The sequence below is a fragment of the Podarcis gaigeae genome (assembly GCF_964106915.1).
Source record: "Podarcis gaigeae genome assembly, chromosome: 6".
In the NCBI taxonomy this organism is placed as follows: domain Eukaryota; kingdom Metazoa; phylum Chordata; class Lepidosauria; order Squamata; family Lacertidae; genus Podarcis; species Podarcis gaigeae.
Window position 1 is genome coordinate 80,807,848 of NC_139682.1, and position 65,537 is coordinate 80,873,384.

Below are 65,537 nucleotides of genomic sequence, written 5' to 3' on the forward strand. Positions count from 1 at the left end.
GTGATGGGTTTGACGGGGAGGGATGTGTGTCCTGCAGACAGTTCCAAGGGCCATATAGACAGCTCTGGGGACAGTGGCAGACACTGAGCTCTCAAATTTCAGCGGCGCCTTGTGAGACATTAAAATATGGTGCCCACACCTCTCACAGCATTGTTCTATAGCGTTGTTATGGTGGCCCCTGCAGCGCGGCCAAACCAATTGTGCTACCATAAAACCGCCTCTGCTGTAGGGTTTCCTCTCCCTGTTTTAGACCAATGAACTGTCCAACAACAAAATAATTGCATGTTTGCTTGTTACCGAGACAATGGGAAAACACCTTTTCCAGTCCATCACCAGCTCTAATGCTAATGCTGACCTTACAAGCATCCCCCTTCACGTCGACCTATGGCCCTGTCCACAGTTAATCCTTCCAAACTGGAGCATAATTCCTTTTGTGGCATTAGAAATAAAGTCATCCCAGAAGGCAACATACAATTTTGCTTATCCTTTGACCACATGGATCTCATAGGTAAGCTTCTATAGCTACTGCTGCCTTCCAAACCTTTTTTGGACCAACAGCCTATGGGCAGCTCAACAGCACTTTCCCAGTGTCACGTGTGAGAACAAGCCTATCTGCATTCAAGGGAAAGCATACAAACAGAATTACCAAACTTGTCTTTTGTTTACAATTGTCTTTCTTGCTCCTGGGACCAAGGCATGAGAAGAGGGCCTGCATCTCTTGCCGGTGTGTTTTCTGGTTTTCTTTAAAGAGCCACGAGGTACTGATATTGATACTTCCGTTACAGCTTTTGGCTGAGGCAAATGAAACCTGACTTGTGTGATGGTAGCTCAGACCAGGAAAGTCAGTGCCTCTTTGATAACTGGAAGTTCAGCATTATTATAGTCTGTGGAAACTGGGTTCAATCACAAACAAGCCGTTAAACAGTGGCTTGAACAAATATATGAATAAACAACTGTTGGCAGAGCCTTACCAGTGCCTGAGACCAGAGCTGCATCTTAACTGATTTACGATAAAATCAGGTCTGTGAATTACCCATTCTTAAATTGTTTCTCTCCCGCTCTGTTGGGAAAACAAAAGATACATTGAAGGGCTCCTTGCTACCAACACCTTCGTTTAAAATTGTCAGACATCATGGAGCCAAATTTGCACTTTTGTTAAAGAAACACCCTTCCTGTCAGAGCAACTGCCCTGTGGCTCCTCAAGGTGTGACAAGGAGAATTGTCCTCCTGTATATTGTTTTAAAGAAGAATAAGTTATTGATGGTGCTGTATGTAAGTCTGGCTCCAAAACTCATAAACACCTCATGAGAATCTTGAGAATCCTGCCAGGTGCTGAAACAGTTCCTTATTTATTATTATATTTGTTAACCACCCTATAACATGGTTTTGGGGGCACTGTTCAATAAAATTTTAAAGCGAATTTTAAAAAGGCAAGAATACAACTAAATACCACAATAAACAGCACAGTGTGGCAGTGTTGTTGTTGTTGTTTAAAAAAAATCCTAATAATAATGGCTCTCAGATTCACTTAGTTGTAGGGAAAGCTGAAATAAACTCGTAAGAACTAAAAATCTAAGAGCAGCACAGCCATGAAAAAAGCCAAGTCAAAATATCAATATCAGTCTTACACAGTGCTAATTAAGAGTGAGAGGATGTTAAAAGAAGCCAAATATGCCCAGAGGAGCAGGAAACTATTTGCCTGTTAATAAGCATGGGTTCTATCCAACTCAATTCTACTCAGAGTTTCATGGGTTTCCCCTGAGCATGACTAATGCTGGATGCAACCCCAAGATCACAATCCAAACTAACCATACCCACTCAGAAGTAAGTCCCACTGAATACACGAGAGCATATTCCCAGGTAAATAGGGTTAGGATTACACCCTAAGAGATATAACCAAGTGAGTTCTAGTCAGAGTAGGCCCACTGAAATGAATGGACCTAAGATAGTTTTATGTCCATTAATATCAACAGGTCTACTATGACCGACTGGATACAATTTAACTTAGAAGCAGCAGTTATATAGCATATGTCAGTCTTTCAAAGTGCGTCACATATGAAGTATTACAGCTGCGTGTCATCTCCATCTTGAAGTCCCCTCACTCTGTATCCATGGATGACATCCCCCAACACCTTCAAATACATCAGGGATGGGGTACTTCAGGTCCAGGGGCCAACTAAGAATCTCCAGGCCTCTCTTGGAACTTCTCTGGGCCACACAACCTCACCAGCCCTGCTTTGCTCCCTCCTTGAGCATTGTGATAGGAATTTTGAGGTCTTAGATATATGGAAATGTTCATAGGTGTACCAGCCAAGCATGTACATAGATCAGCACAGGAAGACCAACCTGGAACCATTTTGATTCCTAAACTGAGCAAATGTTTTCTCCGCAAGGTCAAAGTGGGAAACCTCCCCATTGTCTCTTTCCTCACAAATCCTGTCTTAAGGGCACATTTAAGATATGAATAGGGTGTGAGCCTGTGACCTGGCCCAGGAACTAAGTATTTATCATTACAAAAGACTGGCCAGGCTTCCCAGGCAATCCGATCAAGTAACCTACCAGACAGGAGATAAACAATGACAGGAGAAAAACAACATTCAAATTTCTGTTGTAGACCACCTTTTCTGTGATGTAGGTGTGATGTAGGGGTGGTGGTCCTGGATTACACCCCTTCTGTGATGCATGTATGATGTATGGAGGGGTGGTCTTGAGCTCCAGGGCAGGGAATTTAAAATGTCTATATAGGGGCAGGGACACTTTGGCTCTGGGTTCTTCCTCCTTTCCTGCGGGTAAGGGGAGCACCCTGTTGCAACAGATCAATAAAGATAAAGCTTACTAGCTGCTTTGCTTCTCAATATTCTCTGGTTGGCCTCTGTTATTTTCTCCTACCAATAGGGAACCTATGTAAGGACTCTATATGGACGCTTGATAACCCATAAGGGAAAAGGGCAATTTTTGTTTACAACAGTGTTTTTGCTTCGACTGGCTGGATGAAGAAGAGTGGTGGGAACTTGCCTCCCAAGGAGGGCTCAGAAGATGACGTCTGGAGCCTGGTGGTGGAACACTAAAGAGCAGTCAGCAGAAAGGATGAGATGGGAGTGGATAGAAGCAGGAGACTTCAGCAATGAAGGAGGGCCTTCTGGGACTGGATTAGAAGCTGAGAGTTGCAGTGTGTGTGCAAACAAGCCAAAGAATGGCCTACAGGTCCATGATGCAGTTCCACTGCTGAAACTAAGCAGGTTGAGTCCTGTAATTTCTCTGAAAGGGATTGAACCTGAGATACATATATAAGGCACCCTGAACTCTGACTTTCCCCAACCTGTTGCCTTCCAGGTGTTGTTGAACTATGACTCCCATCATGTCTTGCACTGGCTGGCTGGAACTGATGGAAGTTGGAATCCAAAACATCTAGGTTGAAGAAGCCTGGTGGAATCGAATCAGTGACAGACCAGCCACTCTCATATCTGCGTCAGAGACAAAGGAGCATGAATGATGTGCACCTCTGCTGATTCAAGCAGCCATGAGTAGCCATAAATTTATTTTTCCCCGATTATAAAAGAAAGGAGAGGAAAGAGAAGGGGGACATTTCAAGCATGCTGATTCAAACAAATAACAAAGATTAGCTCTTTTGATTTCAATCATAGTAGTGACACACTATCTTTTGGCACAATCACGAGGCGTTAGCTCTTTGTGGCTTCTGCCCACGGTGTGTTTTGTTATCTGCTTTTTGAGCACATTTAAAATAGTAACTCCAGGAGGAGTGGGGTGGTGGTGGGGAAGAGATAAAAGAAGCGGATGAACAGGTAGCTCCGTTTAAGCAGTTCACAAAGATGATCGCTGCACAGACAAAATTCTGTTCCTGTTGAAATCAATGGGAGCTTGGCTCCCGACTTCAAAAGATGCACAATTTTGCTCGGATTCTTTTTTGTGTGTGCGTGCTTTTTTTGTTTTGTTTTAAAGCAACCAAATCTTTATTTATCCCACAATACATGTGAACGACGACGCTGTTCACTATTTTATGTTTCTCATTTTATGCGGGAACGGCCTGAGGATGTTTCAGAAAGAGAACAGGGGAGAGGTGGAAGAGAGGCTTTGAAGTCATTGTTCCAGGACTCAGCAGGGAGCTCAGAATACTATCAGCAACCCCAACCGCCAGCAACACGCGCTCACAAACTGACTATAACGGACAAATCTGGGGTCTCTTCCCTGATGTGAAACTGCCTCTAAGGAGTGAATAAAGAACATTTCACTGGGGCGGAGGGACAAGTCAGAAAAAATGCATCCAAAGTTTTATATTAAAGCCACAGCTTTAAATTTTGTTTGGTGGTGATGAGGGATGTCTTCCAGTGAACGGTTTGCAGTGTCGTGCATACAATCAGGTCTATACTCAACTTGAAATAATTTAACAAGAATTTTAGACGGGGGGGGGGGCAAAATGCCACGTCTTTTGAGGGACAGGTGAAGGGCAGGGCCGCCCTGGATGGAAAGAAAGGGGGAGCAGAGCACAGCACAAGGAGTCTTGATTAAAAATAAAAATGCTTTGTGCACCCATGTCTAATCTTGCCCCTTTCTAAAATTTATTTATTAGGGTGTTTTTATTTTTGTAAATCTACCAATGATTAAATTAAAATCAGGATTAAGGGGTTTTCTGAACAAGAAGAAGAGGAGGAGGAGGAGGAGTTTGGATTTGATATAACGCTTTATCACTCCCCTTCAGGAGTCTCAAAGTGGCTAACATTCTCCTTTCCTTTCCTCCCCCACAACAAACGCTCTGTGAGGTGAGTGAGGCTGAGAGACTTCAGAGAAGTGTGACTAGTCCAAGGTCACCCAGCAGCTGCATGTGGAGGAGCGGAGACGCGAACCCGGTTCACCAGATTACAAGTCTACCGCTCTTAACCACCACACCACACGGTGGAGGGCATGTGTGCTGTGTCCCATTGGTTGTGGTGCCACTCACCTTTCTTCTGCTCTTTGGTGGGGATGACAAAAATGGAAGGGTCAGGGAGGGTGAGTTGGGGGGGTGAGAAATGTCCCTATTTTCATTTGAAGAATGTTGGAGGGGATGCTGGCTCTATGGCACATTCTCACACTTTTGTCCAAAAGGTTTGGCCAGCTCTGCCATACAGCAATTCTATAATGCAGTCAATGTTATCCCTCAAATTACAGCTGAGTGTCAAGGACTGAGAGTGAAAGTTGCTTGCCTAAGGCCCCCTTGTGTGTCCACAATGGAGGTGAAATCTGAACCTGTGTCTTCCCAATTCATTATTCAGCGGACCGCACAATACCATTTCCCTTTAATGCACTGGACCCTGTTTTTTTAGAAGTGGCACCTACAAATTGATTCACAGATGCTTTTAACTTCACTTGGTTACCACATTGCTTGAGTGCTTAACAGCACTTGACTGCTCACGGTTGAATATGTGTGGGATTACTCCATTGAAAAGCATTGTGACAGGGAGGATGTGAAGCGTCAGACCCTTCTCATGGTGCTTGACCTGCAACAGCTTGTTTACATGTGCAAAGTTGCCATTGGAACCTGCAGTCAAGTGGTGAACCAAATGCTTGAAGCAGGGTTTTGAGCTCTAAGGCCAACTCTAAGGCAAGTTTCTGCTCTATAACCAACCCTTAGAATTTGTTTTTATCCTCTCTCCCAATTTATTTCTTAACTTCTTTTAGTGCTTCACTTTGTTGTTTTAATTTATTGTTTTATCTCATTGTTTTGTTGTTCTAACTCCCCTAAACTGTGAGGCTGTATGAAGCTGGGCTGGGCTGAACACTTTGCTAGGCAGTGCCAAATGCAAGGTCGAGCCAAAGTTTACAAGATACTATTTATAAATTTCAAGGGACGCGGGTGGTGCTGTGGGTTAAACTACAGAGCCTAGGGCTTGCCGATCAGAAGGTCGGCGGTTCGAGTCCCCGCAACGGGGTGAGCTCCCGTTGTTCAGTCCCTGCTCCTGCCAACCTAGCAGTTCGAAAGCACGTCAAAGTGCAAGTAGATAAATAGGTACAGCTCCGGTGGGAAGGTAAACGGCGTTTCTGTGCGCTGCTCTGGTTCGCTAGAAGTGGCTTAGTCATGCTGGCCACATGGCCCAGAAGCTGTACGCCGGCTCCCTTGGCCAATAAAGCAAGACTGGACCTAATGGTCAGGGGTCCCTTCACCTTTAGTTATAAATTTAGACATATGCTGTCCTTCAGTCCTTCTATGACTATGTACAGCCCTGTCCCTGTCATTAGGTAGAATTGGGCACCCATTTCAAGCAGCAAATGTTGGGGAATATTGGGAAGCAATCGTAGACATTCCTCTTCAAGTCCAGAGGCATTTCCCAAGTTGGAGAACAGCTGTATATGCCACATGGCAGGCCCTACTCTCACTAAGGTAGTCTTCGCTATCACATATGGTGGAGGATGCTGTCCCTTCGGCAGTGCTGAAGTCAGATTCAATAGCTGCTCCAGTTGACAGCTATTGCAGATATCCGTACCAGGGTTGGCTCAAGACATTTTGCTGCCTGAGGCAAAGGGCGAGATGGTACCCTCCCCCAAGGCACACACAGAAGCCAAGTGGATTGCCAGTTGAATCTTACTCTGATAACGGTGAAAGGAAAATCTCTTCCACTGCACTTGAGGGCAGCCAACTAGCATAGGGGGTACAAGGCAGGCCATGTGGCACTCACAGCTCTGTCCTCTCTCTGTCCCTCAGCACCTGCCACCTGAGGCAGCTGCCTTACTCTGCCTCATTGTAGGGCCGGCCCTGTTCTGTACATTGAATCCTGTCATTTACCTCGGAAACAAAATGTCTTGGGCTGGTCCTGAAAGAAAATGATTCTAGGCTGCAGGATTCTCCAGGTTAATTCCCAGAGCTGGAGTCTGTAGCTTCAAGCAATTGTTAAACGGAGTTTAGCATTACATTTGTAAAAGAGAGTCTTTCTTGAATAGGAAAAACATAGGGAACACAAGCAAAAATTACACTTCTGAAAATCGGGACTGTTTGGCAGATGCATCGCTTCTTGGGATATAATAGGGCACCATTTTCTTCCACACCCTGTGATAATCCCAATCAGCGTTGTTTCCGTTCTGCTGCAGTTTGCCTTCTACCAAACACTATGCTATTCGTCTTGCTGTTGACTTTGGCAGCACTACAGAGTTTACATAACTACATTGTCACTGTGTTATTCCACGCCATTTATTTCAATGCAAGGGAGATGCAGTGCAAACAGGGGGAGAATTTAATCAAGGAAGGGTCATTTGCAGACTGAAAGCAACAACAACAGTGAATACCACTTATATTTGCTGGATTGATTTCTTTTCTGGACGTGGGATGAATAGGCTAACATTGGCAGTTTCTGCTTCCATTTCTGTTTTTATTGGAATTCTCCAACAACCCTAATTACTTCAGAAAACCTGAGATTGGCGAGTTAACCTGTTAGCTCATTCTAAAATATTATTTAAGGCAGGTTTACAACCACCTGCATTAGGAGCCGAGACTTGGAAGAGGGAAGAATATCATCATCAAAGTTAAAGAGTAAGGTTCCCTTCAGGGCAAATGCATGTAATTGAAAGATCTTCCATTTGAAGACTTGCCATGGAGAAGAGTCAATGGGGTTTCGTTTAATTTTGCAGAAATTTCAAGTGTTACCATTGTGCAGCCTTTTTTTATGAGGAATTACTTTGTCATAAGCACAAAGCTTCCTTTAAATATAGATGTAATCTTTTGAGCTTTTCAAAGCAACCCATTTCCCTTTGTGAGACTTCCATTATCACCTGTCATGCCCTGTATGAGAAAAGATTTAATATCCATGATTGCTGCTACCTTTGACTGCTAAGGCAGAGCAATGCAAATACTAATGATGTTCCAAAATGGTTATGCAGCACAGACAAAAGATTCATGGGTGACACATAGGTGGATAGTGTCATTAAGCCAGTTAGTCACTAGGTGGCACTGGACTTAGAGGAGTGGGTGGACTCTGGGTAGAATCAGGATGTTCCTGCTACAGTTCTCTTCTTGTCAGATTTTCCTATCAGTTTGCAGCATTATTTTCATTATTATTATTTTGAAAGGATGTACAAAAGGGTCATCTACACAGTTCTCCTAAGATATGAGTACCAGCTGCAGTTTCTGAACCATCTTCAAAGCCAGTCCCATATATGATGCATTGCAGTAATTACTGAACACCATGAAACGGACACCCCCCCCTTTCACCTTTTGGGTGCAACTGCAGATCCAGTTTTAATATTCCTTAAAATTATTTTAATAAGAAAGCAATGCAATTGATCGTTACTCCTTCCAGTTCTCCTTTTCTGAGCCCAACGTTTCCTTCATCCGCTAATAAGAACTGAAAAATAGTTTCATCCAGTATGCAAGCAAGCAAAAATAGTTCCCTAAACAATGTTGAAAAATTCTCTTTTCCGAGCTCCTCCCGAACTGTTAGAAAATGTCAATCCTCTCCCTGGAGAATATTTGGCAAATTTCATCACCCACAAATAATGCATTCTGAGAAACAATTTTAATTAGCCCTACATTTTAGTGGGGCTAAAGTGGAGGCCGAGCAATCCATTATTTTTTTTAAAAAATGATATTTATTAGAATTTTCAATAGAGGCTGAGCAATCCAAACTCCCTTTGTGCCAGGCTGGGTGGGTGTCTGTCTGCCCAGCCCCGCCAGGCTCCCACTGGCTTCTGCCCACAGAGTGATGCCAGCGTTACTCTGCTGGTGAGGAGGTTCCCCTTCTGCCCACTGAACATACAGGTAAGCAGAAGTGTTGCCCAAATGATTCTCCAGAGTGAGCCTCCACCTATTCATCACTTTAGCGCTGTGGGTTAAACCACAGAGCCTCTTGGGCTTGCAATCAGAAGGTTGGCGGTTCAAATCCCTGTGACGGGGTGAGCTCCTGTTGCTCTGTCCCAGCTCCTGCCAACCTAGCAGTTCAAAAGCATGCCAGGGCAAGTAGATGAATGAGGCATTTTTGTTGGGGATTGTAGGGAAAGACCTGCCAAAAAGGTTGAAAAACATCTTCATGTATGCGACAACGGCCGCGAGAGTTCTGGTAGCACAAGGATGGAAGACTGAAGAAACCCCAGCTAAAGAATCATGGCAAGAAAAATTGATGGACTATGCAGAACTGGCAAAACTGACATATAAGCTACAGGACAAGGATAACTGTGACTTTAAGGATGAATGGGAACCCTTTACAAAGTATCTGAAGATGCAACAAAGCGAACTGGACTCCTTGGCAGGTTTTGAATAAAGATTCACAAACTTTTTATTGATAATAATCAGCTAAATAGTCTGAGGATCTATACAACTTTGTAACATGCAGAAAACAGCATTCTAAGAGAAACCAAAGACTGGAACTGAGGGAAGTCGGGGTGGGGTGAGGGTGGGTGGGTTTTGTGTGGGAGGGGGGAGGGAGGGAAAATGGGGGGGAAAACAAGGATGATATGTTTTTGGATAATATGTCTTGTTATAATTTTGAATTTAAAAAAAATTAAAAAGAAAAAAATGGTGTTTCTGTGTGCGGCTCTGGTTTGCCAGAAGTGGCTTAGTCATGCTGGCCACATGACCCGGAAGCTGTACGCCGGCTCCCTCGGCCAGTAAAGTGAGATGGGCGCTGCAACCCCAGAGTCATCTACGACTGGAGCTAAAGGTCAGGGGTCCCTTTACCCTTACCCCTGCCCACAGGGAAATGATATTTATTTCCCTTTCCTCCTCCTGTGCTGTTTCCCCCCCTTGACCTATCCTTCCTCACCACTTCAGTAGCTTCAACCTCCCATCCCCACTCCCCAAGCTTATGATGTTCTGGAGTCTGCCCTCAATGTTCAGCTGTTTGTTTGGTTTGTCTTTTTGCAATACTTATTACAGGTCATTTTGCAATAACATCTACACACAGAGAGACAAACAAACACACACACACACTTTCTTGGAAACTCTGCAGTTTTTGCCAAGCACAGCCTTTCTATCTATTGAAACTTTTTTTATTATTATACTGTAACTATCAACTTTTATATTAAATGGCAGTAAGGTCCCACAAGGCCAATGATATGCTGGTTGTTTGTTAAAGTCACCATCTGGTAGGGGAACCCTGCTGCAAGTGAATTTCATTTAGTAAGGATAAAAAGGCAGCGCTGAAATTTCAATTTCGTTGCACAAACTGCTGTTCTTCCTATGCTGGGAGCTGCAAAATCAGATCCAGCCTTATCGTGTCTCTCACATTTGGGATACTGTCAATCCCACCTCAACAATCTTACAACTATTGTATGCCCCTCACAGATCTAGAGTCTACCCAAAAGAGCAGAGCAATTTTAACCCCTGATTTCAGCATATCAAGCTATGGAAGTACCTTAACTAGGCTGATATCACTGCAACACAGAAACAGAGAGAGAGAGATGTAATTATATCTGCTTTGTGTGTACATAAAGCACTGTAAGGCAGAGACACAAACGCCAAAGTCAGCCAATCCAGTGCCCTTCAGATATTGTTAGACTCCACCTCCTATCAGCTTGCATGGCCTACGACCAAGGATGCGGGGCGCTGTAGTCCCACAAAATCTGGAGGGCATCATGTCTCTTAGCTCTGCACTGAACTGTTATTGTGCTTGTGTGGAAGAAGAGGAGGAGGATTTGGACTTGATATCCCGCCTTTCACTCCCCTGAAGGAGTCTCAAAGCGGCTCACATTCTCCTTTCCCTTCCTCCCCCACAACAAACACTCTGTGAGGTGAGTGGGGCTGAGAGACTTCAGAGAAGTGTGACTAGCCCAGGGTCACCCAGCAGCTGCATGTGGAGGAGCAGGGAAGCAAACCCGGTTCACTAGATTACAAGACTACCGCTCTTAACCACACCACCACACTGGCTCTCATAAGAGGGTGAAGAATGATAGGTTTCCTTATACTGGTTTTGTCTAGGAAAGCACGACAGTGTAAAATATACCCGTATCTCTGCTACCAGCTAGGGAGAACTGTCCGTGCTTGTAGATTTAGGATGGTAATAGGGGAAGCACTTGTGGTCTAATTAGGTTAGATATGGCCCTTCTGCAAATGACCCCAGAAATCCTCAAAGGTATCATACTCAAATGAAAATTCAAAATGAAAGCAATTAGCAAAGTCTGTTTCTGGCAATATTTGGGATTTACAGGTCCCTCGTAAGGCAGAAGCATCTATTCCCCCCTTTCAATGCCCACACACCCTGCCCACACACCTGAGGAAGAGATTATTGTAGCTTGAAAGATACCGACCACATTGTGAACAGTTTAGGGTCCTCTTATTTTGGGGCGGGGGCGGGGGGATTTTGTTCTCTAAAGCTGTCTGGGTCTGCACTTCTCCTTTCAGCACCAGATTAATATCCTGGTATCAGTCTCACCAGCAAACTCTCCTCAGGGCCATGCCATATCTTTTTATGGTGCTGGTCAGTGTTGGTGCTGACCTTTAAAGCCCTCAGCCCAGTATACCTGAAGGAACGTCTCCACCCCCATTGCTTAGCCTAGACACTGAGGTCCAGCTCTGAGGGCCTTCTGGTGGCTCCCTCGCTACGAGAAGTGAGGTTACAGGGAACCAGACAGTGGGCCTTCTTGGTAGTGGTGCCTACCCTGTGGACCGCCTTCCCATCAGATGTCAAGGAAATAAACAACTATCTGACTTTTAGAAGACACCTGAAGGCAGCCCTGTTTAGGGAAGTTTTTAATGTTTGATGTTTTATCGTGTTTTTAATATTCTGTTGGCAGCTGCCCAGAGTGGTTGGGGAAACCCAGCCAGATGGGCAGGTATAAATATTATATTATCATGACTATTATTATTATTATTATTACTACTACTACTACTACTACTACAGTGGTACCTCGGGTTAAGTACTTAATTCGTTTTGGAAGTCTGTTCTTAACCTGAAACTGTTCTTAACCTGAAGCACCACTTTAGCTAATGGGGCCTCCCGCTGCCGCTGCCCCGCCAGAGCACAATTTCTGTTCTCATCCTGAAGCAAAGTTCTTAACCCAAAGAACTATTTCTGGATTAGCAGAGTCTGTAACCTGAAGCGTATGTAACCCGAGGTACCACTGTACTACTATTATGGGTACTGACGCTGGACCTGCTAAGCATACAGTATAATCCATGCCCATTAGCATCCTTGTTGCTATATTTTGAACCAATTAAAGCTTTCAGACAATCTTCAGATGAAGCTTCACATACAGCACCTTGAGTTTGGAAATCACCTTTACATGAATAATTCCACGGAGCTCAGGGTGGCATAGAGTCACAACAACCCTGTATAGCTCATGTAAAAGAGGGAAATAGGGAGACTTCCTACAGTGACAAAGCTAACACTTCATCTCCAGCTCTGATCGAATCCAGAGCTAGAGGCAAATGCAAGGCTTTCTAAGGGTCCCGTTTCCTAGGAGGTGGGCTTTCATCCACTGACATTCTTTGCCAAGCATCCAAGAAAGCGATCTCATCGCACCACTGTAAGGGTAAGGATGATAAGGAAATGTCTTGCACATTCTAGAGAAGGAAGTCTGGAAACCTGAAACCCTGTTTTGCAACAACAAACAAACAAACAAACAAACAGGGTTCAGATCTGCAAGTGCATTCATATTTGAAACACACAGGGACTGGGGCATTTTTCAAGGCATGCTATCAAATCCCAAGCCTGGCAACGTCCTTATGATAGCCTATCCTGCTCTTCAGTTTATTGCCGTAAATCTTCCAGGCCTCTTGCTGTGGTGGTGGCATTCACAGCTCACAAGGACTCCAAAGTCAAGTTCTTATCAACAGTGATGTTCCCACTGCTGTGGGAATGGCAAGGAATGCAGGCCTCCCCTCTGCAACCTTGGCGGCATTGTAGGACACTGTTATACTGCCAGGCTTCCTTAGATCTGACCTGAAGGGGAGAGGGTGGAGTAGTGTGTTGCTCCCTTGTGGTCGCCGCAATCTACGGTCTCTATGTTTCCCTTCCACCACCCAGATGCTGTGAGAGAACAGACTATAAAGGCCTCAGTGGCGCTCAGCCCCATGCTAAGAAACACAAAAGAATTTTTGTTCCAAGAATCAAACAGGATGTGGTTAGAAGTTAAAGTGAGAAAAAGCCTCTGCGAATAGGAGGAGAAACAGGACGCAGTAGGAGTCCGGTGTTGCAGAAAAGCAGCCTTAGTCGATGTGAAACTTCGAGACTTTTGCATTTCTGAGGTTCATACCTTTATCTGTTTGAAGAAGTTCTCTTGGTTAAAACAATAGCGATGGTTGGCCTCGTTTTGATAGCATTAAACACACACACACACACATGCAGGTGTTTGCACAACCTTTTTCTTTGGGCTTTGATAACTTGCACTCAAAACAAAAAGAAAGCACATACAAACAGCTAGGCTCTTTGGCATCCTGCTGTTTTGACCCTTTCAACGTTGTATGAAGTCTGAAGCGTTGCATCTGTATTTGGAACAAAGGCTGCCTCTACTAACGACTGCCAATTTATGAACTTGCTAATGCAGCACACCTGCAAATTACTTAAGACCCAATAAGGCTGTGGTGGTTTCAGAGTGGAAGGCTCACTTCCATTTTTGCCTGCCTGTTTCTGGACGTGACACCTGAGGTGCATAATCCCTGGTAAAGTATCTGCCACTTTTCAGACATGCCGGATGGGAATTAGTTAAAGAGCTCTTGGTGCTTCACTTGTGTGTGGTCAGGAAATGGCTGTGGTGCATAATAGGAGGAACCTGCCCTTGTGATCTGGAGTTCTGGTTACATGGGAATTCCTTGAGGGGGTCAGGCCAAACCCCTGGGCAGTACTGGTCAGCAATTGACTGGGAAAATATGCAAAGTGGTTATTCTCCTGTTTTAGGCTTTCATTTTCTTTTTTACATTTTTATCCCCAAGGGAGGTAACTGGGAGGGCCGCATTCTGCTGTATAAACCATTTTCTCCAGCTGGCCTGCACTTCCCCTTTTTGTATCATAAAATGCAGTCATATATTTTTTATTTCTTAAAAAAGAAATGTGACAGTAACTCCTCCAAAAATAGAGGCTGCTGGGTGCTCTCTCGCGTCTGTGAGAGTCACAGGATCCAGACCACTGAGGGAGGCTCCGGCCTTGCTTGACAGCTTTGCAGTGGTGTTCTTGGTCTCTTGGCAAAAGGTCTCGCTGCTGAGGAGCATGTGTTGACCTAGAGGCATCACATGCAGGGCTCACCCATGAGGTGATGTTAAGTGTCCGACTTGTCCTTCTTCTCTTACAGAGTTTTATAATTGTATACAGTGGTACCTCGGGTTAAGTACTTAATTTGTTCCGGAGGTCCGTACTTAACCTGAAACTGTTCTTAACCTGAAGCACCACTTTAGCTAATGGGGCCTCCTGCTGCTGCTGCTGCACCGCCGGAGCACGATTTCTGGTCTCATCCTGAAGCAAAGTTCTTAACCTGAAGCACTATTTCTGGGTTAGCGGAGTCTGTAACCTGAAGTGTATGTAACCCAAGGTACCACTGTACTTCACAGGTAAGGGACGTGGGTGGCGCTGTGGGTTAAACCACAGAGCCTAGGACTTGCCAATCAGAAGGTCGGCGGTTCAAATCCCCGTGATGGGGTGAGCTCCCGTTGCTCGGTCCCAGCTCCTGCCAACCTAGCAGTTCGAAAGCACCTCAAAGTGCAAGTAGATAAATAGGTACCGCTCCGGCGGGAAGGTAAACGACGTTTCTGTGCTCTGCTCTGATTCGCCAGAAGCGGCTTAGTCATGCTGGCCACATGACCCGGAAGCTATACGCTGGCTCCCTCGGCCAATAAAGCAAGATGAGCGCCACAACCCCAGAGTCAGCCACAAATGGACCTAATGGTCAGGGGTCCCTTTATCTTTACCTAATTCACAGGTGAAGAACCTCAGGTATTGAGTCCAGGCCTTGCTCTTTGCCCCCCCCCCCCGGCTCCCCAAGCCATGCTCCCGCCTCAGCCACAATGCTCTTTCACAGACCATGTTTCACACCCTTTTTCTGTGGTTTGGCCTGGCAGGAGAGGGTCAATTCACACCCCCTTGTTCCAAGTATGTATGTATGTATGTGTGTAATAAATAATTTTTATTAACCAACCAATCACATCAAATCAAACCAAATTACATAAATTCCAAATTACACAGCCGAATTTTAACTTTTTTGGTGGGGGTACCCATATTTCAAGTTTCAAAGGGGATCCAATCAACTTCTTGCTTCTTGCTGCTGTTTTAATGTCCACAAATCTGACCATATGATGTTCACAGTACTATCCAGTCCTCTCTTATTGTTTTTCCACATCTCTTGTTGTTATTTTCATATATTTTTCCTTTCTCTTTGTGACCTCTGATAGTCTCCACAAGCTGGTTAAAACAGTTTGTAGTCCTGCGTGGATATATTTTTTTTATCCAGTAGCCCTATCCAGACGTTTTCCATATAACATCACTTCCATAAATCAAAACAGGCTTAGCATCATTAATCTTCACAAATCTGCCTCCTTTCTCAAACTTCTGAGGAGATTCACCAGGAATGCAGTCTGAAAACACATCCGTTCCTCCTCCCGGCTATAAATCCTTTGGCAAGATGGCGACTCTGAATTAATTGCTGCACCATTCCAAACGCTCTTATTGCTTCTCGATCTCTATAAAGCATACTTTTGGTTAAAGTTTATTTCCACACAGACCTTGACCATCCTGCTTGGGTCAGTTAAAGCAACGGTTCTAATGAGGGGTTCTTGGTTAATCACATAGAAGAAAAGTAAAAAAGGTCCCCCCCCCATTCAGTCTCGTTGCCGACATACCCAGCCTTTGAAGTATCTTCATCGTAAAATATTCCTGTTGCTCCAACTTGTCGTCTTCTTTCACAGAGGTCCCTTCAATTAGCAGTCTTAACTCCCCTTCTTCACTTGAAATATGTGCATTTGCTTCTTTTGTAATTAATTATTCCAAATTGCTGCAGCTAGTACACTATCAGAGACAGTGTCCAGGAGAGCCGAAGTCCACACCGGGGCATTCTGCCTAGGGCCCTCACCCCCTTCTTTCGAATTTGGGGGTGATTTATGGGCACAGCAGGCTAGGGCAGTGTTCCCCATTCCCTTGGGGCAACAAGGGAGGCTGCCTACTCCCATAACAGCCTCTTAATTACCCCGTGTGGTCCGGAGAGATGGTATTGTCGGCCATCTTCCAATGCGCCCCTAGTGGCCCCCCTATATATTTTTATTTATTTGTTGTCTCTGAACCTCGGGGGGGGGGGGATGTGACTGTGGGGATAGCCTGAAATATGTGACGGGCAATTATGCCACCACAGGGCACAATTTGTAACCCCCACATCCCAGGAATCACTTTGTAGGTGTTGGCATTTCACATCCTTCACATAAATTCTACTTTAGGCAGGGTTTCGGTCAGCCTTCCTCAGTGTGGTGCTCTTCAGATATTTTGCGCTACAAGTCCCATCATCTGCCCCTGCCAGCACAACATCTGGATGGCACGAAGTCTAGATAGTAGCAGTGCTTGGCATGTTGCCACTGGTTCTGGCACAGAAAGGTAGATTCAAGACATGCGGCAAATATAGGATAACGCTGATGGGGGTTGAATTTGTTTAAAATCTAAGGGTGCTTCTAGACAATCAGTTTTTCCTGAGCATTTATCCTGATACACTTGTGCAGAGCTTATGTGATATTGTGTCATGTTAATGTCATCCTGTACTTTCCAGTGGTTTCACCTTATTGCAAAAAAAAAAGAGTCTGATCTCTTGGGGAAGCGGGTTCATTGCACAATCAAGGAACCGGATATACTTGTATTACCAGAATTTGCTGGTGTGTTAATTTCCCACTCGAAAATAGCAATGGTCTGAAAGTGTCCTGGGATCTGCTGGTACTCTAATTACTTTTGCTCTTAAAAAAAAAAGGTCCACAAATATTATGGACAAACACAGGCATCAGATTTTCAAAACATTTCAGTGATCCTGTATAAACCAGAGGAAAAGAGAACTGGTCTGTGCGCCTCCCTTACAGCCACCTCCCAGAGCATGAATCTCGCTTCAGCAGGTTTGGGCAGGGCAAAGTGAATCCTCTTAATGTTGACACAACAAGATACAGCATAAAGTCCCCTTCCTCTTTCCCAGTCACCACACAGCACCTCTGAAATCAAGGAGCCAGAATGACGAGCCAGTCTCAGGGAATCCAACAGCTTTTGCAGGCTGAAAAACGTGCCAAGGACAAGCTTGAGGAAGCCAAAAAAAGTAAGTTGTGTAGCCCCTGGGCTGACTGCATTTCTTTGATCAATGTCAATGGAAAAAGCACAGGAATTTTTATTTAATGTCTATCTGTTTAACATAAATTATACCGAGTGAGTAACTAAATTTGTAGTATTGTTATAAGTGAAGTTATCTCCTCGCCATATTATTCCTGCAGATTACTTCCAACATGTATTTTATATCATTCTGGTCATTTGTTTTCTCATTCCAGTAGCAAATAAACTCATACCAACAATCCACAGATTTTTATTTTTGCCCACTTATTCTTCCTGTCATTTCTTATAATAGTTTGTCGTATGTATATTAGTCCTATATATATATATATATATGCGCGCACACACGCACACGCACACACACACACATAAAAATATATTTTAGGCCTCAAATGATGAGTTATTTTTGTTCCAACTAATGGCCACTAATATTTCCACTGTAACTAACATATTTCCCATGTTTATTTTTATATTGGATCAATATTAACCGAAAATTAACCCATATTGTGTTTTAATTTGTTGGAAGCCGCCTAGAATGACTGCGGTAACCCAGTCACATGGGTGGCATATAAATGTTGTTGTTGTTGTTATTCCAATCCACCCAAGAACAAAACTGTGGGCTTTTCCAATTGCCCTCAGTTGCATTGATCACATTAATACAGAGTTGCTTTGCTACTTTACATTCCCACCCAAATGTGGTTAAAATCTTGACATCTTGCTTCTTTCTCCAGACTAGCTATTACAGTGGCTAGTACATTTTCCTTCACTTATGAGGAGTATGAAGTCATAAATACAAAATCCTATGCCTTTTTGTTTTGCAGCAACATCTGTAGAATAAGCATAGGAATTCTGGCGCTAGTTCATCTTTACTCAACATTTTAAATTCTGCTTCCATTTCTCTCTTAAACTCTTTCTCCTTACTATCTTGGGATGTATCTGAAGCTGGGCTTTCAACCAATGAAATTGGCTTCAGGTCCATGAAATGAGAGTTTTGTTTGCAGTGTTTTTTATGTGTGGTGTGGGTTTTTTAACCCATTCAGAGCTATGCTCCTGCTCCCTTCATTCACTTCCATTAAGTACTACTGTAGTTGACTGTAACCCACCTGCGGCCTTGGTTGGATTCCCAAGTCCCATCTTCCTCAACCAGCATGGTCAGCGATGATGGGAGCTGTAGTCCAACAACACAGGGCTGGGTGTCTGCATTGATTTCAAGGCAAACTCTTCTGGAAGCACTGCGGACGCCATCTTGGTAGTCAAGAAAACCCCACAATTAATTGATAGCTGTTATAGCAACGAGCTCGTGTATATTTATATTCACTTGCTTTGATAATTGGCTGTCTTTGATACCATCCTTATATGGGAGCTTGGGGTGCTGAGCTCTGAGTCCATAAAGGGGAACTATCTGTAAGATTTGGGTATTTGCCACCTATGCCCTCACCTGGTCAGGCGGAGAGATGGGAAATCCAGACCAAAGTGGCGTATGCTGCTTTGTGTATACCGAATGCATGAATGTTTGCTTGGGTGCAGATAAGCCATCTTCTTCTGCTGCATCCATCCTACGTCAGTAAATCCTGATAGACCTGGCAGGCTGATTTGCTGTAAGTCTACACCTTTCCTTCATAAGGCACTAGAACTGATCACTCTGGTGTTTTGACCTCCTCCTTTGGTATCTCTGCACCCAGCCACTCCCACAAGACCTCCTTTGGACCTGCAGTTCAGAACAGTGTCACACAGGTTGGCCATCTCCACTGCAGTTGGTACAGTTGACTCAGTTGGATTAACCAGATTAGCTGCAGACCACTCACCCGAACGGGCGAGATGGTTTGCGAACTGCTTATACAGCCCCAGAGGTTTTATGTTGCATTGTGGCCTGCGGAGGGTGTGCAATCCAGAATTGCTTCCTCTTTGTGTACTGGGCTTTTAATTAGTAACCTGCAGACCGGTGGCACCCACCTCCATTAGCCCTTCCTTCAGAAAGCACCAGTTCCGAGGCAATCTGTTCCAGCCAGTTGCAGTCCGCCCTTGTCGGTGCTGGATTCAGTTGTCAAGCAAAACATTGAGCTTGCCCTTTCTGAACAGAGAAGGGCCTGACATGTTAAACTGGAAAACATGACCTTCGTTTTCTTGCAAAGAGATTGTTGTGTGTTGAGTTTTTACATGCTTCACCGATTGCTGCTTTTCTCTTTCTGGGGAAGGAGGCAAGAAAAGGTATTTCTGAAGCCTCTTTTAAAGGCTTATGATCTTGCTGTTCAGCTAAGCGCTAGAAGATTGGAGGAAAGTTGGGATATGAACACCATGCTAAACATGTAATACTAACAGGCCAGGGTGGCCAAGTCATAGTAAGAATAACAACTTATTATTCGTACCCTACCCATTGGGTTTCTACCCTGACACTAGGGGATGCGGGTGGCGCTGTGGGTTAAACCACAGAGCCTAGGCCCTGCTGATCAGAAGGTCGGTGGTTCAAATCCCCACAATGGGGTGAGGTCCCGTTGCTCAGTCCCTGCTCCTGCCAACCTAGCATTTCAAAAGCATACCAGTGCAAGTAGATAAATAGGTACCACTGCGGCGGGAAGGTAAACAGCATTTCCGTGTGCTGCTCTGGTTCGCCAGAAGCGGCTTAGTCATGCTGGCCACATGACCTGGAAAAATGCTCTGCGGACAAATGTCAGCTCCCTCAGCCACAGTAAAGCAAGATGAGCGCCGCAATGCCAGATTCGTCCGTGACTGGACCTAACAGTCAGGGGTCCCTTTACCTTTACCTTTTACCCTGACACTAGTAATGGGAGTACGCGTGTGAACTTATTCCTGTGGGGCAAAATATTCTACCCTCTGTGTGCACCTAGATAAGGAAAAGGGGGAGGAACCCTGGAAGAAAACTATTCTGTTGTTAGAAATGTATTGATTACATGATTATTATTTTTTGCATGATTGTAATATATAGAGCAATCATCATCTGGCATTCAGCCTACTCACTTTCACCTATTGCCATATTAAAGCTCAGAAGGCACTGAACCTAAATTCATATCTCTGCCACCACCTCTTGTGTGATGAGATGTACACATCTGGTATGAATCAAACGTCTGCTGTATCCCGACCCTTGATGTCAGCTGTGTCCTTGAGTGACCAAACAACAGGCCCTTGTTTGTGCCGCTTAGTGCGTAAAAGAAAAGGTTAATGTGATCCAAACCTTTCATTAATTTTCGCTTTGCCTTGTGTAAAACAGCAGGTTTAGATCTAGGTCCTGTCATGAGACTCAATCAGGTGTAACACAGCCCAAGCAAGAGAGAGACAGTGGTTGAATCCATCCACAACGCTGCAGTGCCGCTGCCAATTTACTCACAGTGTCCAAATTCAGTAAAATAAGAAACAGCAGGTCGCTGGTGTGACTGGACCAATGGCCGTGTGAGAAAACTTAGAGGCTGCCGTGCTAGCATGACATCCAGAACTTCGTAATATACACACCGTGCATCAAGCACACCTTTTTTGATTTTGCAGGGTTAAAAACGGAAGCAATGTCATGAGACTACAGCTGAGAGTGCCCAGCGCTGCTTCAGTAGTTTATTAGACAATGTCGAAATGACTTATTTCTCTTAATATTTTTGAGGTGTTTTACGAGGTCACATTTCGAGGCCCCATCAAAATGGTCAAAGACTTAAGGCCTAGATTAGATGTGATGTTATAGCACATAAAGCACTTGTCTCTTTCGGCAAACCATGAATCTTTGCATTCCCCATAATCAGTGGTGTAGCGTGGGGGAAGGGGTGCCGTGGCCCCGTGGCAGAATGCTGAGGGGGCGCAACCCAGTGCCCCCATGATGGATTCCCTCACTGAGGCCACGTGACGGCAACCTTCCAAAGATGTGAGTTGCTCCTGGGCCAGGCCTTTGGGGCTGTGGCAGTGCCTTCTTCTCCTCACAGAGAAAGGATGCCCATCAAGCAAAGCCAGGACTCATCCTAGGCCTGCTGTGGCTCCGGCACTGCTGGGATGCCACCAGGCCAACTAAGGAGTGCCAGCTGCTGCTCTCACTGGGAGCTCACCAAGCTGAGTGGGCAAATGCGGCAACCAGCAGGTGACCTCCGTGAGGAGCAACCACCACAGGGGCACAACGAATGCCCCCAAGGAGGTTAGGGGATGCAATTCTTGCCTTGCCCCGGGTGCTGCCAACGTATGCTATGCCACTGCCCATAATGGTGCCTCTTCTATTGAACTGCACTCTGAAAATTTGTCTCCTATATTAAGTCTGAGGCGTGTTTCCACTGATTGTATGAATGATGAACAGCTTTATGTCGTGATAATGTTCACATCCACCACCTTCTGTTCCCATTCCTTGGTGTGACTCTGGTTATCTTACTTCCTTCTCTGAAACCATAAGCTTTTACATCTCAAGGGAAAGGATAGCATATTCTCTCTGATTCTACAGCTTGCCATGGCTCCACAGCAGCCAGCTTGTGTTATGGCGCATTACCACGTAGCAAAACGTCTATGTCCAATAGGAACACACCGCCCTCATATTGATAGCATGAGCCTGAATCAAAATATTTGATTTCAGGCATCATGAAGCATTTGCAGTGAGTCAGCCCAACTTCCAGGCCAGCGGCTGCTGGAGGCTTCGGCACAGTTGCTGAGCACATAGAAGCTCGGTCATATTCAATGAATGTTAACCCTGGGAAAACATGCACTTCAGGCTCTTTGCAGAAGGGGGGAGGGCAGAATAACTCTTTAAAATAGTTTGTGCCCATCTGTACATAATCCGAGAGATCACCCTAACATATAGAGTCTGGCAACTGCAATTAAATAACATGGGGTAGGCAGAAGTATGCGCATCCCAGAAGTTGAAGCGATATTCAATAAATCCATGTGGTTCCTCGCCAGATTGTTTCTGCACTGGCGAGGCTGTGTATAATCACACTTGATCTCTCTTTGAATCCTGCAATAAGCAGAGTCAGCAAGACAAATGCCCATAAATCGACTCAAGGCCTCCAAAGCTTTTCCTTTCGTTTGGTGTTCCCCGCAGCTTAAGTCTACTCACGGAGAGGCAGGTACTGACATGGGACTGCACTGCCCACCGAGCGGATAATTTACCGCTGGATCAGTCAGTTCCATCCAGAGTCGTCTCAAGTCGCAGAACCACGGACAAGACTAGTTTTTCCAAGCGTCATCTTCATCGCTGTGCCATGCCCAGAGGACTTACATTGCTACGTGTCACTTCCGATACAGCATCACATGTGCGCTGCAACCTCATGCAATCCAACGTGGCGTGGCAAGCCAGGGAAAAACAGGGTGGGGTGAGCAATTGCCTCGAGTCTAACAACTAAGCATTCATCAAATGTGGCTTTGTTAGGGTCTGAGTCGGATCCTTCTTACAGTGCTTCCACCCTCCTGATATTCGCCCAGAAACCCCCAGAGTTACACCAGTGGAACAGATACAGAAATGAAAGGCCGCCATTTCTCGTAAGATGCTTGTAGACAGGAAACAGCATTGTGTGTGAGGTGATTTCAGTGAGCTGGGCTCGGTTAACAGGATGGCTTTCCTCTGCATACAGGGGAGAATTCCAATATCAGAGGCAGGATGATTGAGTGCGGCTGGAAGGAGGAGAAGCTGTGCTCCAGCTCTTACATATTTCAGACCCTCCAAGTGTCCCTGTTTTGCAGGAACAGTCCTGGATTTACAGAAGCCATCTTGGTTTCTGGTTTGATCCCAGAATGCCCCGCTTTTCCTTAGGATGTCCCTGTTTTCATTGGAGTAATGTTGGAGGGTATGGAGATATGCGACTGCCGAGCCAAGGAGGTAAGTAACTAACTATACAACCTTTAGAAGACATCTGAAGGCAACCCTGTATAGGGAAGTTTTATAATGTTTAATGTTTGAGGATTATTTTTATTTTGGAAGCTGCCTAGAGTGGCTGGGGCAATCCAGTCAGATGGGCGGGGTATAAATAGTATCATAATGTAATGTAATGTAATGTAATGTAATGTAATGTAATGTAATGTAATGTAATGTAATGTAATAAATATAATATAATATAATATAATATAATATAATATAATAGTATAGTATAGTATAGTATAGTATAGTATAGTATAGTATAGTAATAATAATAATAATAATAATAATAATAATAAATTAAATAGAATAGGATGTCACTATTTTCATCAGCTAAATGTTAAAGGGTATGCATATTTTCATCTTTGGAAAGCTAAGAGCATGGGTAGGCAAACTGAGGCCCAGGGGCCGGATCCGGCCCAATAGCCTTCTAAATCCGGCCCACGGACAGTCATTATCAGGATTATCAGTATGTTTTTACATGAGTAGAATGTGTCCTTTTATTTAAAATGCATCTCTGGATTATTTGTGGGGCATAGGAATTCGTTCATTCCCCCCCCCCAAAAAAAAATATAGTCCGGGCCCCCACAAGGTCTGAGGGACAGTGGCCCCCTGCTGAAAAAGTTTGCTTACCCCTGGCTAAGTGGATGAAGTCTTTAAAATAGATTTAAAAATTGGGCTTTGGGAGTCAAACCTCCCAATAAGAAATAAACCTGCTAGAAGGCAATGTTAATGTGTTGTCGAAAATATATATAAGATGCTATAAGAAAGGGAAACAAAAAATGAACAAGTGAAATCTTCAATGATACATTGGGCAACAAGTACTGGTAATAATATTGAGATAGGTGCATAGGAGCAATTGTGGAATAATGATACAAAATAACTTTTTAATGCACATATATCCACATGCATACATGCACACATAAAAAGGAAGGTGATCTGTTTTGGCAGATGGGGCAGTATCCTGCTAACTTCAGTCTCAACTCAGCCAGCACCACCTGCCTCTCTTTTTATTTACATCTGGTCCAGAGAAATTGGCCTGGCTGTCAGCTCCCTCCTCCTTAGTGTCTGTGTTGCCTTAGTAGAACTCAACCGAAAGTACCATATTTTTTGCTCTATAAGACTCACTTTTTCCCTGCTAAAAAGTAAGGGGAAATGTGTGTGCGTCTTATGGAGTGAATGCAGGCTGCGCAGCTATCCCAGAAGCCAGAACAGCAAGAGGGATTGCTGCTTTCACTGCACAGCGATCCCTCTTGCTGTTCTGGATTCTGAGATTCAGAATATTTTTTTTCTTGTTTTTCTCCTCCAAAAACTAAGTGCGTCTTGTGGTCTGGTATAGAGCGAAAAATACGGTAATATGGGGACAAAACCAGAATTAGCTGGCTCTGCCTACTGCTGGGCTGAAAACACATTTACAGTGGTACCTCGGGTTAAGTACTTAATTCGTTCCGGAGGTCTGTTCTTAACCTGAAGCACCACTTTAGCTAGTGGGGCCTCCTGCTGCTGCTGCGCCGCCAAAACACGATTTATGTTCTCATCCTGAAGCAAAGTTCTTAACTTGAAGCACTATTTCTGGGTTAGCGGAGTGTGTAACCTGAAGCGTATGTAACCTGAGCTACCACTGTACAGCATATTTAAAGCACATTCCTTCCTTCCAAAAATTCTGGGCACCGTGAAGATTCCTTTGTCAACCCCCAGACTCTGGTCACGTATTACCTTGAAACTGCAGCGGCAACAGTTTCACCCCCAGTAATCTGGTAGCAATCCTGTGGCAATATTTATGTTCTGTTTCATCAATTGCAGGACTATTCTACTAGCAGGATTCACTTTGTACCCTCTAAGTATTTGAAGCAGCCAAGAAGGCTGCCGAGAATCAAAGGCTGTCTTGTAATCAATATATGCTGCCGAGAGATTGTGCTTTCCCATTTACAAGTTCACCAAGATCACAGCATCCACAGCGAGCTGATCGGCGAACCAAAACGCATAAGAGTGTGCTCTCATTAGGGGATTTGGGTCTGTGCTGCTCTTCTTGCACCTCCTTTGCGTTCCCATGTCATATTAGATGGTTTTTAAACATCAGTTGTACATAGAGTTGACATGGGCGGGAGGCAATTGTGCCAGCCTCCTAGCATTGATCCTAAATCTGCTGTTTATATAAACCGTGTGCGCGTATACATTCTCCATTTGATCAGGAACTGATCTCTGCCAAAAAAAGCTTGGGAACGGGATATCTTAAGGAGCACCTGAGCCAAGTCCAGATTATCAATGGTGCACCTGGAGCAGTTACACCAGGGCCCTGCCTCCAAAGGGGACAAGACTCTGAGCTTTCCTTTTAAAAAAGCAGCTGTAAGTTAAGGAGCCTCCTATTAAGAAAGTTAGGGACCCGGGTGGTGCTGTGGGTTAAACCACAGAGCCTAGGACTTGCCGATCAGAAGTTTGAATCCCTGCGACGGGGTGAGCTCCCGTTGCTCGGTCCCTGCTCTTGCCAACCTAGCAGTTCGAAAGCATGTCAAAGTGCAAGTAGATAAATAGGTACCACTCCGGCGGGAAGGTAAACAGCGTTTCTGTGCGCTGCTCTGGTTCGCCAGAAGTGGCTTAGTCATGCTGTCCACATAACCCGGAAGCTGTACGCCGGCTCCCTCGGCCAATAAAGCGAGATGAGCACCGCAACCCCAGAGTTGGTCACAACTGGACCTAATGGTCAGGGGTCCCTTTACCTTTACTATCATAGAATTGTAGAGTTGGAAGGGTCCCTGAGGGTCATGTAATCCAACCCCCTACAATGCAGGAATCCTGCCCACAACTGTCCCTGGCTGGGTTCGAATAATAATTTAATAATAACAATTTATTATTTATACCCCACCCATCTGGCTGGGCTTCCCCGGCCACTCTGGGCGGCTTCCTAAAAAATATTAAAATACAGTACAGTCATACCTCGGGTTGAATGTACCTCAGGTTGAGTGCTTTCGGGTTGCACTCCCCTGCAACCCGGAAGTAACGGAGCACGTTACTTCCAGGTTTCGCTCCTCCCACATGCGCAGACTCTCAAAATGATATCACGCACATGCGCAGAAGCAGCAAAATGCAACCCGCGCATGCACAGATGCGCCATCGCGTCGTACGTTCCATTCAGGATGCGAACGGGGCTCCAGAACGGATCCCATTTGCATCCCAAGGTACCACTGTAATGCATCAAACATTAAAAGCTTCCCTAAACAGGGCTGCCTTCAGATGTCTTCTAAAAGTCTGGTAGTTGTTGTTCTCTTTGACATCTGGTGGGAGGGCATTCCACAGGGTGGGTGCCACCACCGAGAAGACGCTCTGCCTGGTTCCCTGTAACTTGGCTTCTCACAGTGAGGGAACAGCCAGAAGGCCCTCGGTGCTGGACCTCAGTGTCTGGGTAGAACGATGGGGGTGGAGACATTCCTTCAGATATACTGGACCGAGGCCGCTTAGGGCTTTAAATTTCAGCACCCACACTTTGAATTGTGCTCGGAAACATACTCGAACCACCAACCTTCTGGTTAACAAAGTCAGAGCTATGCTTGAAGAGTGAATTGTATCAGCACATGGAGATAGGAACCCCTTCATCCCAACGAGCAGTTCTTTTCTCCCTTCCCTTTAATGCAATTTCTTATTTCCTAGTCCATGGAATCTCTGCAGTTTGCCCAGGCCCAGTGACAGTGGTCAGTCAGGCCAGAGGAAACAATGTTCATTTGTAATTAGTATAGTATAACCTTGTTTATTTGAGGTATCTCTCCCCACATTCTACCCCGCCCCACAAACAAAGTAATTAATACAGGGGGAGAGAGTTTGGAGGTTTGGGAGCAGGAAGTGATTTGTAGTGTTCTGTGTGAACGAAGTACAGTGGTACCTCGGGTTACATACGCTTCAGGTTACATATGCTTCAGGTTACAGACCCTGCTAACCCAGAAATATTACCTTGGGTTAAGAACTTTGCTTCAGGATGAGTACAGAAATCGAGCGGCGGCAGCAGAAGGCCCCATTAGCTAAAGTGGTGCTTCAGGTTAAGAACTGTTTCAGGTTAAGAACAGACCTCCAAAACAAATTCTTAACCCAAGGTACCACTGTAGAGTCTTTGATGAAGTATAATGTGAACAGGCGTTGCATGTTAAGGTTTGTGCTGGACTTCTGTGCAAAGCGATGATGGTGACAAGGATGAGGAAAATAGTTGGGTGATTTTAAAGCTCTGAGGTTTTATTATTGGTTACTGATCTTTGTAAACCACTTGTGTTTTGCTGAGAGCTCTGAAACACCAGAGGCCCATAGTATTCCTTGTAGTCTGCAAAGTACCATTATTATTATTTAGTCTTTACGATACCACAAGACTTAATCTGGCCTTGCCCAAGCAAGCAAGCCTTTTCATCCAAGCCTGATCACTGATATTGTCCGGAGCAGTGCAGACAGTTGACCCCTGTAATAAAAGCCTCAATCACTTTCAGGCATTTCTTGATGACATTTTTATGCCCACAGGTCTATGTCACTGTTTAAAATCTTCATGAATAGCCAGTCATTTTGATAGTTATTTTGTTCTATTTTTTAATGGTTTGCTTTTCATATTTTATTGTTGTATGCTGCCCTGGTATTTTATGAGACGGTGGAATAGGAATTTATTTATAATTAGCTGTTTGCAGTGTTCCCAAGAGCATATATAGAGCTCATAGGCAGCACAAGGGGAGACAGGAAGCAAGGTCCACATGGCTGCCTCCGCTGTGAGAGACCAGCTCCATTGGTCTTTCCATCCAAGCTTGAACTTAAAGGAGCTTTGTGATTTTAAGAATAGGTGCCTTGAGTTTGATTCTTTCCCTCATGCTCTCCTCATCCTCCTTTTGTGTGAGAGAGACTTTTTGATAGCTGTACCGACTTCTGTTATCTTTTCGGTTTCCATAACATGGAAAATTTTAGTTCTAGTGAGATGATAAAAAGTCACAAAGCACTTTCAGGGTGAGTCATTACTGTAGACCCGATCTCCCCCACCACCACCCCAGTAAGTTTTGCTTTCTATTTCTTCTTTTTGCTCTTTCTGTGGCGCTATTTTTGTTTCTTCCTTTGCATTTGACGGGCATTTTGTTGTTGTTGCAGTTCTGCATGTGTACATATGCAATGTACATGTGAACATGTGTACATTGACTGCACAACTGCAAAAACAACAAAATGCCCATCAAATGCAAAGGAAGAAACAAAAATAGTCCCAAGAAAATGAAGACCCTCCTTCCCCCTGACAGGATGGCCACGTCTCCTACTTTCCAGAGGAATGAAATGCAATAGGCAAGTCATAGGAGCCAACTCCTAGGAGCCAAGGTGCCTTTGCCCACCCATCCTCTAAAATATTTGAGGGGACCATCCCCTCTAAGTTTATGGGCACTGCCATTCAAATGGTGTATGTGCATCACATCATGTGATCATTAGGGATGGGGCTTGCCTGCCTCCCCCCCCCCATATTTTATTTAAGTTGGCATCCCTGTTGCAAGTGATATGCAACTGGCCACCCTAAACCCTAAGGAGCTTACAGCCTAAATTCTGACAGCAGGAGGCAAATAAAAGTTGTAAGAAACAAGGGATGAATGTGAGTGGGGGCACATGGGCCTCATTTTAATTATACACTACTTAATTCATGTTGTCAGTTTGCATTTCTTAGTGCAGAAAGTATTGATCTGATGTGTAGAGATCTTTCCTGTTCTAATTGATTGAAGAGAGTTCTGGAAGCTTCTAGAAGCTTCTCTGTGTGAAGGAAACAAGCAGAAGGTTTGTGATGTTTGGGTTATTCCTTCAGAGAAGCTGAGTACAGCTGGTTTAAACTGGTTCTGTTATCTCTTTCTGTCAAGATCATGCTTACTATAAAAGTAAGGCCAGAAGGAGCCTGGATTTCACTTTCTCTTCCTATCTCTTTTCCTTCTGGTGTGGCGTTCTGTATATAGTGTTAAGTTTCATTTCATTTTTTATTTGTATGCCACCTTTCCACAGTTAAAAACAATGCTCAAGGCGGCTTACAACATGACAAGATTTACATGTTGCAAGTCTAAAATAAGTTTTAGACTTATTATAAGTTATTGTAAGTTTAAGTCAAGTCAGCTTGAAACTGGATTTCTTGTGGACAGTGCCAATCCTGAATGTATTGGATTTGTGACCATTATGCGCATTTGCCTTCAGCAGCAGTAAAGCTCTGCTGGAAGAAATATTAATTGCCTCTGGTCTATTTTGGGGGGAATCCAGCAACATGTTTAAGTTTTTATTCTGCTAACTATACATTTGAAGTCTACTCTGGATCAATATTGAGTAGACTTTCAATGACACATGTCACATTTTCAAAGAAAAGATACACTATCTGAGCAATCCTTAGAGTAGCCCTGTGAGCTGTGACTGAGAAAATAGTGGCTTTCTTTACATCCTTTGGGCTGAGGTGAGATTCAAACTGGTGACTTCATAGCTCACAGTCTTCAAGCCACAACAACAGCTCTCAACATCCACCTGCGACTTGCTCCTCTAAGCTGATATGTGTGCAGCACTGCACCTTAACATCACATCCTGTGTGAAGCGAGCTGTGCGGTTTGAACTTGCTTGCTTGCCTCTCCACGCAAGTGGGAACCACCTTGCTACAGCTCTTAGCTGCTGTCGTGTTGCACCCCTTTTATGAACTGCAGGACTGTACCATGAGTGGACTGGCTTATGGGATCAACTTTGTGTTTTTGCTTAAACTCCAAGATCCACCAACGAGATACAAAATGGTGGCTGTGAGGGTGGAACCAATCATCTACTGCATCCTATAAGCCAGGAATAGCCAATGTGGTGCCTTCTAGTTGTTGTTGTTGTTGTTGGACTACAGTTATCGTCACTGACTATTGGCTGTGTTGGCTGGGGCTGATGGGAGTTGGAGTCCAACAACCCTGAAAGATCGGCCCATTGGCTATTTGTGTCATAAGCCAAACACTGGAATAGCCTGCATGCATGTGTACAATTCTGCAAGGGTTTTGAACACAGAATTCTAAAAACTGAAGGGGAAAAACCAATCCACAAAAACCAAACAATTTTACTTCATATTACTAAATTATTGGGAGTCATAAACTCAGCAAGTCGCCGAAAGGCTGATTTGTAGAACATGTTTTGTCTCTTGCCAATCCCAATCTATGCTACTCTTAATGTTAAGAGGAATGCAAGAGGCTGCCATGAATTGTCAATCACTTTTAGCCCACAGAAGCAAACTTCATATTAGTAAACAATCCAGTTTCCCCTCCTGGCTATTATGTCATGTCCTGGGCATGTCTCTGCCTTTCGCAAATGGATGGGTTCTCCCCTCCCTGCTTTCAGTATAGTTTTTATTAAAGGGATCTTACCCACTGAGATGAAGCACCCAACTCTCCACTAGGGATGTGGGAAGAAATTCGATTCAGTCCTCATTCGAAGGTGAACTTACCAGATTGGCAATATCAGAAATAATATGCAAACCGAAACACAGCTATCCTTTGAAATTCACACTGCTCTGAAGTTTGCCGTGCAGGTCTCCAGTCAAGTACTGTGTACAAAATTGCATATACTGGGGTAAAGTGTGCGTATAATTGTGTGTATTAGCAAAGAGTAGCATATATCAACACATTATACTGGTGAAAATTGCTTTACACAAAAATAAATAAATCATGGAGACTTTTTTAAATAAACAAAAAATTGCAACTAGTGTAGAAATGTGGAGAACTGAATTTCAGACTGAAAAAATGAGAAACTGAAATGGACATATTTTTCCATAACACAGACTTCCCTCCTTTGCTGAAGAGGCCATGAGAAAGGTTAACTCTCAGCAGGGAGCCAGAGGTCCATTCACTACATGATAGATAGATGATGATAGATAGATGATAGAGATAGATAGATAGATAGATAGATAGATAGATAGATAGATAGATGATAGATAGATAGATAGATGATAGATAGATTAGATAGATAGATAGATAGATAGATAGATAGATAGATAGATAGATAGATAGATAGATGATATATAGATAGATAGATGATAGATAGATAGATAGATAGATAGATAGATAGATAGATAGATAGATGATAGATAGATAGATATAGCCGTGCATCTGACTGGGTTGGCCCAGCTATTCTGGGTGGCTTCCAACAAATTATAAAACCGCAGGAAAATATGAAAGGAATCCCTGAACGCTATGCTTTCAGGTTCCAAAAAAGTCATAGGATTTATTTTTAAGATTTCAACCTACAGATCCAAGTAAACAAATGCAATTCACTCAGAAATGTGGGCACTTACCTGAGGCTGACCCATGATAGTTTGCTGCCTCAGATGAAGGACACGATGGTCTCCCCCACCCCAATTTGGCACACAGAAGCAGTTGAACCTTACATCGACAACAGGGGAGGAATAGCATCTTCCACTACACCTGAGGCATCAAACCAGATTAGGGGGCTCAGGACAGGCCATGTGGCAGCAAAGTGAAATGTCTGGCGAGGCCAGGAGGAATGGTGGCCTGGGAATGCTGCTACTGCATCACCAGCATCTGCTGCCTGAAGCAGCTGCCTCGTTTTGCCTAACGGTAGGGCCGGTCCTGTAGTAACCCGGGTCTTTGCAAAATTTACAGTGCAATTCTTTTTAGAAGTAAGTCCTACTGAGTTCAATGGAATTTGTTCCCAGGTAAGTGGGCATGAGATGGCGGCCTTGTTTTTAGTGTTCCCTAAAGATTACCTCTAAGATCGTCACTTTCCCCTCCTTCATTTCGTGATTTGTTCCGCCCATTCTCGACTTTACCTTCGCTTTCATGTCGGCGGCATATTTGTGCTAGAAACCTCCTTTGATGTCCCCACCCACCTTTGCATTTAGCAAGTGTTGAGGAAAGGGAGGGGGGAACCCCATAAAATGTAAATGTTGCAACTCAGCGAGTGGCTGAACTGTATCTTTGTAGTGCCTTGGAAATCTGCCAGCATTAAATAGAATCCAGTTGGTGTTGACTGAAAGGCTCCTGGCTGCAAATCAATATGGCAAATCTTGCAGAATAATGTCTTTTCTCATCAGCGACAACTAAAATCTGTTCTCTGGCTGTGGCTGTTGGAAATTGTGCGGGGGGGGGGGGGAGAGAGAAGAAATGTTTGATTTGAGGCTGAAAGCATAATAGGAAGTCATCAATGGTTGCACCAAGGAACGCATTGTGACAGTGCCCAGTGCCTTTTCGGTTAGGGAGCCTGGGAACATTTGAGTTGCTGATGTGAGATTGTAAATAAAATGGTCGTGATCATGGAGTCAGCACATCATCAAAATGCCCAGTAAACTCCATTTTCCTTCCTGTAGGCAGCAGGTGGGGAACAGAGGAAGAAGACAGGCTCAGTGACAATGGAGGCAAATGTGCTTCCTCTCAGAAGTTTATGTACATTGTTAAAAAGGCAGACTCAATAATAATAATAATTAATAATAATATCCTCCCTTTAAATAAATAAAAGAACTAAGATACTATGCGCTGCCTCAATAGCTGATCTCAAGATGAAAAATTCACACAGTTCAACAAATTCAAACAGGGCTGAGAAGCAGTGCTCCTCCAGACATTATTGGACTACAAATCCCATCATCCCTGGAGTCACAGGATCAGGTGTAATACAATCTGGAGACGCATTAAATTAATTGACGAGAAGCCATTTTGGACTTTTTGAGTGACAAAAGAGGAAGGTTGGGCCTGGAAGGGAAACATGAAGGAAAAAAAATACCACTTAGCAGAATAGCACAGAAACTGTCATTTTATCACAGCCAGAAATTTCCTCAGAGTGTTTATATTAAATCATATAAAGAATGGTAGTACTAACAATGGACAGAAAGTGTTGTAGAAGTACCTTTCTTTTATCGCTATTTCACCCAGCCTTATTGGAACTCTTATTATTTACATAAACTAGAGATTATATCCACAGGCAAACGCCAGTTAAGGGATTGGTGCCACTGGACAGAATCACTATGTGATCTGCAAGCGATCAAATTCTCTAAATGCTCTCCTTGGTTCCCCCTTCTAAAAATGGTCCATTTTAGAGCCAGTTACCTGTCAAATCTCCAGCCAGCTTCACTTAAGATTCGCTTTTACGGAGCTGTGTTTTGAAGCTTTTACTAGCTGTGTGCAGCCTGTTTTTGTGCCTTCTGTTTCATGCTTTGCCTGGTTTTGGGAGTCAGGGGGAGGGGAGCCTGCCATAGCAGGAGGGAGGACACACCCATGACTGTTGACCAGCCCAACTCATCTCTACCTCTTGGCCTCCTTCCTCTCACTCACCAGCTTCTGCCTCCGATTCTTGACTTCTATCTGCCACAGACTCTCCCCGCTCACTAAGCCAAGTTACCCCATCAGCATCTGTAATGGTTCTAGGGGTTGCTCGTGCGTAAATCGGCGCCACACCTGGCTGGGTTACCTGGGTGGACTCTTTCTGTCCGGGCAGCCACTCACCTGTGGCTGTCTCAATCGCTGGCAGAATCCGTCAGTGGGCGTTTCTTGAACTTCTTCCAGCAAAGAAGCTCTTTGACGCCTAGTCTCCGCCTACTCTCCCTGCGCGGAAGCCTTCTGCGCAGGGAGGGTGTGGGCAGCGGAGGGTGTGGGCAGTCATGGAGCCACCTCGCCGATTCCCCCATCTGCCCCCCTTCTCCACTGGTGCTACGCTGATGGGCTGCTTCTCTCCCTCCCGGGACGCTCTCCGGAACCCCTCTGGAGCCCTCCCTCTCCCTCTGGCTCCGATGGCAGTTCCCTGACAGCAACCAATACCTCTCTTCCCAGTCTTCTCCCTGCAACCGCTCGCCATTGCCCTACCACTGCTCCCTGGGTTCTGAGCCTTCTTCCCTTCCTGGTTCCCTGGCTGGTTCCTCCCACCACTCCTTTGTTGTCCAGCCAGTCCATGACACCTTGCCTAATCTGCCAGAGATTCTACTGCAGCTCAGACTCCTCTCCTGTCCTATATCCATCCCAGTTTCACCAAGGGGAACAGTGTTTTTAAAATCAAAAGTTAGCAACCCCGGGTTGTCGACGTGTTCTCTGACACCAGGCAGAGGAACAGGAGAGCTTGAGACTTGCTCCCATGTCATGCAGATACGAAATACCAGGAGTCTCTGTGGAATAGCCCTGATAAACTAACACGGGTGGGGAATCTCATTCCTTATCTCTGCACTGGGAGCAAAGATAACTTGTAGGAGAAATGTTGTGTTGAACTCCGGCCATTGTATCCATTCTCCACAGGGTGGTTGGTAACCTAACAGGTTTATTTGTAGGGCTGTAAACACTGAATGCAAGCCCGCAGCAGTTTCGTCTAGTCCAAGGGGAGGCTAATGGTCAGCTTAAGGGGGTGGCGGGCAGCGAGTTCGCTGTGTTTGAATACAAGGATGGTGCTCTCTGCGCCCTTTTCTAAGCCGCAGGCTTGAGATTTCCAGGCATGAAAGAAAGGCTATGTAGAAATAATATTAACTTGTACTGTACTGTAATACCAGCTGAATCGCCTCTCCTTTTTGTTTTCCCAGGAAAGGGAAAGAGACTGAAGCAAGCCAAAGAAGAAGCTACAGCAGAGATTGACCACTACAGGCTACAAAGGGAAAAGGATTTCAGACATAAGCAGTCCAATGTGAGTAAGAGTACCAAGGGAAGATTGGATAAATTAAGGGTTGCTTCTCACACTTACTTGGCTGAGGATAGTCTCTCTGTGGAATGTCAATGAGCATGTGTATTTCACCTCTGTGCGTGAATGGTGACATGCATCCCAGATGCTTAGATGCATAGGTCCAGTTCCTACAGTGCTTCCTGTTCAAAGGCCCAACTCACATGCTTGCAGCTAAAGATACTTTCCATTTGTTTCCAGACACACTACATAAGCTAGAGCATGGGTAGGCAAACTAAGGCAAGGGGGCCGGATCCGACCCAATCGCCTTCTAAATCTGGCCCGCAGACGGTCTGGGATTCAGCATGTTTTTACATGAGTAGAATGTGTCCTTTTATTTAAAATGCATCTCTGGGTTATTTGTGTGGCATAGGAATTCGTTCATTATTATTATTTTTTCAAAATATAGTCTGGCCTCCCACAAGGTCTGAGGGAAAGTGGACCGGCCCCCTGCTGAAAAAGTTTGCTGACCCCTGAACTAGAGTAATAACTCTAAATACATCTTCCATGCACATCAAACCATTGTGGGTGTTTCAATTCATGGGTGCCTGATGTCTGACATTCCTTCTGCATGAAAGTGAGAGACCATGGATGGAATTCCAGTCATTATTTGTAGTCTACCAGCAATTCCTCCCCTCCTCCAATTCCTTTCATGTGTGAAACCTTGGTAGGCTGAGATAAAGGACCGAACTCAACTAACACAGTGCGCTAGTACTCTCACTAGAGCAGCAGGGCTTCCACCTCTCCTCCCTCTGCACCTACCCCAAATCTTCTCTGGTTGGAAGAAGCCCCAGAAGAGCCTGAAGGGATGCGAGAGGGGAGACCATTTCTTCTGGCAAGCAGAAATGTTTCACTGGTGGAATGTCCAACTAGCACAACCTTGAATTCCACCCATGGTCTCTCACTTTCATGCTGGGCTTTGCAGAAGCAACGTCATACATCACTGTGCAACACGTGTTACGGAAAGGGGAAGCACTGGGAGAGATTTGTTATGCTTCTTTCCATAGCTTGGTTTGTAAGGAGAGAAGATATCTGCACCTTGCTTCCTCCATGTTGAGTGTATGTGCAGAAGACTAAGGGAGGAAGTTTCTATTGTTTTGGGCCTGGCTTTGGAGAAGGTGGCACAAGCTTGTTCATTTGTTCCTGTGTCGTTCATGGGATATGTCTTGTTTTGCCTTTGTAGATCATGGGCTCTCAAGGGAACCTATCGACAAAAATAGATGAAGAAACCACAGCAAAGATCCGGGACCTCACTAGTAACTATCATAAGAACATGGAGAGTGTGATTGGACGCCTCTTGAACGAGGTGTATCACATTGACCCTGAACTCCACGCAAATTATGCATACACCATTTAAATCCTTCCATGGAAAAGTTTCCAAAGGAGCAATGCCAGCCCTACTATTTGGCAGAGTGAATATTTCCAATTCAGGTGGCAGATTTGCGGGTACCGTTACAGGGCAGTGTGCTGTCAATCATTACATTTTAAGCACTGGTGAGAATTGGGCAGGAGCCATTTGGATTTTCTGCCTCTGACACCACAGCTGTCTTGAGCTGCCTTTGGTCAGAAAGCATAATTTCCCTGCCTTTATTGTTTTCTGTTTTCCATTGTGCATGCAATATACACAAAAGCCCAAAGCATGTAGATGTTTCTAAGACATGTGATGTGACCAACCAGTTCCTGCAAGGTTTCACGCAAACATTTGGTCGGATGGATTCTCCCCCACCTTCTCCTCCCCCACCCGTCCACACATACCCTTTTTTTGGTAGCAAAGAATGTGTCACTTAAATATGGGCAATGGCAGAATAAAGAATTGTTTGACACCAGCAGCTTTTCAGTGGGTGTATTTTACTTCTGTACTTATGTTCTCCACTACTTAAAACGTGTTTGCTTTGCATGACTTGGCCTGTTGCAGGAAATCTGTTTGTCACAATATGTGGAGGGTTTAAAATAACCGAGTGTGCCATCAATATTATAGATATATAATTAGTTTTAAAATTAAAACATTTGTTTCAAGTGTGGCTGTGGTGCATATGGAGAGGCAACAATCATCTACACTAGGTAGCCTTACAGACCAGTCAAAATTGTGTAGAAATGATGTAGGACAAGGAAGTCGTGTTTGTGGATTTATTGGTAGTTAGAGTAATTGCCCCTTCCCCTTTTATTGTTCTAAGACAGGAATCTCATAAGACCTAACATTGGTAGGCTTCATACTAGGGATAGATGGATCATCCCGCTCCAATTTGGTTCCCAGCTGAATGTGAGAATTGGCTGGGCTGGTCAGCAAGCTACTTTAGGCCTTTCCAGGTGCAGCTTTAAAACTTTGTTCTGAAACAGGAAGCATTCCAGCAATGCCAGCGAGCCATCCAATTTTATGTTCTGATATAAATATAATGTTGAATATCTGGGTATAAGTTTTCTGATTTTGCACCCCCATTGCTCCTTTAAAGGGAGTCTTCTGCAGCAGTTATGGATTATCCATGTTATTGATCAAAGCAGGCTTTGTTCTCCTGCAGTACGATGCATAACAGCTGGTCTTTCCATATTTAGTCATTATTTTGTGCTTTTCCTAAGCTGCCTAAAACAGTGTCTATGCATGAGTAGCCAACGTGGGGCCCACCAGATGTTGGACTACAGCTCCCATCATCCCTTGCTTTTGGCCATGCTAGTTGGGCTGATGGGATTTGTAGTCCCAGATTTATATTACGTTGGCTACTCCTGCTGCTAAAAGTAAGATTTTTACATTGGCAAGACAAGGAAGAAGGAAAAGGGGTCAGCTGGGAAAGGTTTTGAGGGAGGGCAAGATTGGTGCTGCCAAAAGAGCAGAGATTATGGTGTTGATGCTGATAATCTCTTGCAGACTACATAATCTAATATGTCACTTGCTATTCTAAAAAGGAGCAGCTATCTCTCAGACCCACTCGTGCAACACAAAGTTAATAGTAGTGGATTACATTCGTCTAAGAAACACCAACAAAGAGATCATTATTATTTTCATAAGGTTATGTTTTGCTAATATCAGAAGGAGAACAGGTTAGTCCCAAGCCATGATGATGCAAGTCACCTTTGATAAAAGATCCCAGTAAAAAGGGGGAGGAATAGACATGCAGGTGTGAAGCTACTGGATGATGCAGCAGCCAAAAAAAGCTCAAAAGAAGTCAAGTGCCCCACTCAAGGGAAGCCAAAATCCCACTCTGTTCTATCTTAGTCAGACCACATCTGGATTACTGTGTCCAGTTCTGGGCGCCACAATTTTAAAAGGGTTTTGAGACGCTAGATGATGTGGAGGAGAGGGCGACCAATATGATCAAGGGTCTGGAAACCAAACCTTATGAGGAAGTTGGGTATGTTTAGCCTGGAAAAGGAAAGACTCAGAGGAGATATGATAGCCCTCTTCAAACAGATAAAGGACTTGCACATGGAGCACGTTTTCTCCTGCTCCAGAGGGTAGGATCCATACCAATGAATTCAAGTTACAAGAAATGAGATTCTGACTAAACACCAGGAAGAGCTTTTTGACAGTAAGAGCTGTTCTACCGTGGAACAGACTCACACAAGAAGTGGTGGCCTCTCCTTCTTTGGGTGTTTTTAAGCAGAGGTTGGATGGTCATTTGTCATGGATGGCTTCATTGAGATTCCTGCGTTGCAAGGGGTTGGACTAGACCTTTTCCAACTCTGCAGCTCCATGTTTCTATGAAAGGAATTTGCACTGGCTGTGCCTTATGGATCCATCTCCTCACAATGTGGAGAATCTGTGTGGCTCTCCGAGAAGAGCTGGAGGGAAGAGATTGGGAGCTAATGTCAAATGAAGTGGGTTGGTGTGGTCACCTGCTAGGCAGAATGGCAAATCAGATGACTTGGGGTGAGCTTGCCCACCTAGATTTGGGGTCCCTATTGCTCATTCTTCCCCCAAACCCTGCTGTGACAAGACAAAGAAAAAGAAGTCCTGTATGAGGGTGATAATGAGGTTTGCACTGGGAGTGGCTTAGGCTAGAAAAGGGCAGGGGAAATTGCCAGAAGGAAGGAGAGTTCAAGAGACTTCTTCCCGAGGAAGAAGAGAAGAGAAGAGGTGCCCAAGTGGATCACACCAAAAGTCCATGTTGCCCAGTACTCTCTTTTCAACAGCCAGCAAGATGCTTCTGGGAAGCCCATAAACAAGGCACAAAGACAACAACAGCCTTCCTCTCCAGTGGGAACTGATGTTCCGGTTCCATCACGGCTAATTCCCACCAACCGATATACCTTCTGTGAATGCACCTTTTTCATTCATTCATTCATTCATTCATTCATTCATTCATTCATTTAGACTTTATTGGCATAATGTAGACAATAAAAAACCCCGTCCACAAAACATTAATAGTCCAGACATATTAAACACATAAAACATCTAAAAGACTCAGTAGCCATCATTAGGTCAGATTAATAAGTTTCAAATTTGACTTTAAAATATCTCAACCAAGTATCCTGAAACAATATCATCCCTCAGCAGATATTGGATTACAGATTCTTTGCCAGTGTGTGTGTGTGTGGAGAGAGTATGTACCCAATCCCCTCAAAATCACTCTAAGCTCAGAGCCCCTTAATCACCTTCTACAGAAAGTTCTGGAAATCGTACTAGGGAAATAATTATTACAAATTTAGCCACTGAGGAACACCCTAATGGGATCAGGGCAAGGGAAAGAGGTTGTATTTTACTGATATGTATTAACCCCTATCTGACCTCCAAATAATTGAAATATGTTGCCACCACAAACTAAACATACCTGGAAAACCTACCCTCATCCTGTAGTTGAACCAATGATTCCTCGCTTGAGCCCAAGCGCTATGAAAAATTTTAGACATTGTGGAATTGTTTCCCCAAAGACCTGTGGATGCAAAACTAATGGAATCTTCAGAAATATTTGCCGCTTAATTGTGCAGCCTTTGCACACGGGGAAGATTTTAGTGAGAAAGTCGTCTCCAATGAAGCCAAAGAGAGGTTTATTAGGGAAAGGGGGCAGTGGAGGGGAAAGGGGGAAGGGTGCAACTGTGCACAAGAGGTTTCAAAACATGTGCAGAGTTCCATGCAGGTACACCAAGAGCTTCTGAGAGAGAGCATCTTTGGACTCCTGATCTCGGTGTTTCCAAGGAGACAAAGGACTGGTGTTAGTGCTGCTGGTAAATGAAAGCTGTAACACACACAGGCCATAAATAAGAGAAAGCAGGAAGATCTCCCTTGCAAATAAAATAAGCCCTGCTATCAATTCAGGTGCATAGTATGCCTAGCTTTGCAACCTTACAGCAATCAGTGTGGGGGAAAACATGAACTGCTCAAACCTGTTTAAACACAGTAAAAGAATCTGGAAGATCAAGAGAAATATAAACATGCTGAGGTTCTACAAATCACTGCGTGTGGTGTTTGCTTCCTCTCATTAAGCAGCAAAGAGGCAGGCATGCTCTGTTTTGTATATACACGGCAAAACAAATCTATATAGGTTTATAGGACATCGCAAACAGATCTGCACCTAACCATGGTTTCAAGATCACTTCAATTCTGTGCTATCTATATTTATAGCTATCAGTGGCCTCTGATGCAATGTTGTTTTCTGGCCATTAACGGAGTGGCTCGCCTTTGTTTACAGTGCAGTGTCCCTTATTTTGAGACAGCAAACGCTTCAAACCACTGCGCTGTGAGACACATAATCATTTGTTGTGAATACACAACTCTTGCAAAATGCTTTGAATACCAGGACTGGGAGTATTATTCAAAAACAAATTGTGGGCATGCATACAGAGTTTTGTCCTGTCTTGCTATTATCATCTCTTAGGTGCACCATTCACTTGTACAGTGGTACCTCGGGTTAAGTACTTAATTCGTTCTAGAGGTCCGTACTTTACCTGAAACTGTTCTTAACCTGAAGTACCACTTTAGCTAATGGGGCCTCCTGCTGCCGCCGATTTCTGTTCTCATCCTGAAGCAAAGTTCTTAACCTGAAGCACTATTTCTGGGTTAGCAGAGTCTATAACCTAAAGCGTATGTAACCTGAAGCGTATGTAACCCGAGGTAGCACTGTACTGACAACAGTGCATAAAGATTGAATGGGCTTGCCCCATGGCAGGTTTCTGCAAGGCCCCCTTCCAAACCTCTGCAATGCAGGAATATACAGCTGACCCATGCGGGGATCAAACCTGCGACTTTGGTGTTATCAGCACCACACTCTAACCAACTGAGCTATGATTTTATGCCTTTTGGAAGTTGGGAGATGGGCTACTTCAGTGTTAACTACTGCTGGATTCCACCCTCTCCCTGCCAGGCAGAAAATATTCTATAGTTTGTGCATACAGGGGGAGATGGGACCTTTTCCCTTTTTGAGGGGAATAGAGAATAAAATCTCGAAGTGTCAGGTTGGCATATATGAGCCTTTGCATCGCAGCATCTTCCACTGCTCCTGAAGGCAATTTTAGGGTCCAAGGACAAGCTATGTAGCATATGCAGATTTGTCCTCCAACTGCCAATATGGTGGTGGCAGAGACAATGCCTAAGGAGCAACAGCTATTGCTGCCGCCTTACTCCCAACATCTGCCACCAAAAGCAGTTGCCCATTTTGCCTAATGGTAGGGCTGTTCCTCAAGCTTCTATAACATTCTAACTTGGCAGAAGATGGCCTTTCCCACCGCGGAGCTCAAGGGGAAGGAACATTCTCGGTTAATGCGATTAACGCTGTGTGAATAACTTTGCAAAAGACATCTTCTGTTTCTAGCATCGTGTTCCATTTTCAGCCACTGGGAGGCTGGTGAAGCAGAAACCGATAATCCAGAGTCTAAAGCAAACTCGCTTACAGAAGAGGATATTTAGAGAGGAGGGGGGACAGGGCAAACTCTTTCTCTCCACTCACTTTATCGGCATTCCAAATGGCCCCTCGCTATCTTTTCCTCCCATGGAAAAAGGTAGCAGCGGCGCGTTCAAATGGCCACTCTGTTCTTCCATGCTATTCTCATATACCAAATCTGGAGTAGCCGTTTCTTCAGAGGGCAAACTTTCCCAGGGACTTTTCAGGGCTTTAACAGAACTGAGGGAAGAAGCCTTTTCTTTCTTTTAAATATAATTTTGCTTTTCCAGAACAAAAAAAAAATATCACTGAGAATTTCCCCTCCCCCAAAAGAAAACTGGTCAGTGGTTTACAGCTTATCTATCTACCTATCTAGGGACGTGGGTGGCGCTGTGGGTTAAACCACATAGCCTAGGGCTTGCCGATCAGAAGGTCGGTGGTTCGAATCCCCGCAACGGGGTGAGCTCCCGTTGCTCGGTCCCTGCTCCTGCCAACCTAGCAATTTGAAAGCACATCAAAGTGCAAGTAGATAAATAGGTACCACTCCGGCAGGGAGGTAAACGGTGTTTCCATGCACTGCTCTGGTTCACCAGAAGCGGCTTAGTTATCCTGGCCACATGACCCGGAAGCTGTACGGTGGCTCCCTCGGCCAATAAAGCAAGATGAGCACCGCAACCCCAGAGTCATCCACGACTGGACCTAATGGTCAGGGGTCCCTTTACCTTTACATCTATCTGTCTGTCTGTCTATCTATCTATCTATCTATCTATCTATCTATCTATCTATCTCACACTGATATAGAAGTATTTATTAATAAATTATTTCTTCAAGACCATTAAAGTGGGATAGGAACATAGGAAGCAACCTTATACTTACTCAGCCCATTGGTCCATTTATCTCATCGCTCTCGACATGGACTGGCACCAGCTTTTTAGGTTTTCAGACCTGGGTCACTTCCCCAGATCTGCTGGAGATGGCGATCTTCTGCACGAGGCTTCCAAAGTGGGAGAAAAGGAAAGAGGGGTACTTGGGCCAGACTCCATCATTTCTGCCTGAGGTGTGTGATGGCATCCCACCTTGCGTGGAGCACTGAAGGCAGCGCCAAAGAACATGTCAAGGCAAGGCCCAGGGTGAGTGAGAATTAAAGAAAAAAAGATAAAATCCAGCAAAAGAATAAGACGCCAGACCCTCCAAGTACCTATTTTCCAAGAAGAGTCCCAGATTTACAGAAACCGTCCCAGTTTCTGATTTGATCCCAGAATGTCCTGCTTTTCCTTAGGGTGTCCCTATTTTCATCGGTGAAAATAGAAGACATCTGAAGGCAGCCATGCATAGGGAATTTTTTTTTAAAAAAAATGTTTAATGTTTATATTATGTTTTTATATCTGTTGGAAGCTGCCCAGAGTGGCTGGAGCAACCCAGTCAGATGGGCATGGTATAAATAATAAAATTATTATCATTATGAAATAGGACATCTCTGTTTTCATCGGAGGGTATGAGACGCTGAGTCACTGTGAAGAGGAGCTGTATTTAAGATTGAAATATACTCTGAGTCGAGAGTGGATTTCATGCTCTTTATTCAGCTCACAGCGGTGAGGAGGAATGGATGTCCCCTCAAAGTATCTGCTTTATATACATTATTTACACAATGGGCTGCACATGATTGGCTAATTCAGGAATTCTCCTGTAGGCCAATCAGGTTGTGGATTCACTTCAATCTGGAACCGGATTGGGTGGCTCCTGCAGACCAATCATACTGCTGCATTGTTCTAGGACCAATCAGACTGCGGCATTCTGAATCCTATTGTTCTAGGACCAATCAGACTGCTGCATTTTGGATCCTATTGTTCTAGGACCAATCAGACTGCTGCATTTTGGATCCTATTCAACTCAGTACATAACAAAGATGGTGGCCAATGCCTCCTGTTTTTGATGCTCACTTTGAAATGAGCATATTCCATGAAGCAGAACTATTTTTTTCCCCTGGAAAATATTATTCCTCCTTCTCTTCCTCCTCATTCATGGTTCAGTTTCCTGTCTCTGCTGCCTTCCTGGGGTACCTTCCAACTGTGGTTGCCTTGCTTTTACTGTATGTATTTAAAGCTCTTGTTCAGGCATCAGTTGTCTCCACTGAGAAATACAGAGAAACTAAAATATCTACTCTGTTCATCTCTTTGTTTTTCTGCCCTTAATTCTCCCGTAATATATGTACACACCATTACCTGTAGATGAACTGCTTTTCTGGGTTGTTGTTTTTTATCCCACAGATAAAGAGGAAACAGAAGTAAATATTGCAGTTTACCATTAGATGGCGCTGCGGATTTAGCAAAGTCCTAATCTCCACACTTGTGTCCATTTCACCCAAAGAAACAAGAGGATATTTTAGAAATTATACACTGATTTGACATATTTTGACATGTATAAATTATGAAATGAATCTCTGTGGTGCCAGCTTTCTTCTGCCTCCCTCCCTCTCCCTCTTTCTCTTATAAAATAGCCAGTGTGTGGTGGATCTTTAGCAGTGAGGTTCACCACAACTGCTATACCAAAAAGGCCACTGACTACATTCTTGGGGACCTATTTCGTTTTCTCACCTTTAGTTTCTTGGTCTTTCCCATTCCTCTTGGTTAGATGTGTCTCAGTAGAGCTCCCATGCCTTGGAATGGAATAGCAAAGGAATTAAGATACGATAAGTAAGCCTGTAGACCACAGAAAAGTGGTAGCCATTCGGCATTCGCTTCCTCATTCTCACAGTCTCTTGATTTGGGCTCAGCAATTCTGTCAATTGCCATTTCTCTCAGTCCCCCTCTACTCCAATCTTAAATTCAGTTAATTCTATTTCCACTTCAGTTTGTGATTTTTCTAAAGCCTGCACAAAAACCATCCAGAATTTTATTGATTCTTTTGTGCGTGTTTTCCCCCAATTCATATCTCACCCATCCTCGCAAAGGAGCCCAGAGTGGTAATTTTTAGACACATTTTCCCTCATATACACATTTTGTATGCAGTTTTGCATGTTTCTGCAACACATTTCACAAATACATGCATTTGCAAGCGTGCTTCCGGCTAACGTGCACATGTTTTCTTGCAGAATGTGGAGACATGCTTACTAGCCCCAGAGGAGGCGTCCTTTAGGGAAACAGGTGGCATGACTGAACTGCTTCTGGCGCAATGGAACACCGTGATGGAAACCAGAGTGCACGGAAATGCCTTTTACCTTCCTGCCACTGGCGTGCTTTCGAGTTGCTAGGTTGGCAGGAGCTGGGACAGAGCAACGGGAGCTCACCCCGCAGAAGGATGTGGTTCAAATCCCCGCAGCAGGGTGAGCTCCCGTTGCTCTGTCCCAGCTCCTGCCAACCTAGCAATTCGAAAGCACGCCAGTGCAAGTAGATAAATAGATACCACTGTGGCAGGAAGGTAAACAGCGTTTCTGTGTGCTCAGGTTTCCGTCACGGTGTTCCGTTTTGCCAGAAGCGATTTAGTCATACTGGCCACATGACCCAGAAAGCTGTCTGTGGACAAACGCCAACTCCCTCAGCCTGAAAAGCGAGATGAGTGCCGCAACCCCATAGTCGCCTTTGACAGGACTTAACTATTCAGGGGTCCTTTACCATTTACCATTTCCTAGGTTCCACTGCAGTGATAAACTTGTGTGTAGGCTGTTCTAACTCCCCTCACATGGAAAATTAACAGAATGGTGTATGGCTAGGCTAAAAACCTGATATCTAACTTTCCAGGTGCAGGCTTTTTTCCTCTTGTATATAAGTATTCAGGCATATGAACCTCTACCTGTGATCAGATGTAGACTAGCCAGGATACAGATTTAGCCCCTTTGTGACAGCTAGGCCATTTTGCCCAGTTGCATGCATGCTTCTCAGCCCAGCGATGCCAGCAAACAACCCTGTGGTTGCTGTAGTAATCTGGCAATTGAATCCTGGAAATAATTGTGGGGCTCTTGAGGTAACCTTAAGGATGTGGAGAATTAAAGCAGATGTTTTGAGACTCGTTTGGGCCCCCGGTTGTAATTAGAATTGCGCTGCTATAGCATAATTATTAACAACGCAAACCTATCTATCTCTCCTCAGGAGTAAGTCCCAATGAGTTTAGGGAGGCATAGGGAAGTGTGTATAGGACTGCAGGATACAAGAATGAGCAATCAAAACAATTATTCGACATGGCATTTTACCCCCACCAACTTCTTCTAAAATGCTCCACACAAGCGTACATGCGAACAAAAACGTAAAAAACCGACATGTGGCCATAGCTCAAAAACTTGACCTGATTGAGCAAAACCAATGTGATTTTTGGATTCAGCACATCAGATTCGTCCTAAATCATCTGAAAAAATGCAGACAACAAATTTGTTGTTGACCAGTGTAATAAATCATGAAAGTTCATCAGCATTTTAACACAAATCTCTTCCAATATTTGTGTTCATATGGAATATAAACATTTCTGGGGAGAAATTTTCTCTAACATAATGCATTTTTTAATGTGATTGTCACTCAAATATGCATTTTTATGCCACATTTACCTCAGTATATGCATTGTTATGCCCAAGAACATGGCTGGAGAACTGCTTTACAGAACCTGGAGAATTTTGAAGGATGGCCATGTTTCAGTTCTTGTTCTGGACAGTGTGAACTGGGTAGTCACATTTAATGTGAACTGAATTCAGGGCCGGCCCACGCATGAGGCATGGTGAAGCAACCACCTCAGGCGGCAGGATCTGCAGAGGAGCAGATCCCAGTGTTGATTTTTATTTCCTCCACCACCACCCTTGTTCCTGATGAACACCCTCACTTACCCCGTCTGGCCCAAAATGTCCTGGGCCAGCCCTGACTGAATTGAATCTCTCCCCCATCTGTAGTCAAAATGTCCCTTCTTCAAATCCCAGCCTTGCCTTTAGGCCACTGCACCTATGTTTCAGCTGCCTGGCCAACCACCACCTGGTTTGTGGAATGAGGTTGGAGGTAGCAACCAAAGGATTACTGACATAGTGTATATGAAATGCTTGGAGCACTAAGGAGAACTGAAGGACCAGTGTAAACAGTGATGTCTGCACTGGTTGTTGGGGGTTAGGATTTCCTTATTGATTTCCTTATTGAAAATTCATTTCCAGGGTTTTTTAGACTCGTCTACCCATGTACTGGGACGCGGGTGGCGCTGTGGGTTAAACCAAAGAGCCTAGGACTTGCCGATTAGAAGGTCGGCGGTTCAAATCCCCGGGATGGGGTGAGCTCTCATTGCTCGGTCCCTGCTCCTGCCAACCTAGCAGTTCGAAAGCACGTCAAAGTGCAAGTAGATAAATAGGTACCACTCTGGCGGGAAGGTAAACAGCGTTTCCGTGCGCTGCTCTGGTTCGCCAGAAGTCGCTTAGTCATGCTGACCACATGACCCAGAAGCTGTACGCCGGCTCCCTTGGCCAATAAAGCGAGATGAGCACCGCAACCCCAGAGTCAGTCACGACTGGACGTAATGGTCAGGGGTCCCTTTACCCTTTACCCTACCCATGTACTATCTGAAACCAAAGGGGTGCATTGGTTGTCATATTTGAATTCTCTCCCCCCCCCCCAGCTCTCCTACCCCACTAAAAGTCAAACCGCACCATCCTAGGCATGTCTACTCAGAAGTAAGCCTCACTAAGTTCAGTCATACTTACTCTCAGGGATATATATATTCAATAAATAATAGTAATAGTAATAATATACAGGACTGCAGCCTTAGTTATCCTCTGTGTGGTTTAGCTGCTCTACATAGCTCAAAAAGCATCGATTTCAAGAAGGCTAATGTGCAAAAAAAGATCGCTAGGAAGGAGTAAAACCTTCTTATCTGCAGTTGTCTTTGAGATACAGAGGTCTGACACTTAAAAGATTTACTGAACTACTGGCCAAATAAACTACCTAATGGCCTGAATGCTCACCTTACATTTAAAGCACTTTAAAGAATTTTGGGAACTGCCGTTTGCAAAGGGTGCTGGGAATTGTAGTTTGGGGGCAAGCTACAGCTCCCAGGGCTCTTTGGGGGGAGTCATGTGCTGTAAATCCGTGGCGTGTGTATGCAGCCATGGTTTTATGTTCCTTTGGTCTTCTTGGGGACCTCATTCAATTCAATTACTCTGAGCTTGGGTACCCAAGGGGCAGGCTGAATGATGCTGGCAAAATGACTCCCGTCTCTCTGCCTACCTAGTTGCCCTCAGCCTCCCTTCCTCCAGAAACACACACACACACCCCACCCACTGATGCTGAGTGTAAGAGGAGATGCATATCTTCCATGGGTGCCAAACTATACACAAGATGAGCTCGCCCACCATCAGACTGTGCTGTCTTCAAAGATATAAGCTTTGCACTTTTCCCATACATCATGTAGGTGTGTGACTCTTTTCTGCCCATCTGTTACTTTGAGGCTTCCTGCCCTCCTCTCTGCCTCTAGAAATTTTCCTTAAGCCTTCACCAGAGTCTCGTATCCCAACACTGACATTTATAGGTTAACTGGATCCCTTTGCATCCCAGGATTTTTGTGACATCACATAATTGTAATAACTAGCTGCGTTGTGTTGCATCATTATAGCCTTAACCCTATAGACATCTACACGAGGCATTTAATTTCCCCACGCAAGGCTTGAAGAGGGAGATATAGTTGAAAGCCATACAATATGCAAAGTGTTAACCTCTTCTGATTGTATCAGGATCTTCTTTGAGTTTTCGTTCATTACCTCCAGGAAACGAAGTGATGATAAGCCTGACGTCTGAGATTGCCAAAGACGGAATCTGTAATGAAAGCGGGGAATGCAGTAAACAAATTCTCTTTACAAATTGTCTCATGAGGGACTGTCTGTGCCCTAATGAGGCCATGCATACTATTGAATATTTTTCCCGGGCAACCCTTTCCACCTGAAAAAATAAAATAAAATAAAGGTCAGCCCATGGTCTCAGAGGAGCAGGAGTCCATCCAACCACAAGGCATCAACTCAAAATCGGTTGGCCGGATCTGATCAGCCAAGGTGAAATCATGCTTTGTTTTGTTTTAATTGTAGCAGCACCCCCCACCAAAGCCTCGCTTACTGGGGTTATGCAGCGGCTTCTGGCGAAATCTCACGAGACTTCCATGAGATCTCACAAGATCTCATCAGAACCTGCTGCAGCGACACAACCCCAGCAGTGGACAGGGTGCCTGAGGGAGCATTGCATAAGGAGCTGACAGATGAGCTGAGATTTAAGAAGAGAATGCATAAGAAATGGAAGAAAGGGGAAATTGCAAACAAAGAGTAAGCTGAGTAGCCGACAATTGGCTTATACCAACTGGAACAAGGAAGGAAAGAAACATCAGCCACAGCATCCTATATCATCTCTACACAAATCTGGCCCCGTTGAACTCCACTGCTGCGTAATCATGTGATGGGGCTGCCGTTTGGCACCAGGAAAGAAAGGAAGGAAAAAACCCACTAGGGTTTCACCAGGTGTGTTAAAAGAAGATGGCGTGTGTAACACATCACCAGATGCTTACGGCGAGATGATGTTCAACAAGAGTATGGTGCCTTCGTTGTTCTGTTCTGAAAGAAGTCACAGGCCAGCCATCCTTATTAGAACTCCATTTTCACTTTCGACGGAGTTCATGTAACAAGCCGGACTTTCTCTCTATTATGGAAGACCCTCCTTCATTCCAACAAAGGAAAGCTTTCCAGGGAAACTGCCCCTGCACTGCTTCACCTAGCAGCGTGGGGGTTTGTGGCGAAAGAAGCAATTCTCACAAAGAATAAGCTGTGAAGTGCATTCCTTAAAAAGTGTTTTATTGCTGTTCCTTTTGGGGAGCCCCAGGTTGGGGGTGGTCATCTTTCCGCGACACGCCGTCCCATGTGCCACTGAGCAGGGTGACAGCTCAAGGGGGGTGGGGAGGCTGCAAATTGGTTTTTGAGATGAGAGAGAGAGAGAGAGAGAGAGATGCCATCAAAGAAAGCATCTATATATTTTGAACGCAATGGTTCAACAAGAGAGTATCAAGAACTCCGTCTGTTGATTTCGAGAGTAACTGCGTCGTTTTTAATAATAGCAAAGTTGCAAGGTAAGGGGCAATCTGTTTTGTGGTGTGAGATGCGGCTGCAGAAGCTTGTGAAATTTATGTTCACAGTGGTGACTTGTTCCGTTAATGTTTCCCCAAGCACTCTGAGATTTAATTTTGCTGTATATCTTTGGTCACCCAAAACTAGTTTGCATTGCCAGGGTTTATGCCCTAGGTCAGGAATAGCAAAGCCTCAAGGGGCCAAATGTCCTCTCTGTTATGTACTGAAGTTCTCACCCTGGCCCAGCAGGGGGATACTGTAGATAGTTCAGGTCCACATATGCAAATAAGGGATCGAAAGTGACGTTCAGTGATTGGATAGTTACAGAAAATGGTTACTGTTGCGTTCTAGTGGAGCTCTATATAAGCAGGCTGGCTGAACCCTTCAGTTCAGTTCTGTTCTGGCCTGTGAATAAACAAGAGCTGTTTAAAGAATCGCAGTGTCGTCTAATATGTTCACCCACAACTTAACACTCTCTGTCTGGCCCTTGGGTCTCTTGCCTAGGTCATACTAGCTAGAAGGACCAGTAATCAGAGATGGTAGGAGTTGTAATCCAAAACAGCTGGAGACCCAAGTTTGAGGAAAAACTGTTTTAGACCTTCCCCTTTCCACCTAAGGCCACTGCCACTACAACCAATGAAAAGAGGTGTCACTGGACACCTGACCTCCCATTAGCCACATTGCTGTACTGACACGGTGCCTCACTCCTCCCTGACAGTCACCCCAGTGTATGTGAGAGAGTACGTTACCCCTCTGGGACTAGTAAATTCTTCCTCTTAGACACTCAAGAAGTCAGCTTTTGGGGGGTAAACGAATGAATCGTGCCTCCAATTTTAACTCGGAAGAAAGTACAGCTTCTGAGATGGTGACTTAATGCCTGTTCACTTGGCTACATCAGTCAAACAAAATCCTATGGCGTTGGGGTGCCAACTTGAATAAGATATTGGAGGGGCCCGAGTAAACCCCACTCCACATAATTAATCACATGACACAGTACACACACACCATTTGAATGGCAATGCCCGTCGATTTTGAGGGGCCCACCCCCCTCAAATATTTTATTGGCGGGTGCCAAAAGACCTTGGCCTCTATGGTTCCTATGCTATGTTGAGAGCCAGGCCTGTTCTCCACACTGTATTGAGCAAGGAACTGGGTGGGTGGGTCATTTGTTAATTTCAGTTTCTCATTTTCCATTCTTCAGCTCTAAAAGTAAAGGTAAAGGGACCCCTGACCATTAGGTCCATTCGTGACCGACTCTGGGGTTGCGGCACTCATCTCGCTTTATTGGCTGAGGGAGCCGGCATACAGCTTCCGGGTCATGTGGCCAGCATGACTAAGCCACTTCTGGCAAACCAGAGCAGCGCACGGAAATGCCGTTTACCTTCCCACTGGAGCAGTACCTATTTATCTACTTGCACTTTGACGTGCTTTCAAACTGCTAGGTTGGCAGGAGCAGGGACCGAGCAACGGGAGCTCACCCTGTCGCGGGGATTCAAACCGCCGACCTTCTGATCGGCAAGCCCTACGTTCTGTGGTTTAACCCACAGCACCACCCGTGTCCCATTCTTCAGCTCTACACATTTCTAAATCAGTTCACATGTTCCATTTAAAAAAAAAAATAGTCACAAAAATTCATTGACATTTTACTGAAAAATTTTCCATAGATACACACTTCTGTATCCAATCTACCTGATGTACAGACTTCCTCAGAGCAATTTCCCATAATGCAACACATTTTTGTATGTTACGGGCATTTCTTTGCATGCTTTCTGTGCATTTCTGCCCACGTTACTTGGCCAGAGAATTGCCTTGAAAAATTCAGAGAAGTGCCAATCCCAGACGATCGCCGTGCTTCAGTTTGCGTGTCCACCTCCAAAAGTGTAAATTAGTTAAATGTGTCTGTTCTGAATTTCTCTCTCCCTCTCCCTCCCCCCTCCATATCCTATTCAGAATCTGATCTCTGAATCTGTGATCTCCTAGCATTGCATAGACATGCACTGCATTTCACAGACATTTCCCAATTTGGACCGACTTACTTTCTGCAAGACATCTCAAGCCTGATCGAGCCGCCCGTACCGCACAACACGGACTTGGCTCCATAGATGGATGAGCTGGCAGGTTGGAGCTGCTTGCAAGTTTCTGTCACTACTATTATTTCCCGGTGCCCGCAGCCATCTACTGTCGCCACACACAGATGCTCAAGACACCAGAAGGTGCTCTACCATTGAAAGGAGGGGCAAAAGGAAGGCCCAACCGTCACCATAGTAACGGAAGCGCATGCCAGGGAGAAGGTCCATGCGCAAGAAAGAAGTGCATTATACCAGAAATACGTCGCCATAACAACAATGTAACACTGATGGGGGGTATGTATGTATGTATGTATGTATGTATGTATGTATTTATTCATTCAAATAAAATAATATAGTGGTACCTCGGGTTAAGTACTTAATTCATTCCGGAGGTCCGTACTTAACCTGAAACTGTTCTTAACCTGAAGCACCACTTTAGCTAATGGGGCCTCCTGCTGCCGCCGTGCCGCTGGAGCACAATTTCTGTTCTTATCCTGAAGCAAAGTTCTTAAACTGAAGCACTATTTCTGGGTTAGCGGAGTGTGTAACCTGAAGCGTATGTAACCCGATGTACCACTGTAAATCGGTCCAGGAGTGCAATGGCCCACAAGGGAAGCTGGCTGGGACACCAGTTGCCGGCTTTAGTTTTTATAAACTAAAGATGATGCATCATAATTCGCACGTCACAGACTATTACAGCCGCTTTAATGTGGCATGGAGGACATTCGGTAAACAAAAAAAAGCTCAGAACTGGGTGCAGAACTTGCCTAAATAGGGAAGGGCAAGCCAAGACCAAAGCGTTCAGTATATAGAATTTCACTCTAGCGGACTACAAAAGGAAGTCGTGTTGTGGATGAAAAATAAACCCACGTATTGTGGGTTTGACTGAGTACTGTAAAAGTTAAAAACTCTTTTCAAATGCAATGAGCAAGAGTTAAGTATCCGGTTACTGAATCAAAGAGTCACCTGGCTGTGACAACAAATGCTATATAAATTTTATTATTTATACCCTGCCCATCTGGCTGGGTTTCCCCAGTCATATATATATGAATGACTCAGGAATGGCAGAGGAAGGGCACAGGAGGCTAATAATTATTTGATGTGGAGGACAAATTTAGCTTGCTGTGAGCTCCCGTTGCTCGGTCCCTGCTCCTGCCAACCTAGCAGTTTGAAAGCACATCAAAGTGCAAGTAGATAAATAGGTACCTCTGTGGCGGGAAGGTAAATGGCGTTTCTGTGTGCTGCTCTGGTTTGCCAGAAGTGGCTTAGTTATGCTGGCCACGTGACCCGGAAGCTGTATGCCGGCTCCCTCAGCCAATAAAACGAGATGAGCGCTGCAACCCCAGAGTCAGTCACGACTGGACCTAATGGTCAGGGGTCCCTTTACCTTTACCTTTATTACAAATAAAAGTGGATGACTGAAGACCGATTCAAATTTTGACTGACAAAACTCCAAGCTGAGCGTTTTGAGTAAGATGCTTTTCAGTTGCCATCTTTTGGCAGCCTTAAGAGATCATAAGCTGTTAGTCCTGTTGAAATATTTAGGGCTGTATCCAATTCTCCACGAGAGGAACCCCACTTTAGCCCTCCTCTCGCTCCCATCCTCACCCCACCCAACTCAGCCCCAAAGGGTCCCCCAAACCTCCAGAGGTAATTCTGAGAGTGCATGGAGGATGCAGGAGATAGGAGAGGAAGGGAAAGCTCACTTCTGCAAGCTGGATACTGCACTTGGCATGCTTTCCATGATATGAGGTGAACTATACTATGATTGGGACGCAGGTGGCACTGTGGGTTAAAGCCTCAGCGCCTAGGACTTGCCGATCGAAAGGTCAGCGGCGGTTCGAATCCCTGCGGCGGGGTGCGCTCCCGCTGCTCGGTCCCAGCGCCTGCCAACCTAGCAGTTCGAAAGCACCTCCGGGTGCAAGTAGATAAATAGGGACCGCTTACCAGCGGGAAGGTAAACGGCGTTTCCGTGTGCGGCTCTGGCTCGCCAGAGCAGCGATGTCACGCTGGCCACGTGACCCGGAAGTGTCTCCGGACAGCGCTGGCCCCTGGCCTCTTGAGTGAGATGGGCACACAACCCCAGAGTCTGTCAAGACTGGCCCGTACGGGCAGGGGTACCTTTACCTTTTTATACTATGATTACTTCTCCGCCATCAGATATGATGTACCATTGGTGTTACCCAAGATGTAGAGTGCCCAAATTACTATTGCCAAATAGAATTAATCAGGTCTACATGTTAAGTGCATGCCAACAACCCAAGGCGATTATTTCACTTTTATTTATCTCCTGGTATGCCCCACAGAGGACCTTAAGGTCCATGAATAATCATAGTTTAGAGGTCCCGGGCCCTAAGGAAGTCAGACTATCCTCCACCAGGGCCAGAGCCTTCTCAGTGATGGCTCCGACCTGGTGGAATGCTCTGTCCCATGAGACCAGGGCCCTGCAGGGTTTAACTTCCTTCCACAGGGCCTGTAGGACAGAGCTATTTCGCCTGGCTTTCAATTTGAACTTAGCCTGATCTTTTATCCCCCTTCCTTCCATCCTTCCCTTCCCTCCCATTTTATGAAGATTACCCGCTCTGGGATCCCACAGCTGATTCTCCCCTGGTCTCCTTGCTGGTCCAAATAGGACTAATTTAGCCAGCTAGCCCTGGTGATCATCTAATGTTTATTGGATGGATTTTCCCCCTAAATTGATTTTTGAATTCTGAATTTATTGTTATTTACGTTTTATACTGTATTTTATGCTGTTTTCTCTTGCATCAATTAAGTGTTTTAAATTTGTTCTTAGCCCCCCTGAGCCTGGTTTTCTGAACCGGGAAGGGCGGGGTATAAATAACAATTTATTATTTATTATTATTCATATGTCTATTTGAGTTTATAAAAAGGAATCACAACAAAATACTAATTTATCTTGTATGTAGATACACACAAACCTTTTAACTCTTGCTAAAAGCCTCTGAAATTTGAAAGCGACACTCCCAGACAGTACTCATGCGGGACATTATGCTCTTTTTCATAGAGGTGTTAAAGTCAGAAAAACCAGTCCTCTTTTTCTTCATTCTTTGCTAGGTGTGTGAGCCCTTGTCTTCCAAGTGTCAAGTCAGAATGTCTGCACGACGGAATGAGACCCACAGAGAGCATTGTGGGAGATTGCCTTGCCTTCCGAAGCAATTCCTTTCCCTCCAGGGATCTTTTGCAAGTGGCCTTCCTAGAACTGGGAGCCAGGGGGAGGCAGCATGTACTCAAGTGTTGTTCGGCAACTTGAGGAGTGAGATGTGTAGAGAAAAGAGAGGGAGTAAAAAACGTTGAGTACATGGCAAAAAGTAGAGGGACGCTTTACCTCTGTCTGCTAGTCTGGGACTGGAGGAGCTAACGTTGCAAAACCTTTAGGATGAAAGGAATTCTCACTGTGTATATGGGGTCCAGGCACAGATGGGTCCCAATGCAATCAAAAGCAGTGCTGGAGAAGCAATATTCTATACAGTGAGCTGCCAACCTATGCAACACCACAAACCAGATCAGGTAACACTCAAAGAACTCCCAAAGGTTAGTGAGACATGAATTACCCTTGTGGAAGCCATGCTTTTGCTGCTTCACCAAGCCTCCCTCTTCTAAATTTATTTATTTGGTTTTTCAAATTAAAATTTTACAGAAATATATCAAACATAAATCGTAAAAACAAGATTTCAATGAATCTCCTGAACTTCCATCCTCCCCTTTGTGGGTCCTAAATTCATCATTTCCTCTCGCATATTTTATGATGATCCAAATATGTTACCTCTCCATTGTGTCCAAAATTCACCCTTAAACTACAAGTGATACTCCAATCCTACTAATGATTTTTACAGTTCACAATGGTCTTTAAGAAAAGTTATAAATTTTCCCCATTCCTTGTTAAAATTTTGGTCTTCGTGATTTCTGACTCTTCCAGTCCATTAACTTCATTTGCCATTCTTCTCTGGTAGGAACTTTATCTTCTTTCCATCTCTGAGCCAGTAACATCTATGCAGCCGTGGTTGCATACATAAATAGTCTTTTCTGCTCCCTTGGGGTTTCGGCACCTAGAATTCCTAAAAGGAAAGCTTCATGCATTTTAACAAAGGTTATTTTAAACATTTTTTCAACTCATTATATATCATTTCCCAAAATCCTAGCAAAAATGTGTTAAACATGATCAAAGTTTGGAGCATTGTCTCTGGAAGACGAAGCTCTTACTACCTCCACTACTGGAGGCAGGCAGCTTCTGATTACTGGGGTGCATCTACACACAGGGGGGGAAACCCCACTATAAATAAGTCAGAAATTAAATCATTATAGCAGGCATATCCAACTCCCAAGAGACTGTGATCTACTCCCAGTATTAAAAAAAAGGAAAACTGGCAGTGATCTACTCATTGTCATTGGAGGGAGCAGGAACGTGCATGGGGTGGGTGGATTGCCCAGAGTTGAGCTTTTGGGGGAAGATACCACGATCTACTAGGATCAGCCGGGGATCTACTGGTGGATCTACACTGGTGGATCTACTGGTTGGACATCCCTGCATTATAGCACAGAGGCCAATAGAACAGGAATTAGTGGAAGTAACTCAGGAATGCTGGTCGAGACAGCAGAGTGTGGCTGGAAGCTTTCTGGGAAGAAAAACCAGAGCAGATTGGGGATGCAGGAGGGCATCCAATTGAGCTGGGGTGAATAGAGCAGTTGGATAAAATTTGCAAATGAGGAAATTGAAGATGTAGCGGATTTTCTGAGAAACCCTCGTGTTCCTGGGGACATGGCCCTGAAAATTGAGGGAAGGGTTAGTGCTGATCTCATCCCGGAAGAATTTGAAATCAGAGGCTATGATCTTGTATCACCTGTTCCATTTCCAAAAGAATTGGTTTAAAAAGCCTCACTGTATGATGAGGCACTGCTGACACCGATTCTAGATGAAGATGTCGTGGTTCGACAGCTCCCTGAGACGTACATTTTAACCTGTCGATATGACATATTAAGAGATGGACTGTTGTACGAGAAGCGACTAGAGGACAATCGCATGCCTGTGACTTGGAACCACGCAGAGAATGCATTCCATGGCCTTCTGTCTTTTACTGAAGCTGGGCTGTTTGAATTTTCATGCACAAAAGCAGCAAATAATTCACTTTATTAGAGCAATAAGTGTGGGAGGGGGAGCGGAGAGTTCTGAATCCCCACTTTTGCATGATTATGCAGCTATGATCGTAAAATGTTTAGCGCTTCTTTCATTTCCAGTGATTTCTCCACCATTCCCTATAGCTGTGGTTTTGAACCAGTGTGCCGTGGCACCCTGGGGTGCCTTGAAGGATGGTCAAGGGTGCCGCAGGCAACACTGGCCTCTGTCCCTCTTTCCTTCTCTCCCTCCTCTGATGTATCTCTGCCTCCCCAAGGCTTGCACAGCTGTTTGTTGCAGCGGCTCTGGCTACAAGCTCCACAGGCGAATGGTGCCTCTGGGTGCTGGTTGCCAGGAGCTGAGGCAAGTGGGCGAGGGAGCCCAGCCAGCTAGTCCACCAGCCCTTGCTGTTGGGAATGGACAAAGAAGTCCCAGACCCCTGTGGGGCAGTGTGAGGAGGCACCTCTCTTTGGGGTGGAGTGGGGGGCAGCTCAGAGACCAGGGGCGGCAGCAGCGGCTGCCCAGAGAACTTGCAAAGAGGGGGGATAAGAGAGGAGGCTGAGAAAACACTTCACAAGGGAGGGTGGCCAAAAACAGGTAAGAGACTGCTAGCTCTGCAGGCAAGGGGCGACATAACTGGGCTCCTGAACCCCACAGGGCTGCCGCAGAAAGAAGGTAGTTAGTCAAGGGGGTCGTGGACTCAAAAAGGTTGAAAACTTCTGCCCATAGGAAGCTTTTCATATACAGTGGTACCTCGGGTTACAGACGCTTCAGGTTACAGATGCTTCAGGTTACAGACTCCACTAGCTGCAAAGAATTAAAGACACCAAAAGACAACAGGACTGCTTAAGGTGCCCTAATTACAAAATTGTAGAAACCGGGAGATATATAGCTGCACCAGCAGCATATATCTTTTTTCTTGTATCCAAAAATGCAAGAAGGGTTTTTACACTTGCCAGAAGCTCGGCTCTGCCCTCGCCAGTTTTGGAAGGATCCTTTTAAAAAGTCCCATATGACCAGAGAATTTGCACCTGTCTTTTGGGGGATATAGGAAGCCCTCAACACACATTTTTTTAGATGTCCCTTTTACGATGAGGGACAAAGAGAAACCATTGACCCCCTGCTGGTGAGGCTTGCTGACCTCCCGGTAAAGCAAAAATTCGATCTTCTCCTGTTAGGCAAAGATCACAAGACGACCCAGATTGTCACCAGATTCTGCGCATAGATCTGTAGGCGCAGACCATCCCCCAATTCAATCGAGTTTGTTAAGAAAGTTCCCAAACCTGGATCCACAGGCGACTTTGGGTCATTTCTCTAAGGCAGTCTATATTAAAGGTTTTTATGTGTTTATGTGCACTTTTAAACTTAAATGTATATTGTTTTAAATGTTTGTTTTGCTATTGGGATTGTAGTTCCATTTGTGTTTCTCAAGCTGGTCTCTGACCGTAATAAATTTCATGTTCATGACTCCACTAACCCAGAAATAGTACCTCGGGTTAAGAACTTTGCTTCAGGATAAGAACAGAAATAGTGCAGCGGCAGCGAGGTGGCAGTGGGAGGCCCCATTAGCTAAAGTGGTACCTCAGGTTAAGAACAGTTACAGGTTAAGAATGGACCTCTGGAACGAATTAAGTTCTTAACCCGAGGTACCACTGTAGGTTTGATCCAAAGCACTGTGCAGCTATTTCTGCACAAGTCCTAGGATTCTTTTAGCCTTTGTTTCTCCATGTCCCTGAAATCGATGCTCATTATTATGAATGCAATGCGGCTACTAATGAATTATATGCAAAACAGCTTACAAAAACAAAAAGGTAAAACAATAATCTGTTAAAATATACCCAAAACACAATGGTTCTGCATTGCCTGGCCTGAGAGCTCCTCTGTACTTCCTGGGCATCAGAGAATTGCCTGGCTGAGCACTGCAGCACAGGGGACCCTGGGTAAAGTTAAAGGTAAAGGTCCCCTGACCATTAGGTCCAGTCGTGGCCGACTCTGGGGTTGCGGTGCTCATCTCGCTTTATTGGCCGAGGGAGCCGGCGTACAGCTTCCAGGTCATGTGGCCAGCATGGTGCCAGTCCATGTCGAGAGCGATGAGATAAATGGACCAATGGGCTAAGTATAAGGTTGCTTCCTATGTTCCTATCCCACTTTAATGGTCTTGAAGAAATAATTTATTAATAAATACTTCTATATCAGTGTGAGATAGATAGATAGATAGATAGATAGATAGATAGATAGATAGATAGATGTAAAGGTAAAGGGACCCCTGACCATTAGGTCCAGTCGTGGATGACTCTGGGGTTGCGGTGCTCATCTTGCTTTATTGGCCGAGGGAGCCACCGTACAGCTTCTGGGTCATGTGGCCAGGATAACTAAGCCGCTTCTGGTGAACCAGAGCAGTGCATGGAAACACCATTTACCTCCCTGCCGGAGCGTTACCTATTTATCTACTTGCACTTTGACGTGCTTTCGAACTGCTAGGTTGGCAGGAGCAGGGACCGAGCAACGGGAGCTCACCCCGTCGCGGGGATTTGAACCGCTGACCTTCTGATCGGCAAGTCCTAGGCTCTGTGGTTTAACCCACAGTGCCACCCGCGTCCCTTGAGGGGAGACTGGGACCCTTCCTCAAATCAGGGAACATAAGAAGCTGCCGTCTACTGAGGCAGACTCTGGACGCTCAATATAGTTGACACTGATTATCAACAGCTCTCTAGGAGTAACGGCAAGGGTCTTTTCCTGCCGTACATAGAGATGCCTATGACAGAGAATCTTTTCTAGTGCTCAGCCCCTGAGCTATGGCCTTTCTTCAAAGGCCTCAAGACATGACCGGTCTTCAGGGATCCAGAGTTCTGGTACACGCAACTTTAAAGTAGAAGAGAAAAGTGATAGGCCCAGCAGAATTTCTCTATCTTCTCCACACCACACACCACCCATCGCTTTGGTCAACTGTAGTGGGTGGCTGCAAGAAAAGTCCACATTGTGAAAAATCCAAAGCATTCTTTTCTGCAGCCTATCACCACAGTTCAATTACCCGCAGCTTTAACACGGCCAATTAGCATTCTTCAGAGCTAGATTTCTTTGAATGACAGGTAACCATGGAGAGCCACAATCCAGTAACCGACTTTCCGTTTTCTTTTTAATGAAGGGTAAGATATTTGCATGGGCCATACCTGCTATTGTTTCAGGGTTGCCAAGCTAAGAGAAGCATTAATGTTATATCGGGGGCTGGGGAGAGGTTGTTTCTGATTTAAGGAGGAATGAAATCCGGGAGATATAGAGAGAGAATATTTCTGTCTATGCATTTCATGTCCCTCTCCACTCTACTCCCCTCCCCTTTCCAGGCAACGATGTACAAAACTCTAAATGGTAGCTGTTTCTCTGGGGTGGGGTGGAGAGGGCTCTCAGGCGAAATCCGGGGCTATTCTTCCCACATCGCGGGTCTGTCCCAATTTATTCTGCTTTCTAAAAAGGCCTTTTGTTAATGTTACCAAGGACCACACTCAAGGAAGAATTACCTAGAAAACCAGTATGTTTTGCAAAGCATTCCCTCTGCACACATTCAGCTCACAATAAGAATCAGCTGGCATTCTTCCTCTGCTGCTTCGTGATGAAAAGAGCATGGCGAAAACTATGCCAGGTCACAGGCAGCAGGAAACTGCGTACTTAATTGTGGGATGTGTGAAGTCATAATGAAGAGACAGCTTTCCTGAGCATGTACAAAGGACTGTAGGGCAGGCGTCTTGAAAGATGAGCCCATGTTTTGTTTTGTTTTAAAAAAGAGATAGTCTTGATTGTCTGGCATCTGTCTCAGGTTTTTTGTTTTAAATGGAGGCCCCTATTTTCACCTTATTTTGTCTTTTAAAACATTTGCTACTGTGTTGTTGTTGTTGTTGTCGTCATTATTATCATGCCATCCATCTGACTGGGTTGCCCCAGCCACTTTGGGGGCTTCCAACAAAGTATTAAAAAACACAAAAAAACCTGCAAACATTAAAAACCTCCCTGTACAGGGCTGCCTTTAGATTTCTTCTAAAAGTCAGGTAGATGTTTATTTCCTTGACATCTGATAGAAGAGTGTTCCACAGCATGGGCGAATCTACACACACACACACACACACACACACACACACACACACACTGGGGTTTCCTTTATTCATGTCTCAGAAAGCGCTGGGCAAAATGGCCTCCCAAGATTCTCCACACTATTTGTGGCTGGTTAAGTTGGGGATGGGTGAACATTTTGCCAAACAGGAAATTCTGCAATGGTTCAGAAGCAGATATAGATACTGTAGATCATAGATAGATAGATAGATAGATAGATAGATAGATAGATAGATAGAGATGATAGATAGATAGATAGATAGATAGATAGATAGATAGATAGATAGATAGATAGATAGATGATAGATAGATGATAGATAGATAGATAGATAGATAGATGATAGATGATAGATGATAGATAGATAGATAGATAGATAGATAGATGATAGATAGATAGATAGATAGATAGATAGAGAGAGAGAGAGAGAGATAGATAGATAGATAGATGATAGATAGATGATAGATAGATGATAGATAGATAGATGATGATAGATGATATAGATAGATGATAGATAGATAGATAGATAGAGATAGATAGATAGATAGATAGATAGATAGATAGATAGATAGATAGATAGATGATAGATAGATAGATATAGATAGATGATAGATAGATGATAGATAGATAGATAGATAGATAGATAGATAGAGATAGATAGATAGATAGATAGATAGATAGATAGATAGATAGATAGAGATAGATAGATAGATAGATAGATAGATAGATGATAGATGATAGATAGATAGATGATGATAGATAATAGATAGATAGATAGATAGATAGATAGATAGATAGATAGATATAGATATAGATATAGATATAGATATAGATATAGATATAGATATAGATATAGATATAGATATAGATGATATAGATATAGATGAATTGCCATAAAATTATTTCCCAAGAAATTTTGGCCTCAACTCTAGTCTCTACAGGGAGAGCGGAGGAAAGGGCCTCCTTCCTGCCCCAGAACTGTTCTCATCACCCTGCATGAATTGGAGGATGACCCTTTCAGTACCCTGGAGAATCAGGGGTCTAAAACTCTCTTGGATGCCCCCCACCCAAATACTGGATGCTCCCAGATTCAGAAACTTGCCCTACATCTTGCAGACCCTCCAAGAGTTTCTATTTTCCAGCGACAGTCCCAGATTTACAAAAGCCATCCTGGTTTCTGATTTGATCCCAGAATGTCCTGCTTTTCCTTAGGACGTCCCTATTTTCATCAGAGAAATGTTGGAGGGTATGGAGTTATGTAAACCCTGAGCCAAGGAGATAAGTACAATCTTTAGACATTTGAAGGCAGTCCTGTACAGTGGTACCTCGGTTTTTTAATGTCTCAGAAGCCGAACGTTTCGGTTTTCAAACACCGTAAACCCCTAAGTAAATGCTTCAGTTTTCGAACATGCCTCGGAAGTCGAACATGCCACGGGGCTTCCGCTGAGTGCAAGATCCAGAGGCGTAGCTGTTGGCTATTGAGGTTTTTGTTTTTGAATGTTTTGGAACTCAAACGGTATTCCAAAACAGATTACGTTCAAAAACCAAGGTACGTTCAAAAACCAAGGTACCACTGTATTGGGAAGTTTTTTAATGTTCAATGTTTTATTATATTTTTATATATGTTGCAAGCCACCCAGAGTGGGTGAGGCAGATGGGCAGGGTATAAATTATTATTATTATCATTATTATGATCATGATGAAAATGATTAAATAAGGTTCCCCTATTTTCATTTTCATATTTTCAAAAAAACAAAGATCGTGGCCACTGGTCCCATCACCTCCTGGCAAATAGAAGGGGAAGAAATTGAGGCAGTGAGAGATTTTACTTTCTTGGGCTCCATGATCACTGCAGATGGTGACAGCAGCCATGAAATTAAAAGACGCCTGCTTCTTGGGAGAAAAGCAATGACAAACCTAGACAGCATCTCAAAAAGCAGAGACATCACCTTGCCAACAAAGGTCCGTATAGTTAAAGCTATGGTTTTCCCAGTAGTGATGTATGGAAGTGAGAGCTGGACCATAAAGAAGGCTGATCGCCAAATAATTGATGCATTTGAATTATGGTCCTGGAGGAGACTCTTGAGAGTCCCATGGACTGCAGGAAGATCAAACCTATCCATTCTGAAGGAATTCAGCCCTGAGTGCTCACTGGAAGGACAGATCCTGAAGCTGAGACTCCAATACTTTGGCCACCTCATAAGAGAAGACTCCCTGGAAAAGACCCTGATGTTGAGAAAGATGGAGGACACAAGGAGAAGGGGATGACAGAGGATGAGATGGTTGGACAGTGTTCTCAAAGCTACCAGCATGAGTTTGACCAAACTGCTGGAGGCAGTGGAAGACAGAAGTGCCTGGCGTGCTCTGATCCATGGGGTCACGAAGAGTCGGACATGACTAAACAACTAAACAACAACAACAATGGATGAAGAATTTGTGGGGAACCTACAGGTGTTACTGAACGCCCAACTCCAACTCCCAGAATGGCCAAGGGTGATGGGGGCTGTAGTCCAGCAACATCTGGCAGGCCACAGGTTCCGTATCCTTGCTGTACTTACATGCAGAACAGCTGAAGTGGACTTTGGCTGTGAGCTCTGTTACTTCTTCAGACTTAGATGAGCAGAAGGGACGTTTTCAGATGCAACACAAGCACCAAATGTCTATGCCTGCCTTCTGCAAGTTTCATTTACTAGCAAACACACACAGAGAGACGCATACAAGCAAACAAATATTGCATCCTCGAAAATGAGCTCTTTTGAATTTCCTCCTAAAAGGAAACCAGGGTTTTAATTTTATTTTTAAAATTTGTGTCACACTGTCACATTTCTAGCAGGCAGGAACGTGGCTTTTAAATGCAGATGTTGTATGTTCAGATTTATGCGGGCTTATTAGCAGAATAAGACAAACCTACGCAACAAAGCTTTCTGCCAACGGAGAACCCCGAATGCAATGATGAAGAGCTTTGAAAGGCTTGCTTGTTATTACATTCAGAAGAAACTGGTACATGTATTATTAATTCATATTATGATAGTGCCTCTAGGAATCTAACTAGGATAAGATCTAAAGCTTTGACAAAATATTTGTGACTCCCCGTGGAATGAGAAATTAGAGAAAAGCAGAGAACTATTTTAATTGACCTTTTAGAAGTTTAACCATACTCACCTACCTCAAAGGGTTGTTTGTAAGGGTTGCTGAAAAGAATTGTGTTCCAAAATTAGAGGTGATGGTAGAGTAGAGGTGTTGTGTTGCATATCCTCCAGGAAATCTCTTTTGGAGTCTAAAAGTGGAAAGTGGGGACAGAAGTAAAAATGGAAAGATCGTAAGAGGAGTCTGCTGAATGAGGCCAAGTACTGTTTTGGGGGGACAGGGGGCAGGCAGGTATGGGGGACTCCCTGGTCCTGAATGGCGTAACTGTGCCCCTGAAGGACCAGGTGCGCAGCCTGGGAGTCATTTTGGACTCACAGCTGTCCATGGAGGTGCAGGTTAATTCTGTGTCCAGGGCGGCTGTCTACCAGCTCCATCTGGTACGCAGGCTGAGACCGTACCTGCCTGCAGACTGTCTCGCCAGAGTGGTGCATGTTCTAGTTATCTCCCGCTTGGACTACTCCAATGTGCTCTATGTGGGGCTACCTTTGATGGTGACCCAGAAACTGCAATTAATCCAGAATGCGGCAGCTAGACTGGTGACTGGGAGTGGCTGCCGGGACCACATAACACCTGAGACCTGAGAGATCTGCATTGGCTCCCAGTACGTTTCCAAGCAGAATTCAAAGTGTTGGTGCTGACCTTTAAAGCCCTAAACGGCCTCAGTCCTGTATACCTGAAGGAGCGTCTCCACCCCCATCATTCAGCCCAGACACTGAGATCCAGCGCCGAGGGCCTTCTGGCGGTTCCCTCACTGCAAGAAGTGAGGTTACAGGGAACCAGACAGAGGGCCTTCTCGCTAGTGGCACCCGCCCTGTGGAACACCCTCCCTTCAGATGTGAAGGAAATAAGCAGCTATCTTCTTTTTAAAAGACATCTGAAGACAGCCCTGTATCAGGAAGTTTTTGATATTTAATGCTGTATTGTTTTTAAACTTGATTGGAAGCCGCCCAGAGTGGCTGGGGAAACTCAGCCAGATGGGCGGGGTATAAATAATAAATTATTATTATTGGCACATCTAGTTCAACATTCTTTTCTCACAACAACTGTCGGATGTCTATGGCTAACCATCCAAGTGCCCCTATTTTCCAGGGACAGTCCTGGGTTTACAGAAGCCATCCCAGTTTCTGATTTGAACCTGGAATGCCCCACTTTTCCTTAGGATGTCGCTATTTTCATCAGAGAAATGTTGGAGGGTATGGAGTTATCCGGCTCCTGAGCCATCTGAAGGCAGCCCTGCATAGGGAAGGGGTTTTTTAATGTTTAATGTTTTATTATATTTTTATACATGTTGGAAGCCACCCAGAGTGGCTGGGGAAAGCCAATGGATACAGAATGGATAGAAAAACTAATGGAATATGCAGAAATGGCGAAACTTACAAGAGGAATATGAAATCAAGATAACAAACTTTTTATAAAAGAACGGAAATGGTTTATTGAATATTTACAGATAAATTGCAACCAGATAATAACATTGGCATGATTATTGTCATAACCTGCAGTTTCATAAGAGTATATATTTAAAGTAGATAATTAAATGACCAAATTCAATGAATTTGGATATGCAGAAGATATT

General features: G+C 44.5%; 1 protein-coding gene and 1 long non-coding RNA gene across 2 annotated transcripts; one reads left to right on the forward strand and one right to left on the reverse strand.

The window, feature by feature from the left end:
- Positions 1 to 16,792: 16,792 nt before the first annotated feature.
- ATP6V1G3 (ATPase H+ transporting V1 subunit G3) lies at positions 16,793 to 36,479 on the forward strand. Its single transcript, XM_083745388.1, has 3 exons — positions 16,793 to 17,184; positions 34,517 to 34,617; positions 35,834 to 36,479. Exons 1-3 carry the CDS (start codon positions 17,103 to 17,105, stop codon positions 36,005 to 36,007), a joined length of 357 nt encoding a protein of 118 aa, XP_083601514.1. The 5' UTR covers positions 16,793 to 17,102; the 3' UTR covers positions 36,008 to 36,479.
- An 11,563-nt stretch (positions 36,480 to 48,042) lies between these two features.
- LOC310847547 lies at positions 48,043 to 51,722 on the reverse strand. The gene is made up of 2 exons (XR_014565890.1): positions 51,555 to 51,722; positions 48,043 to 48,229 (listed from the first exon to the last, which is right to left on the reverse strand). It is a non-coding gene; the product is annotated as an uncharacterized lncRNA (long non-coding RNA).
- Between the last annotated feature and the right edge of the window lie 13,815 nt (positions 51,723 to 65,537).

Excerpts from the sequence above, each read along its gene's own strand:
- ATP6V1G3 (XM_083745388.1), top strand. The coding sequence starts at position 17,103 with ATGACGAGCCAGTCTCAGGGAATCCAACAGCTTTTGCAGGCTGAAAAA. Across the intron at positions 17,185-34,516 it reads GCTTGAGGAAGCCAAAAAAA|GAAAGGGAAAGAGACTGAAG; the intron begins GTAAGTTGTGTA and ends TTGTTTTCCCAG. Across the intron at positions 34,618-35,833 it reads TCAGACATAAGCAGTCCAAT|ATCATGGGCTCTCAAGGGAA; the intron begins GTGAGTAAGAGT and ends TTGCCTTTGTAG.